Genomic DNA, 72,089 nt, shown 5'->3' on the forward strand with positions numbered 1-72,089 from the left:
AACAACAAAAAAGACAGTTCCTCCCTGTTTCAGTTCATTTCCTTCCATTTGATACCTAATGAACACTACCCTACTGTAACCTCTTTCTTCCACCAGAGGAGATCACCACTCTGCTGAAGAAGTTTGGCCTGCAGGGGGCGCCTTGTCTGTCCCGACGAACTGGTCCAGAGAGCCTGTCTGTTCTGCGCTTCCACAGAACAACGTGATCCTCCCTATCCCACAGAGACCATGAACCTGCTGCTCCGACCACAGCGGTTTTAGCTTCATCTCAACAACCATGAGTGGTCACCTGAACTTGAACGTAAATTGAGTGAAAGCCACTGTGGGTTCATGGGAGCATTGGTCAAATAAGTGACCATGTCTCAAGACTTTAACCCAATGCACTATACAAAGGCTAACAGGCTGTCCATGCTAAGGAGTGTTCAAGTTTCCTTGAACCTGTTTGTATTGGGAGAGGATCCAGTCAGTGTCAGTATTGAAGACATGTGGTACAGGTAGAATTGACATGCTGACTACACCGGGCACGCGCATGTTGATTTTATTCATCCACACCAGACGCCATCAGGAGACGTATGTTAAAATATCTAAACGAACTCTGAACCAACTATATTAATTTGGGTACAGGTTGAAACATTCATGGACATTTGGCTACCTTGCTGTTGCTAGCTGATTTGTCCTGGGATGTAATTAAACATTGGATTGTTATTTTACCTGAAAAGCACAAGGTCCTTTTTTTCCTGGATCTTAGTAGAATTCTGTACACAATCCAGATAAAAGGGGAAATTTAGTTAAGTAATCTCTCCTCCTTCAGTCTTCTGTGGACTTTATATGGTGGTTGGCCACCAACTTTAAGGTGCATTACCACCAACTGGACTGTTGTGGACCTCAGTTCAGCTTTCACTCACCCACATGGGTATATGCTCCTAAAAACCAATGAGGAGATGGGAGAGGCGGGACTTGCAGCACGTCACGTGTCAAAAATAGTTATATAATATTTATATTTTAGCTCCTAGCTGCGCAGATGCTCGTGAACAGTTTGGATGAAATGATTAACATGTGTACATTTATTTTGCAACGCAAGCGGTGTGGTCAGCAAGTGACTGACCCAAAGATTGTCTTTGGACTCATTTCATCTTAGGACTCGATTCAATCCATAGTGCTTAAGATCTGCGCTATACCGCAGTTGAAATGTAGAGATAATTTCCGATTAAGGCAACATGCAGCGTTTACTGTGAGTGGATGCAGTCCCGCGTACATGGGAACATTGCCTTTAAATTTCATATTCAGCGCTACGGATTGAATCGAGCCTTTAGTTGATTGCACCATTGTGGTTTCCACAATCCTACCTGGGATGCCAACTGCAGTTTTAAAGGTATATTTTGGTATTTTATGCTTTTTTGGATCAAGGGGAGACAGGTGAATGAGTTCTGCTGAAATAGCAATGGGCCGAATTCGAACACATGCTGCAACGGAGGCAGCAGTTTAGACCAAAGATTGTTCACTCAGGCTGCTTACCATTCGGGAAAAAAGTGTTCCTGTCTGCTTAAGTGTGGCTCTCCCATAGACAAGAATGCAGTAGCATCTGGATCTGGTCTGCTTAGTTTGACTTCAGTTGAACAATTACAAAAAAAGTGGGGTGTCTTGCTTCTTCAGTCTCCGGTTTAGACTGCTACGCCACCGTAGGCCACTCAAACTGCAGTTTTGTTGATATGAAAGTTGTTTAAAATAGATGTGATCAACTATCAGTTTATCGAGGTATAACATTTGTTTATGTAGTTAAATATCCCCTGCGTTACTCATAGTGTAACATGATGTTCAAATGTTATGAGCAGAGTTGAAATTGGCGGGGTTTATGGTGAATGCGATCTCTATGAACGTTGGAGTAATTGCCTTTATTCGACAGTAACATTGAAGGTTACCTTTATTTTGAAGAAGGGCATCAACAACATTCAAACATGTGACCTAGGCATTGGGATGGGGACTAGTCCACAGTGCCAACAGGGGGGAGGGCACCAATGTCAATGTTGCACATTATTAAAGCTGCTCAGTTAATTAGAACGTGATTAGATGTAATTAGTTTGGAAGGTTGGAAAACAAAAGGTCGCAACCAGGAGTTGAACTGGGGACCTTGCGGGTTGCGTGTAATGATTTTTCAAACTAGTTTTCATTGGGAAGGCAGATAAAGCAATCACTTTTGCATGTGAAAACGCAGAATCCTACTCATTACTCCACGTGCTTAACCTACACTACGTGACCAAAAGTATGTCTACACCTGCTCGTTGAACATCTCATTCCAAAATCATGGGCATTAATATGGAGATGGTCCCCCCCTTTGCTGCTATAACAGCCTCCACTCTTCTGGGCAGCATTTCCACTAGATGTTAGAACATTGCTGCAGTCCCATTTAGCCACAAGAGCATTAGTGAGGTCAGGCACTGATGTTGGGCAATTTGGCCTGAACCGCAGTCAGCGTTCCAGTTCATCCCTAAGGTGTTCGATGGCGTTGAGGTCAGGGCTCTGTGCAAGCCAGTCAAGTTCTTCCACACCGATCTCGACAAACCATTTCTGTATGGACCTCACTTTGTGCATGGAGGCATTATCATGCTGAAACAGGAAAGGGCCTTCCCCAAACTGATGCCACAAAGTTGGAAGCACAGAATCATCAAGAATGTAATTGTATGCTGTAGCATTAAGATTTCCCTTCACTGGAACTAAGGGGCCTAGGAAAAACAGCCCCAGACTATTTTTCCTCACCCACCAAACTTTACATTTGGCACTAGCAGTCAGGCAGGTTGCATTCTCCTGGCATCTGCCAAACCCAGATTTGTCCATTGGACTGCTAGATGGTGAAGAGTGATTCATCACTCCTGAGAATGCATCTCAACAGTCCAATGGGGGTGAGTTTTACCGCTCCGGGCCAACAGTTGGCATTGTGCATGTTCTTAGGCTTGTGTGCGGCTGCTCAGCAAACGAGCTCCCAATGAACAGTTTTATTTTTTAATTTATTGAATATCCGAAACATGCAGTGAAGCCGCTCAACAACTACATCCTACCAGTCATCCAACAGACTCCCATTCAGAGCGACACACAGACAGGGTCAATGTGCTGCTCAAGGGTACATTGACAGATCTACCACCAGGCCAAAAAACGTGAACCCGAACCCTCCAAGATCCCCCCATAGTTCCCCAATCATCCGAGACCCAACCCACAGTCCCCCCCCCAGAAGAAAAAAAATGAAATGAATTCCATTCCCCCAAGAACCCTCCAATGCACCAACCAGAATGAATTAAAGAGAAAAAAGGAAAAGACAAGAAAACAGCAAAACAATACATTTTAAACAAAGGACATCAAGGACAACTAAAATAACAGCAATGCCAACTGTATTTGTTTGTGTGCATGTCTGGCACAATTACATGTATGTGTGTATTTGAATGAGAGTGTGTATATGCATGTGTACAAACACCTGCATGGCATCAGCCTCAGGCAAACCTGCAAAAACACTGCCCCTCAGTGTCATTAAAATGTACTTATGTTTTCTTTTGACTTATCTTTGACCGTCATTCTAACTCCACTCCCACTTGTCTCCAATTCCATATCCCAACCCTCTGCCCATCCCATCGATCTCTGCTGGCCACCCACATCTTTCAACTATTCTGTGATTAACGTACAATTTCAATCTATCTAGTCGAATAGAATCCACAGATGGCGAGTTGAAGATAACTCTTGTTACTAAGAGCATTCGTAATTGACTGATCCGGTCTCTCCAGATCTCCTAACAGTACTATTTCTAGGGTCAATTTTAGATCTATGCTATGCATTTTCAGCCATTCATGAACCTGAGACCAGAAACAGGCTACCTGAGGGTAATACCAAAATAAATGGTCTATTGATTCTGTATCATCACAACAAAATCTGCAGAGCTTCGATGATTTCATGCAATCATTTTTGCTGAAAAGCACAAAGTCTTGAATCTTGCGTTTTATATATCAACTCATACACCCTGCATCATGGAATCAGTACAGTAAAAATCTTTTCCCAACTATTTTGCAATCTGTATGGCACTGTTGTCAACATCCTGGTCTTCAAATGAAACTGGTATACTTTCCTATTCCTGCTATTTTAATTCCTCGGCCAGTTTTGAGCCTTTATATAGGGCAGACAGACCAGTTCCCTACCTCCTCCCGCTGCCACATTCCTCCATTTTTGGGGTAATGCTGTAATCAATTGGTTGTACTCTTGGATTGAGCATGAAGGACATAACTCTACTATTCCAATTTACAATATCATTTAAGAACAAAATACCCTTTTCAAACATCTTTCCCATAAATACAGGTATTTTATCAACCAGCACATTTGAGTTCAGCCATAATATTTGTTCTATCTTTTCAGGGGGGTGAAATTGAAGCCAGCTCTGCAATGCTTGTTTGAAAATGAGACATGGCAGTAAGGCCATTTTTAAACAATGGATGAGCTTTTCTTAGTAATCTACTTGAGAACCATTTAGGGTACAAATACAACTTTGAATGAGTGAAGCTTTTAGAGGTTTTGTACTTTTATATTTAATCTCAACCCACCCAATTCATATTAATTATATAAAAATTGTCTGGTTTAGCATCCCAGATAAACCAAAATATTTTTTTCTCATATGATTTGAAAAAAAGAAAATCAGGAGTAGGCAGCGCCATAAGTACGTAAACTGAGATGTGACTAAGGAGTAAAATCAGGGTAATTTTTCCATAAATAGGCAGGTATTTACCTCTCCATGGTTGTAGGATCTTGTCTATTTTTGCAAGTTTTCTATTGAAATTCATTGTGGAGAGCTTACTTATCTTTTATGAAATGAATACCGAGTATGTCTACTTCACCATTAGCCCATTTTATAGGTAAACTGCAGGGTAATGTAAAAGCTGTATTTTTTTAAAGATCCAGTGCGTAATATTGTACACTTATCATAATTAGGTTTTAGTCCAGAACGAAGCACCTGGCTCACGCCCGCCCAGGAGGCAATCAACACTAACCAGGTTCACCCGGGGCATTAATCGAATCCCTCAAAGAATAATGAAACTTCAACTGAACAACATTTCCAGGGCTTATTCTAAATTCTCAGTCTTCTGCCCTCGCCTCCTAAAAACGCATTGAACGGAGCTTGGATCCATTGTGCTTTGAGATGAGAGGCATCAAGGAAAGACTACTTAAGAAGTCAAGGGCATGCCTTAACGTAATAAGTGTTAAACCAGCTTTCACCTTTCCAGTTATTTGTAATAAGTGATTACGTCAAGGGATGCACTAGCTAAATGTGGCCCAGGTCTGCGTCCTTTCTCCTAAAGTGTACACTTATCTCCTTTATAATTTGAAAGTAATTGACTAGTAGAAGAGAATGGAAAATTCTAACCAATGCCTACACCAAGGAGGAGAGTGCAGGTAAAGTACAACGGAGCTAGGTAATTTGTTAATGTTTTCAGTTGTAACAAGGGAATGTTGTGCAACCTAAATACGAACATTAAATGATTCAGTAAATTTGAAATATTTTATGTTGGAACACCTGTCACATAACCTAATGAAATATTCTGAGAACATTCAGAACCGATTTTGGTTTGCAGGGAAGACTGTCATAAGCCTTACGTTACATTTCAATAACTTTATTGTATGTTAAGTCTGACGAAGTCTTTCTGGTTTGCCGATAAACTACAAAATAAACAGTTGTTCAACAGAGCAAGTTTAATGCAAGGACAGGCAGAAATAGCAGTTTCGGCATTGTCGCTAAGTGTTAAAGTATATGCAGAGAACAACCTTGACCCACTTCATGACAATCATACTACGACTTGCTATGACTGGTCATGCAATGTTGAGGATATACCTAAAATCATAGGTCAAGTACTACTGTAACATTCTTACATAATAGTACACATGGAATGTGCACAAGGGGAATTACTTAGTTATTTTGACATTGTAGCAATGGCACAAGGAATGTATCTGGAAGAAACCAGTTGGGAGGTATTGTCATGGGAGACACTGCTTACACTAAGGCAATCTATTTGCTATGCAGGTCAGTAGAGCCACTGCTTTTAGGCGGGGCCCAATGTATTCTGAGGTAGGGGGGTAAGGTATTTTGGGTATGGGGGCCAGGTGTGTTGGGGCAGGTGTGGTGGTACTGTGTTGAGGTTTAGCCCTGTGCGTTGGGGTTCCAGATAACGCGTCCGTCATCCCCCAGCCTCACGCCGCCCCCGGCCACCAGCTCCAGGGCGGCAGGGAAGGCCCGGTGTTCCGCCTCCCGGATACGATCTGATAGGCTCTCCTCAGTATCATTCATCAACACCGGCACCGCCTCCTGAGCAATGATGGCCCCGGCATCAACCTCTTCCTGTGGATAAAAGGAAGTTGAGAAAGCTGGGAAATATTTAGGTCCTCTCCAAAGACAACTCTGCCCAAAAGCCTGTTTTAGCAGCGCATTGCCATTTTGAAGTAGTCAACTGGGGGACTTCCTATGGGTTAAAATTTCACTAAGGTAGGGGGCAGCATTTGGAATTTTGGATGAAAAGCGTGCCCAAATTAAACTGCCTGCTACTCAGGCCCAGAAGCTAGGATATGCATATAATTGGTAGATTTGGATAGAAAACACTATTTTAACAGTTTTAGAAACTTTAATGTCTGTGTGTATAACAGAACTGATATGGCAGGCAAAAACCTGAGGAAAATCCATCCAGGAAGTACTATTATTTTGAAAGGCTGTTTTTCCATCGAAAGCCTATCCACCATACAAAGACTTAGGACCCAGTTCACGATCTCTATGGCTTCTTCTACATGTGGGCATTGTTTCAGGCTTTTACTCTGAAAAATTAGGGAGATACAGCACTTTCAATGAGTGGACAGTGGAAATTTCCAGACATGAAGCCAGCGCGTGATGGGGAGCGCGCCTTTCTTGGTTCTCCTTTTCTATTGACGAAGCTTTTGTCCGGTTGAAATATTGATTATTTATGACAAAAACAACCTGTGGATTGATTTTAAACATCGTTTGACATGTTTCTACGAACTTTTATTCTACTTTTTTTACTTTTCGTCTGAGTGTTGAGAGCGCGCTTTGTGCCTTTGGATTACTGAACTAAACGCACCAACAAAACTGAGCTTTTTGGACATAAAGAGGGACATTATCGAACAAAACAAACATTTATTGTGTAACATGGAGTCCTGGGAGTGCCACCAGATGAAGATCAAAGGTAAGTGATTAATTTAAATTGCTATTTCTGACTTTTGTGATTCCTCTCCTTAGCTGGAAAATGTCTGTATGGTGTTTTGTGGCTAGGCGCTGTCCTAACATAATCGCATGGTGTGCTTTCGCCGTAAAGCCTTTTTGAAATCTGATACACTTCTTGTTAATCCAGCCGCTGTATCTTTAATCCTATGTATAACACTTGTATCTTTCATCAATGTTTATGATGAGTATTTCTGTAATTTGATTTGGCTCTCTGCAATTTCACCGTATGTTATTTGAGACAATGCATTACTGAACATAACGCGCCAATTTAAACTGAAGTTTTTGGACATAAAGAGGGACATTATCGAACAAAACAAACATTTATTGTGTAACATGGAGTCCTGGGAGTGCCACCAGATGAAGATCAAAGGTTAGTGATTAATTTAATCGCTATTTCTGACTTTTGTGAGTCCTCTCCTTGGCTATGAAATGTCTGTATGGTTTCTTGTGGCTAGGCGCTGTCCTAACATAATCGCATGGGGTGCTTTCGCCGTAAAGCCTTTTTGAAATTGGACACTGTGGTTGGATTAACAAGAAGTTTATCTTTAAAATGGCGAGGAATTTTAATTATGGGATTTCTGTTGTTTGAATTTGGCGCCCTGCAATTTCACTGGCTGTTGTCGAGGTGGGATGCTAGCATCCCAATGATACCAGAGAGGTTAACTTCTCTAGGTTAGGGGGCAGTATTTTGACGTCCGGATGAAAGGCGTGCCCGTAGTAAACTGCCTGCTACTCAGGCTCAGAAGGTAGGATATGCATATTATTAGTAGATTTGGATAGAAAACACTGAAGTTTCTAAAACTCTTTGAATGATGTCTGTGTATAACAGAACTCATATGGCAGGCAAAAACCTGAGGTTTGTAGTTTTTCAAGTGATTGCCTATACAGTGACTTAGGGTTCATTTTGCACTTCCTAAGGCTTCCACTAGATGTCAACAGTCTTTAGAACGTGGTTTCATGCTTCTACTGTGAATAGGGGGAGAATAAGAGCTCCTGGAAGTAGATGAGTGAGAAAATGACATGAGCTCAGTGGGGCGCACTCACGTGAGTGTTAGCTGTGTTCCCTTTCTTTTTTGAAGACAAAGGTCTTGTCCGGTTGGAATATTATGGAAGATTTATGATAAAAACATCCTAAAGATTGATTCTATACATCGTTTGAAATGTTTACGAACTGTAATTTGACTTTTCGTCTGAACTTAATGCGCGAGCACAGCGCATTTGGAGTCCTCGACCAAACAAAAAGGAGGTATTTGGACATATATATGGACTTTATCGAAACAAATTAACATTTATTGGGGGAACTGGGAAATCCTGGGAGTGCATTCCGATGAAGATCAAAGGTAAGTAAATATTTGTAATATTATTTCTGAGTTTTGTTGACTCCACAAAATGGCGGGTTTGGTTTTGTGTCTGAACACTGTACTCAGATTATTGCAAAGTGTGCTTTCGCTGTAAGTTTTTTTTAAATCTGACACAGCGGTTGCATTAAGGAGAAGTGCATCTATAATTCTTTGAATAACAGTTTAATATTGTATCAATGTTTATGATGAGTATTTCTGTAAATTGATGTGCTCATTCACAGGAAGTTTTGGGAGGCAAAACATTTCTGAACGTTACACGCCAATGTAAAAATGTTTTTTTTTTTGCATATAAATATGAACTTTATCGAGCAAAACATACATGTATTGTGTAACATGAAGTCCTATGAGTGCCATCTGATGAAGCTCATCAAAGGTTAGTGATTCATTTGAGCTGTATTTCTGGTTTTTGTGACACCTCTCCTTGCTTGGAAAATGGCTGTGTGGTTTTTCTTGTCTAGGTGCTGTCCTAACATAATCTAATACTATGCTTTCGCCGTAAAGCCTTTTTGAAATCGGAAAATGTGGTTGGATTAACGAGAAGTTCATCTTTAAAATGGTGTAAAATAGTTGTATGTTTGAGAAATTTGAATGAGATTTTTGTTGTTTTGAATTTGGCACCCTGCTATTTCACTGGCTGTTGGCAGTGTGTCCCGCCGGTGGGACGCTAGTGTCCCACATACCCCAGACAGGTTAAGGAAGGAACACATAATTCCATCCATCATGAGGGATCAGCCAATGAATTATACTTGTGGTAAAACATTCCATAACTGCAGGTGGCAGTAAATCGCCAACATTGGCTTTATACATAGGTATGCACCCTTTCAGTAGTAGATGACCTCAATGGCACTGCCGTGCTCAGACACCATACTGGGAGATAGATACACAAAAGATAAGTTGTCTAAGTCTAGGGTCCTGTCCCGGAACAACCCATAGCCTCTAACCCTGGGCACTTGTGTATCTGAAAGGACTAGATAGGTGTAGGCAATATGGCTATAATTCCACCTAATGTATCAGAGAAATCCGTTTGGAGCTTGTGCTTAGCCCTAGGGGTTTCTGGATAAAGCCTTTTCGGTATCAAGATATGGATAACAAAACTAAATGTGGATCCATTTTTCTAATGTTCTGCAGTGGACCAGGAAACACAGGATAAGTTTGGCTTTAAGATCTGATCCGAGCTGATTTTTATAGCAACATCTGGTTATGGTTAGTATTGGTGAGCTGAGGCAGGATCTGTTCTGAGTACAGTACTTACAGCCACGAAGTGGACAGTGCAGCCAGTGACCCGTGCCCCCGCCTGCAGAGCCTGCTTCTGGGCATTCACCCCCTTGAATGAGGGCAGCAGGGACGGATGGATGTTCAGCAGTTTTCCTACAACACACAAAATATATTATTCTCACATGTGCCCACAAACATAATATCAAAGCATTAACAATAGAATGAAAGCGTACCCAAATATGCTCCAGCCCAGCTTCATCAAAAAAGTAAAAAATAAATAAATTTGGGCGCTCGACTGGGATGAACATTTTAAAAAGCATTCCTTTCCCCATGTAACTTCAAGGGAGAGCAAGTGAAGTTAAGGACTTTTTCTGTGTGATACATTGTCATCACAGATAAAATACACACAAACCTACTATTGATACACACAAAGCTGGGTGGTCCTACCGTTCCATTTCCTGACGAAGGACCCTGTGAGGATCCTCATGAAGCCGGCGAGACACACCACCTCCACATCAAATTCCTCCAGCACGTGGTCAATGGTGCTGTCAAACTCTGCCCGGCTACCGTACAGCTTATGGTCAACCACCCGTGTCTGAATGCCAGACAGAGAGGCCCTTTTGAGGCCCAAGACCCCCGGCTGGTTGGAGATCACCACCACGATCTCTGCTGAGCTGGACGTTCTCTTGGCCTGCTCCATCAGTGCCTGCAGGTTGGTGCCTGACACACACACACAATACACTTAAGGCACTGCACACTAGTATAAAAATTAAACTTATAACTGCAATTAGCTATGGGGCACTAGTATCCACTTAACTGCAATTCTACACATATGTAGGCTCTACTTAGACAACGTTCACAGTAACGAACCATCTGAAATTTGGGTGAACTATCCATTTAACAATGGACTACAGCAGGGGTCTCCAACAGGTTGATCGCGAGCTACTGGCCACGTATGAGTAGCTCGCCAAATAATTCTTAAAATATATGCAATTTTCATGTGTTCCACTGCAAACGGTCATAAACAAGTATCAGACACCGCAAGCCCACAGCTACTATCTAATGAATGCAACACTGACATTATCCCACCCCTGGTTAGCCACTATTGGCTTAGAAAATGCCAAACCTAACATAGCATCTCCAAATTAATTACCAGCGATATTGCTCGTCGGTCTGTGGTGCACGCATTCGTTTATCGCTCCATGTGTAGCCAGTTTACCTGATAACCGTCTTGTTGGTTGACAGAAATTAATTTCCTCATTTAAAATGTTAACTGTAAAGCGGGCTTACCTGGCAGAAGTATATTTTGAGTAAGCATATCATTTGTATCTATTATTTGAAAAGCTTGCCATGACATGAGCAGCAGCAGTATAGAACTGTCGCTAAACTGGCACATTCCTCACTTGCTAGATGCACATAGAAAAAAAAAAGAAAAAAAGGGCAGATGAGCAATTAAAAAGGGGAAAAAGTTTTTGTAAAGTTTTTTTTTTAAGCATCGACATGGACTCAAAACATCGAATTTAGTTGTTTCTCCATGAATAATTGTAATTTTAAGAGTGATTAATAAAAGTGAGTACATAATTTGGGAAAATAGTCAACAATTTGGGGGAATCTCAGATTTTATAGTGCCCCTTTAGTTGTTTTTTAACCATTATTTTACAAGATCCTGAGGCCCAAATTGTCTTTGTGATACGCAGAGTAGGTGACCGGATGATATCTGCATGTGTGGTTCCCATCGTGAAGCATGGAGGAGGTGGGGGTGCTTTGCTGGTGACAGTGTCAGTGATTTATTTAGAATTCAAGGCACACTTAACCAGCATGGCTACCACAGCATTCTGCAGCAATACGCCTTCCCATCTGGTTTGCACTTAGTTTTTTGGTTACTACATGATTGCATATGTGTTATTTCATAGTTTTGATGTCTTCACTATTATTCTACAATGTAGAGAATAGTAAAAATAAAAGACAAACCCTTGGATGAGTATGTGTCCAAACTTTTGACTGGTACTGTATCTATTTCACTGCTATTATCAGGCAGTGAGCAGGCTATTCCTGAGTGAGTGAGTGGTGGGGAGGGCCGGTGGTGCGTGTGTAGAGCAGCGCATGTCGTGACAACTTTTTACTGAACAAAAATAAAACGCAATATGTAAAGTGTCATTTTTCATGAGCTGAAATAAAAAGATCCTAGAAATATTTCATACGCACAAAAAGCGTATTTCTCTCAATTTGTGCACCTATGTGTTTACATCCCAGTTAGTGTGCATTTCTCTTCTGCCAAGATAATCCATCCACCTGATGATTAAACAGCACGATCATTACACAGGTGCACCTTGTGCTAGGGACAAAAGGCCACTACTATAAAATGTGCAGTTTTGTCACACAATGCCACAGATGTCTCAAGTTGTGGGAGCGTGCAGTTGGCATGCTGACTGAAGGAATGTCCAACAGAGCTTTTGCCAGACAATTTAATGTTCTATTTTCTACCATAAGCCGCCTCCGTCGTTTTAGAGAATTTGTCAACACATCTAACCAGCCTCACAACTGCAGACCACATGTATGGCGTTGTGTGGGCAAGCGGTTTGCTGATGTCAACATTGTGAACAGAATACCCCATGGTGGTGGTGAGGTTATGGTATGGGCAGGTATAAGCTATGGACAATGAACACAATTGCATTTTATTGATGGCAATTTGAATGCAGAGATACTGTGACAAGATCCTGAGGCCCATTGTCGTGCCATTCCTCCACCACCTCATGTTTCAGCATGACAATGCACAGCCGCATGTCACAAGGATCTGTACACAATTCCTGGAAGCAGAAAATGTCCCAGGTTTTTCCATGGCCTGCATACTTACCAGGCATGTTACGTTGATATTTTTGTTCAGTATAATAACATGGCACAATTGACAGAAATTAGCCTAACTTTATAAATTTTAAAAATTTCCGAAGTGTTTCTTGCACAGAGATCTTCTGGCCAACTTATCACTCAAACTCTCATGTTGGATTTATCTATAGTTATGCACATGCGCAAAAGGGATTTATTTAAGTAATAAGGCCCGAGGGGGTGTGGTATATGGCCAATATAGCACGGCTAAGAGCTGTTACGTGCGGCGTGCCTTAGTCGTGGTATATTGGCCATATATCACAAACCCCCGAGGTGCCTTATTGCGATTATAAACTGGTTACCAACGTAATCAGAGCAGTAAAAATACATGTTTTGTCATACCCGTGGTATACGGTCTGATATACCATGGCTGTCAGCCATTCAGCATTCAGGGCTCGAACCACCCAGTTATAATTACAAGGTGGTTTGAGCCCTGAACGCTGATTGGTTGAAAGCTGTGGCATATCAGACTGTGTACAACAGGTATGACAAAAAAATAGCCTTTAGTTGTAATATATTGACCATATACCACACCTCCTTCCTCAATCATAGCAGTCAAAAGTCGTTAACTCGACATCCATTGATGGAAAATGATCTGGCGAGTTTAATAAGGGTGAATTATCTTTTCTATTGTGACATTCTTATGCTCACTATTATTATTTTGATGGAAAAACACATTTTTGTTTCTTAGCCTATGTTGTTACAAATTAAGCCGTCATTCCTTCTTAATTTGCTCGATAACGTTATGGAAAAAGGGTTTATTGGATAAATGTGGCAACTTCTCTTGCTGCGTAAAATATTGGGCGGGGCTAGTTTTCAGGCCTTGTGGGTGGGTTGAGGGGTCGTTGGGGCTAGAAATGTTTGCTTGACCTGGCAACCCTGGTGCCGACATTAGTACATAGCCAATTCTGCTACAGAGATTTGATGAGAGAATGCGCGCGCATCACTTGAATATGATGTTTGTTTGCTTGTAATAAAAAATTTAAAAAAATGGTATACACATCTGTTGACACTTGGCAGTGTATTCAATTTCAGATAGTGACACACACCATACGCAACACTAACCTGTGCCTGAGATGAGGACGCCCACCCTGGTCCTCTTGCGGGGGACGGTGCTACTGCTGTCCCCTTGAGATGCTCCGTTCTGCATGGGCCCCAGGTCTACTACACAGGGAGAGGGGCCTAAACGCAGGCTGTGCTTCAGGTTCCTGATCACCACCGGCTCGGCCCCTTCACACAAACACAACTCAGTAAAATGACAAAGATGAATACCACAAAGCGCGGTGTGAGTTAACGGTGTGCGCGTGCGTTTGAACCCATCAATACAAAAATGACATTTAATGTGAACATCTGAAGAGCATTTCCTCATTAACAAGATTGATTCTATTCAACATAGTTTGTTTCCTTATCGCTCTGTGAGTGTACAGAACCTATAATTCCTGTAGCATTGTTATGAGTTTCACTACGCATACTTTAGCTCTCGTCTCTCACCAGGCTGCTTGTGGGCCAGCGAGCCCACAATCCACGCATCCTCGTGGGCTTGGAGCTGCCTCAGAACCCTCTGGGCGTCCGGAAAGGCCACCACCAGCACGGCCCCAAGGCCACAGTTGAAGGTGCGCCCCATCTCCTCCTCACACAAGCCCCCCTCCTCCTGGAGCCATGAGAACACAGGAGGGATGATCCAACGGGAGGCGTCTGGGTGGGACAAAGCACACAGAGCAGCTCACACACGCATTCAATATGAAGTAAATACCAACCACAGTTTAGGGTTGACCCCAATTAGTCGACTGGTTGATTGTTTGGTCGTTAGGCTGTTGGTCAACCGAGATTATTATTTAAGTCGAGCAGTAACACAAACACGTATATATTTACGCCCATCTCAGTGAACTAAACGATTGCGGGGGCCTAGACTAAAAGCCAATTTATGCTTGAGCTGAAAGTATGGTCGGAGGCTCAATTGCAATTACGGAGCCTCCAGAGACATGCATAGGCCAATTCGAGCTCCGTACCACCATGCGCCTCACAATTTCTTGTAACAATGCTGAGGGCTCTGTATAGCTCCACATTGACATGATTGGTTGAAGGTAGGTGGGGGTGGTACCTCCTGTATAAATACAAACACAATTCCTTGACCACAATGCTCAGCAAAGCGCAAGAATCAACTTCTGCTGAGGCCATATCACTGTAAATGCTGCATGACAACGCAGATGTTAGATTGACCATGCGCCCAGATGAACAATGCACTTTTCCCTCCAGAATGCGCTCTCCCCCATCCATTTTTATGACTTCATTTTTTCGCATATATCAATTCCCCATTACATAAAATCACTAGTAGTACATTTACCACTCATTCCTAATCTACAATGTTTGTTAAAGTAATTTATTTCAATGCATTCAATATTATTATTCCAGTCTTCCCGGTATCATTGTCAGAGTGGACACATTGTATGCAGAGTGCACAACCTATGCGACACTTGTGAGAAACAAGTTAAGGTTTATTTCATTCTATTTATGAGTTTTAGTCATCGTCTTTTTGTTTTGAGCACTCCTGCCGATGTTGAGTAAGGACGCGCACACAAAGGCTTATAGGCTACCTGGCCTGTGCGCAAATAAATGTGCCGATTTGGGGATCTGCTAGTATTTCTGATTGGCTTAAACGCACCACCCCTAATGATCTGCGGAGCTTCTCAAAGTAATGTTTCCTTCACCTCAAAACAGCAAGCAAACAAAGTCTGTTTTTACATCCTTTGAGAATTACAATAGTTCCTCAATGCATTTGAAAAATCTTTCCAGTGGTCTCCCTTTCGATAACCATGTCATGCTCTGATCCAATGGAAAAGTCATAAAGGCCTACCTAATTACTTCTTATTAGTGCTTGACATGGACTGAAATAAGTTCCGGTACTCATTTTGTGTGCTGGTACTGTTTATATTTAGGAGCTCCACAATACCTTTTAGCTAATATTCTATAAGAGGAACAGGAGCTCAAGCAGTAGAAAATGTGAGGTGTCGGTACTCAGCTCCGGTGAGCTCCTGCCCAAGTCAAGCTCTGCTTCTTATCCCTTGTGCAAATAGCCTACAGCTGTGTCTGTCCCGAGCTCACTGGCGCTGGAAACGGAGGGCCCAGAATATTTTAGACATCGTTTTAAGTTCGCTAGAGCAAGCTTCAGGCCAGGCCCAAGCAAATAGATGATACAATGTTTCAAGTTTGTTGCAGACAGGCCATGTGTAACCAATGTGATTTATAGGATATTTATTTTTAAATCAGGATATTTTCTACCTGCAGGCTGCAATTTTTATTTGTTGGCTTTATACATAGTTACATATTTGTACATAGTTGTCAATGGCAATAAATACATTTTTAGGTGTGTATCATTTCCATTTAGATAGAATTTTGATTAACCACATGACAATGACTTTGAGATAAGACGATATTATCAATTAAACTGTTTCGCAAAAATGTGCATATGAAAACCATAACTGGCACGCAGATAGGTGAAAATGGTAAGATAAATTGGCATTCCACATGAGAAAGGTTGCAGACTCCTCTTGTAGCCTATTACCGGCACTTCAGGAGAGTAATGGCAGAATCTGCAAAAGTCAGCACGAGTGGGAGGAGAATAGTTGGTTCAGGTTAAGGTTTTTTGCCTTCTGGTTATCTAGATCTCGGCACCCGAGGCATTTGTCTTATTTCATCAAACGGTAAGCTTTAAGCATCAGACAAGCTCAATGCATATAGTTGATTTAATTAAAACAAATAGGGTGTGTCTATATGGAAAAATACATGTTAAAAAATTTTAACCAATCGATTGGTTGAAAGAACAGACAATTTTCGGTCAACTAAGATTGGTAGGGCTGTCTCCGACAAAAACACAGTTAGTACAACTCAAAACAGCATCAGGTATCTGATATGGACAACTGTTTCATCCTCATATACATTGTTTACCACTACACTTTAAAAACCAAACATGGGCAATAAGAAAAGTGTTTTTCTTCTCTCTCACCCAGGTCAACGGACAGTTCCTGAGGCAGCACTCGGGGGATGTTCTCCAATAGGCCGCCCCCAGTGATGTGGGCGTAGGCCTTGATGGCGCCGCTGCGCAGGATTGGCAGGAGCAGGCGGCTGTAGATCTTCGTGGGCGTCAGGAGAACCTCGCCTGTCAATCAACATGGGGGGGGGGACTTTAGACTGGGAAAAGGGACCTCTACGGGGAATTACTTTAATTATGATACATTGGATTTATAGAGCACCTTTCTAGGACCCAGATAAACTGTACAATAATACAATTGAACAGTACAAAAGAAAACCAATAGAGAATGGGATAAGACCGCTAACAGGCAGGAAGATAGTACAAGGTAAGACACCTCACGCAGGTGAACCCTACTTAATGGAAAATATAAATGACCACAAAAGTGTCCATTTACCTCCTTTCAAGAGAAAGTACGAGAGAAGAAAGATTGGGCAGACACACCCAGAGAAATTCTCTCTCAAAGAAACATAAGTCTACTCTGTGTAAGAGCTTGTATGATCTCATTAACCTACCCACGGTTTGTCCAGGTTTCCCGAAAGGTGCAGGGGAGCTGTAGGTGACTCCTGCCCTCTCCAGGACCTTCCGAACCAGGCTGAATCCGTTGCTGTGCACCCCAGAGGAGGCCACCCCGATGAGCAGGTCTCCCTCGCAGATGTCCCCCAGCCTGGGTAGCAGGGCGCCCCTCTCTACTGCCCCAACACAGAACCCTGCCAAGTCGTACTCTCCGGGGCCGTACACCCCGGGCATCTCCGCAGTCTCGCCGCCTAGATGAACGAATAGAAAAACGCACACAGTTGTTAACAGAAATATATGATCAAACACACATACATGCAGTTGCAAATGTGCGCGCACACACAATATAGAACCCAGAAATTGATGGCTGGCTCACACCCAAAATACAGATGGTTTCCAGTGTAGCAACTAAAACCCTACTTTGTTGTTTTCGCTACACCCCCAGTATACAGCCAGCATCTCCACTTTCTTACCGCCTGAACACACAAAATAGAGCGCGCACACACACACACCCATCCATGTATCTTAACGATGACAGACTGTCCCCCTCACCCAGCAGAGCGCAGCCCGCCAACCCGCAGGCCTCGGCCACGCCCCTGATCACGGCGGAGGCCACGCCCACATCCAGACGGCCACAGGAGAAGTAGTCCAGGAAGAAGAGAGGCTCCGCCCCCTGGGCCAGCACATCGTTGACACACATGGCCACCAGGTCCTGTCCCAGGGTGCTATGCTGCTGGCATGCCTGGGCAATCTAGAGAAGGCAGAGATGAGGGCAGAGGTGAAGTCATGAAGAGGTTGTACGATCTTAATGTTTTTGTGATTCCTGGCATAATCTCTCCTCACCTGCTTAAAACACATTAGCGAAGGAGGTCTAAGGATGGGGACCTTGGACCTTCTCCGCCAATACAGCAGAGGCAAGGAGACGGGATGTGAGGAATCAGAGTAATTGAGAAACAGCTAAAACATATGCACATGATCCTACAGCTAACTTTGCAAGGCCAAAAAGACTGATAAAAAAAAAATAATAACAAAAAGCCTGTACTTGGAATATTATGCTCCCTAGCTTTATTCCAGCACCAAAACATGCAACGTGGCTGGCTGCAATGTCTCATATACAGTTTCTGTTTTGAAAAGTCATGCATACCTTGAGCTTGGTCCCTACTCCGTCTGTCCCAGACACCAGGATGGGGTCGATGAAGCCTGCAGCTTTGAGATCAAAGAGGCCGGCGAAGCCTCCCAGCTCAGCGTTACACCCTGGTGGACAGGAGGGGAATAAAAGCTACTGTTTACTACACACTCACTGGTCTTTTACAAACGAAGAACACATCAGGGAAAAAGTTATACACCAATTAAAAACATAGAATATTATTACAATTTTTTTTTTACTATCCAGTCTAGGATCAAAGAAATATCTTGTTGATGTAAAGGTAACTGGCGAAATAAAGGAATCACCAACATAAAGTGTCTTAATAGGGTGCTGGGCCACCACGAGACGCCAGAACAGCTTCAATGCGCCTTGGCATAGATTCTATAAGTGCCGAACTCTATTCGAGGGATTCAACACCATTCTTCCACAATAAATTCCGTCAACGGTGTTTGTTGGTGTTCCCATTAGTGTTCAATTGGGTTGAGATCTGGTGACTGACAGACACACTTTAAACCCCCTATGCTCCTTTGAGACCCCTCTATCAAAGTCACAGATCCCATGGTAGGAAAATTAAAATGGGCAACCAGGCATTTTTATGCATGACTATAACAATGATGGGTTGTTAATTAACTCAGGAACCACACCTGTATGGAAGCACCTGCTTTCAATATACTTTGTATCCATCATTTACTGTGTTTCCTTTATTTTGGCAGCTACCTGTATGTCTTAAATAATTAAAATAATCAATCAATCCATCCACCCATATGTAAACTCAGGAAAAAAAGAAAAGAAACATCCTCTGTCAACTGCATTTATTTTCTAAATCAAAAGTAACAGTATCTGGTGTGGCCACCAGCTGCATTAAGTACTGCAGTGCATCTCCTCATGGACTGCACCAGATTTGCCAGTTCTTGCTGTAAGATGTTACCCTACTCTTTCACCAAGGCACCTGCAAGTTCCCAGACATTTCTGGGGGGGAATGGCCATAGCCCCCACCCTCCAATCCAACAGGTCCCAGACGTGCTCAATGGGATTGAGATACAGGCTCGTCGCTGGCCATGGCAGATATCTGACATTCCTGTCTTGCAGGAAATCAGCCATACTGCTCGTTCTGTGCGTGGTGGCATTGTCATGCTGGAGGGTCATGTCAGGATGAGCCTGAAGGAAGGGTACCATATGAGGGAGGAGGATGTCTTCCTTCATCCTCTGTGACCTTAATTGTCTACCGTCTGTAAACTGTTAGTGTCTTAACGACCATGCCACAGGTGCATGTTCATTAATTGTTTATGATTCATTGAACAAGCATGGGAATCGGTGTTTAAACCCAATGAAGATCTGTGAAGTTATTTTGATTTTTTACGAATTATCTTTGAAAGACAGGATCCTGAAAAAGGAACGTTTCTTTTTTTGCTTATTTTATATTGGTGAAAACTAATTTAAGCTTCCTGCAGCAATGTGTTTGTAGTTCAAATCGAGAAAACTGTTCCAAATTCTGTTTTAGTAAAACTGTAGCGATTGCACAGTCTACAGGTACAGTATTTGTTAAAGCCCTGGGCACTACAATAAATCACTTACTTTAATTATCCAACACCCAGATAAAGTAGACAAGACAAATAACCTAATTTATTTCCTCAGGTTCATTTCACAAGGGAAGGACAATCATTTACCTTCTTGGTGCTTCATAATTAGTTGGATAAGTTGAAACCATGATAGGTTGACTGAGAGACTGCTTTAGAGCAGAGCATGTAATGAAATGCCCAATCCCAAACTGACCCCAAGCATCTTGTCCCTCTAAAAATAGGCTAGGTATAGGTTTTTGCCATAAGTGTTGCCCAGCCATTCCACTTATTTGTTCAATTCCAGTACCAGCACACCTGATTTAACTAATCAGAGGCTTGACGATTAGTTGACCGGAATAGTTCAAAAGGTGGAATTGGAACTGGCAGGGTACTCAGTGAGATTTGTGAAACTAATCATATATCCAATCTTACACAGATCATTACAAGTGGATAGGTATGAGTTTGGGAAAAGCACTGCAGTTCTTCAGGCTGTCTAGCTAGTAGCTCAGCTGTAGCTGTTCTGATTAACGGCAATGAGAGTGGGTTGACAATGAGAGTGGGTTGACGTGACTACCTGAGCGAGAGGTGGCCTTGGCAAATGGCTTGATCATGTCTACCAGCCGATTTCCCGCGGCGATGTCCACTCCGCTGTCCTTATAAGTTAAGCCTCTGTTGGGGGAGGGACACACAGCAAGGGTCATAGGTTATGGTGAGACGACCACCCAATCAGGCTTGACCTATTTGCCCTCTACCAATGTCAGAGTGATGCAACAGGCTATTATCTGTCTATGTCAAATCAGGTGGTCCCTCAACTCAGCTTCTACCTCACAATACCAGAAAAAGTTTAATCATACGAATCTAAAACAATAAAAACTCATGTATAAGAATGACTTTGGGTCGACCAATTCTTAACAAGGGGTACAAATCATAAGTCATGTGCTAGCTAGGCCAACCTACAATTTAATGCAGGTTACCAGGATAACACCAATCCAACATAAATAACTAGGAATGTTCTTCAAATATGAAAACAAAAAGTCAGACTGGAATTCTACACGATAACAGTATGCAGAATGAAATGTAACTAGACAATCTCTACTGGAATGTGAGAGTTCATAGTAAATTCATACTAAATGCACATCGTTTCTGGGCCAAATGTACAGTTGAAGTCACAAGTTTACATACACCTTAGTCAAATACATTTAAACACAGTTTCACAATTCCTGACATTTAATCCTAGTAAAAATTCCCCGTCTTTGGTCAGTTAGGATCACCACTATTTTAAGAATGTGAAATGTCAGAATAATAGAGAGAATGATTTCAGCTTTCATTTCTTTCATCACATTCCCAGTGGGTCAGAAGTTTACATACACTCATTAGTATTTGGTAGCATTGCCTTTATAATTGTTTAACTTGGGTCAAACGTTTCGGGTAGTCTTCCACAAGCTTCCCACAATAAGTTGGGTGAATTTTGGCCCATTCCTGCATTCCTGGTTGTAGGCCTCCTTCCTCACACACTTTTTCAGTTTTGCCCACAAATTTTCAATAGGTTTGAGGTCAGGGCTTTGGGACAGCCACTCCAATACCTTGACTTTGTTGTCCTTAAGCCATTTTGCCACAACTTTGGAAATATGCTTGGTGTCATTGTCCAATTGGAAGACCCATTTGCGACCAAGCTTTAACTTCCTGACTGAGGTCTTAAGCTGTTGCTTCAATATATTCACATCATTTTCCATCCTCATGATGCCATCTATTTCATGAAGTGCACCAGTCCCTCTTGCAGCAAAGCACCCCCACAAAATGATGCTGCTACCCCAGTGATTCACGGTTGAGATGGTGTTCTTGACTTGCAAACCTCCCGCTTTTCCTCCAAACACAACGATGGTCATTATGGCCAAACAGTTCTATTTTTGTTTAATCAGACCAGAGGACATTTCTCCAAAAAGTACAATCTTTGTCCCCATGTGCAGTTGCAAACAGTAATGTGGCTTTTTTTATTGCGGTTTTGGAGCAGTGGCTTCTTCCTTGCTGAGCGGCCTTTCAGGTTATGTCGATATAGAACTCGTTTTACTGTGGATTTAGATACTTTTGTACCTATTTCCTCCAGCATCTTCACAAGGGCCTTGGCTGTTGTTCTGGGATTGATTTGCACTTTTCACACCAAAGTACGTTCATCTCTAGGAGACAGAACGCGTCTCCTTCCTGAGCGGTATGACTGCTGCGTGGTCCCATGGTGTTTATACTTGCGTACTATTGTTTGTACAGACGAACGTGGTACCTTCAGGCGTTTGGAAATTGCTCCCAAGGATGAACCAGACTTGTGGAGAACTACAATTTTTTTCTAAGGTCTTAGCTGATTTCTTTTGATTTTCCCATGGCATCAAGCAAAGAGGCACTGAGTTTGAAGGTAGGCCTTGAAATACATCCACAGGTACACCTCCAATTGACTCAAATGATGTCAATTAGCCCATTAGAAGCTTCTAAAGCCATGACAATTTTCTGGAATTCTTCAAGCTGTTTAAAGGCACAGTCAACTTAGTGTATGTAAACTTCTGACCCACTGGAATTGTGATAGTGAATTATAAATTAAATCTGTGTAAACAATTGTTGGAAAAATTACTTGCGTCATGCACAAAGTAGATGCCCTAACCGACTTGCCAAAACTATAGTTTGTTAACAAGAAATTTGTGGAGTGGTTGAAAAATGAGTTTTAATGACTCCAACCTAAGTGTATGTAAACTTCCGACTTCAACTGTAAACATCAGACAAACAGAGGTAGACTTTGTCTAGGGTTAGTCAATACTCCCTCCTGTCAATATGTACTCAAACAAAATGTAGGGTTCTAACATTAAGATGGTCAAACTATTACAGTGAAATGAATGAGGAGTGTTTGTGTGTTCAGTGCATGTCCACCCTGTCCACTCACACACACCTGTGCTGGGTGAGGTGGGCGATGGCTCGGTGACCGATGTCACGTCGGTACACTGCTCCCGGGAACCCCACAGCGGCCACGCCCCGATTGGCTGCGTGCACGGCCATCTCCAGGGACGACCTAACAGCGGTGACAGTGAGGACACGCCCCCCGCTGGAGACAACACCCCCTTCCTTCAGTGACGTGCCGGCGTGGAACACCTGCACCCCCGTCTCCTCCACCTGAGACAGACCTGAGAGAGAGAAGAGAGTGGAGGTCGACCGATTAATTAGGGACGATTTCAAGTTTTCATAACAAATCGGTATTTTTGGACACCGATTTTTTTTTTTTTTTTAGACCTTTATTTAACTTGGCAAGTCAGTTAAGAACACATTCTTATTTTCAATGACGGCCTAGGAACGTGGGTTAACTGCCTTGTTCAGGGGCAGAACAATAGATTTTTACCTTGTCAGTTCGGGGATTCGTTTTTGCAACCTTCCGGTTACTAGTCCAACGCTCTAACCACCTGCCTTACATTGCACTCACGAGGAGTCTGCATGGCAGGCTGACTACCTGTTACGTGAGGGCAGCAAGAAGCCAAGGTAAGTTGCTAGCTAGCATTAAACTTATCTTATAAAAAACAAAATCAATCTAACATAATCACTAGTTAAACTAGTAATATCAACCATGTGTAGTTAACTAGCGCGTCCTGGGTTGCATATAATCGATACGGTGCCTGTTAATTTCTTATTGAATCACAGCCTACTTCGACAAACGGGAGATGATTTAACAAGCGCATTTGCGAAAAAAAGCACTGTCGTTGCACCAATGTACCCAACCATCAATGCCTTTCTTTAAAATCAATACACAAGTATATATTTTTTAACCTGCATATTTAGTTAATATTGCCTGCTAACATGAATTTCTTATAACTAGGGAAATTGTCACTTCTCTTGCGTTCCGTGCAAGCAGTCGAGGTATATGCAGCAGTTTGGGCCGCCTGGCTCATTGCGAACTGTGTGAAGTCCATATATTCCTAACAAAGGCCGTAATTAATTTGCCAGAATTGTACATAATTATGACATAACATTGAATTTTGTACAATGTAACAGCAATATTTAGACTTAGGGATGCCATCCGTTAGATAAAATACGGAACGGTTCTGTATTTCACTGAAAGAATAAACGTTTTGTTTTCGAAAGGAGTTTCCGGATTCTATCATTTTAATGACCAAAGGCTCGTATTTCTGTGTGTTATGTTACAATTAAGTCTATGATTTGATAGAGCAGTCTGACTGAGCGATGGTAGGCACCAGCAGGCTCGTAAGCATTCATTCAAACAGCACTTTCGTGCGTTTGCCAGCAGCTCTTTGCGAATCTTCAAGCATTGCGCTGTTTATGACTTCAAGCCTATCAACTCCCGAGATTAGGCTGGTGTAACCGATGTGAAATGGCTAGCTAGTTAGCGGGGTGCGCGCTAATAGCGTTTCAAACGTCACTTGCTCTGAGACTTGGAGTAGTTGTTCCCCTTGCTCTGCATGGGTAACGCTGCTTCAAGGGTGACTGCTGTCGATGTGTTCCTGGTTCAAGCCCAGGTAGGAGCGAGGAGAGGGACGGAAGCTATACTGTTACACTGGCAATACTAAAGTGCCAATATGAACATCCAATAGTCAAAGGTATATGAAATACAAATCGTATAGACAGAAATAGTCCTATAATAACTACAACCTTTTATTTTTTTTATTTCACCTTTATTTAACCAGGTAGGCTAGTTGAAAACAAGTTCTCATTTACAACTGCTACCTGGCCAAGATATAGCAAAGCAGAGTGACACAGACAACACAGAGTAAACAAACAAGCCAATAACACAGTAGAAAAAAAAGAAAGTTTATACACTGTGTGCAAAAGGCATGAGGAGGTAGGCAATAAATAGGCCATAGGAGCGAATAATTACAATTTAGCATTTTAACACTGGAGTGATAAATGAGCATATGATGATGTGCAAGTATAAATACTGGTGTGCAAAGAGCAGAAAAGTAAATAAAATAAAAACAGTATGGGGATGAGGTAGGTAGATTGGGTGGGCAATTTACAGATGGACTATGTACAGCGATTGGTTCGCAGCTCAGGTAGCTGATGTTTAAAGTTGGTGAGGGAAATAAAACCTAAAACTTCTTACCTGGGAATATTGAACTCATGTTAAAAGGAACCACCAACTTTCATTTGTTCTCATGTTCTGAGCAAGGAACTTAAACGTTAGCTTTCTTACATGGCACCTATTGCACTTTTACTTTCTTCTCCAACACTTTGTTTTTGCATTATTTAAACCAAAATTGATTTTATTGAGGTATTATATTAAGTTAAAATAAGTGTTCATTCAGTATTGTTGTAATTGTCATTATTACAAATAAATGTATTTAAAAAAAAAAGAAATTGAAGGAAAAAAAAATAAAAAAAAAATAAATATATATATAATATATATATATATATATATATATATATATATATATATATATATAAATAAATAACAATACAAAAAAATTACAAAAAAAAGATTAATAAACAAATAATTTAAAAACAATACAAAAAAATTAAAATGAGGAGAGTTCCTAATCTCCCCCTACTTTAAATCAGTTGTAAGCAAATATTCTAAAATCCACATTTAAATTATAATTTTTTTAAGTGCATTTTTTCACCAGAGATACATTTCCATAAAAGTAACTTCTGGGGTTAAATTCCCAAGTCCCGAATAAAAGTTAAATGGGTTTCCATTGCGTTTTCAACTCAATTGATGGTTGTGTCACAATAAATGTGTATATCACGAATGGGCACACTCTAGTCTTGGCACGTGTGCTCTATATAGAACGGTTCGCAGATACAGCGCTGGTTTAACCCACATGAGATTATTGTGGACAAAAAAAAAATATATTTTTTTATTTGTCAAACAGCAGCCAAGGATCCATTATCATGTCACCAGAATAATATAATATTTATTGAAAAGGAGAAAAGCTTATCACTGTAAACTTTCACCACCCTGTGAAGTTCATCACTCATTTCAACTTTTCCACTCAGGGCCCCCCTTCCAGCATTATAAGATATCTGGGCTAAAAAACATTGGACATTTCTGACAAGTTATAAATAGCTCTAAGTTATGCAATGACTGACATGACAAGAGGAACTGATGACCCAATTTACAAATTGCACCTTATGCATTCTACTACAACTTTCGAGAGCAAATGTTATGAAATTAGTTGATAGGTCGGTTGTTCAGTATCGGTTTCGACTGACAGCAAATCTGTTCCAAACGGGAATATTCACTAGGATCAAAAGGGAACCATACGAAAGAAGAGGAAAACAGAATGAAACGTGGAGGAATTTGTCCAACGGAAACGTATTTCCGGTGCAAAACACTTTGCAACAGTGTGACTAATGAATACACCCCAGTCAAGTAGCGATCGACAGAAGCGTACCTACCTGTGATTGCGACACCTTTCTTATAGGAGCCGGGGTAGCCAGGGCTGGCCATGACCACGGTAACTGCAGAGCTGTCCTGGTGCCACTCAGGTGCACTGGATGCCAACTTCCCCTCCAGGGTGCTCTGGAGCACCTCATACAGGTCACTCTTCAGCAAGGGCATCAGCACCTGGAACAGGGTCACATTCAGTAGGAAGAAAATATTTTGATTCAGAGTGAAACAGGGATGTAATACTGAAATTTCCATTTTCCCACTACAAAAAGTTTAGGTACGGTTTGCCCAACTGAACATGATTCAGGCAAGATCTGAATTGTCCTAATAGGCACAGATTAAGGACCAGTTCATACTCCATTTATCTTAACCTTACCCATTAGTGGAGTACAAGTGCAAAACTTGACTTATCAGCTCTATGATGATAACATAGATCAGTGACATATACCAATAACACATGCTCACAGACACACACAGTTAACCAACCTGACACTCTGGGTCGCCAAAGCGACAGTTGAACTCCAGGACCTTCGGCCCCTGCTTGGTCAACATCAGCCCAGCATACAGCACACCTGATACAGGATGACAAAATGTAAACGAGTGAGTGAGACAAATAAGAGAGAAAGAGGGACAAGATTTTGCACCCCTTTCATTTCCACTCAATAACCAGTGTGCTGCCTGCAGTTCATTACTCACCCACATAGGGAGTTCCCTCCTCCTTCATGCCATCCACAGTCTTCTGGAGGACAGTCTCTGTGATCTGCTGCAAAAGCTCCTGAGACACCTGGACACAAATGGACATTTGATTGACAGACAGAGGACAAACAGATGGACAGACAATAGCATGTTGTGCACAGAGAGAGAGAGTCCTACACATTCTGAGCAATGTGAGACAATGGTCGGTGGTTGTCAAGTGTGCGTACCTGAGGGGTGGGGCAGTAGGCCCCCATGCCGCCCGTGTTGGGGCCCAGATCCCCGTCCTGCAGGCGTTTGTGGTCCTGGGCCGGGGGCATGGGGGACACACTGCAGCCATCACTGAAACACAGACACTACATAGGGAAGGAGAGACAGAGAAAGTAGTTAGTAAATGCCAATAATGGAACTGCATATTGAATTGTCGTCAGGGTACATACAGGCCGACATTTTGCACAAGCAAATGGCAGTGAGCAAAATAACCATAACATTTCAAATAGACATGGAAAGCACATTATCCAATGTATTCTTTGCATAGATCTGTGCCATTTTGCGTGACGAAAATGTTGCCCACTGTGCATGTAAACGTGGGTATTTCACAAGAAAAAGAAAGAGGACCGGACACTCACAGACACTTCTTCTCCCTCCAGCAGTTCCTCCACCACCACAGTCTCCCCGGCAGAGCCGAACGTTTTGTCCTGCAACACACACACACAAACACCTTATCTTTAAAATGGGAGCTGGATTTGTCGAGTTGCAACGAATACAACTGGTGTAGAACTGCTTGCTTACCAGCCCTTCCCAACGATGCAGAGTTTAAAAATATAAAATAGTAACAAGAGGAATAAAATAAAGTACACAAGAATGGAGCTATATAAAAAGGGAGTACAAGATCAATGTGCAGAGGTACGAGGCATTTCAGGTAGATATGTACATGAAGGCAGGTTAAAGTGACTCGGCATCAGGATAGGTAAGAGTAAAATAAAGAACAGAGTAGCAGCAGGAAATTATGAGTGTAAAAGTGTGTGCGCACACGCACGCCCATTTGTTTTGTCGGTGTGTGTGCGCGTATGTAGTGTGTGAGATTGAGTGTGTATATATAGTCTAGTGAGTGTGCATAAGTGACACCTCATCTCCCCCAAAAGATCAACATTCAAGGCCGAGCGACATTCTTATGAAAACTGCTGTACTGAGGCACACACACAGATACCATTTGTGACAATCAAAAGAGAATAGACTGTGGAATTCTTAACTATTAGGGTGGGAAATGCAAAACTAACTTTGGGTCACTTTGAAACGATACCTTCATTATGTCCAGCACAGCCTGGCAAGCCTCCTCCTGGTCCTTGGCCACAATGACACCCTTCCCTGCAGCAAGGCCGCTGGCCTTCACCACCAGAGCAGGAAAACTGGCCCTGGGGTCAGGGTTTAAAGGTTAGAGAGCCACAGAGGCAGGGTCAATTATATTTCAGTTCAGGAGATGGGTAGAAATTCATCTCACAAATGACACATTGTTGAGATGACAGACTACTTGGACTTGTCCAATTAGAAACACTTTTCCCATGAACATGACCCATCTAGCCAACAACTTCACCCCCCCTCCCCACCCCAGCCCAGTACTGACGTGCGGATGTAACTGCAGGCCTCCTGGGGGTCGGTGAAGGAGCACCAGTTGGCTGTGGGGATGCCGTGACGGTCCATAAAGGCCTTGGAGAAACTCTTATTGGCCTCCAGCTGGGCAGCCTTCGCCGAGGGGCCGAAACACGGAACCCCTGCCGCTTGCAGGTCATCTACCATGCCTGGGGGGGAGGGGGGGGGGACCAGAGAAGAATGGGAGGAAAGGAAAAGTATTATATTCATAGTGCATTGATACTTATATATTTTCTACACTTTACTTATCCAAGTGAGTCAATTAAGAACAAATTCTTGTTTACAATGACGGCCAACTTGACATTTCCTATGTACCTGTACTGTTTCAGAAGGCTGAATATGAAATGGGGAAGATAAGGATGTGTGCCACTCACCTGCTGCCAGAGGCACCTCGGGCCCTACCACCACCAGCCCCACACTATGCTCCTTACAGAACTGAGCCAGGATGGAGTGGTTACTCACAGACACCTCTGTGCAGAGGGGGGAGATACGCACACACAAATTTTAGATGCAACGGAGTGGCTAAGAGTTTTTCTAGATGATACGATTCCTGGTAATGTCAGGTGATCATAAAAGACCTCAGACAGATCATGATGTGAAACAACAGTTATGTGTGTCCTTCTCACCAGAGTTGGAGATCTTTCCACAGTTGGCGGTGCCAGCGTTCCCTGGCGCCACCAGGACCTGCTGGATGTGTGGTGACTGTGCCAGCTTCCATGCCAGGGTATGTTCCCGCCCACCACTGCCAATCACCAGCAACCGCACTGCCATGGCAACTGAATGACAGGTAGATGGAAAAACCAATCACACAACATACACACGTGATCAAATCACATCACCGAACCAGGATGGTGCTCAGTAAGACAACATCATGGAACTTTCAGACAGAAATATATTCTGTAGAACAGACATGCTTCTGACATGTAAAATAAAGAAACTTGTCAGCTCTATACAACACATTTCTATCTGCAACCTTCAGAACATTGCACCCTTCTGAATTCAACCCAGGTTAGTCACTGGGCATTAACAGCGACAGTAAATAAAACAGCTTCTCAAATTACTAATTTATCATCCATAAAGGAAGCTATTTAATTGCATGTGAAAATTGACCTATGGTGCAGGGAGCCTGCAAATGAGGACCTTACCCAAGGCCTCATCACCAGGCTGCTGTGAAGGATTGGTGACCTTTTGCTAGGGCCTAGCATTTAAATCACCTCTTCATACATCATATTGGTAGGGACACTGCCACCCATAAAAATCTGTCTCCAATTAGTTGTCATTGTCCAAGAGCCCATTCTGTGTAGGGACCCATTAAAAACTGTGTAATTTGCATAAAAAAACAACCACATTTTAAGCAACATATCATGTATCATTGTGTTAATGACAATAGAAACAGGTTGGGGGGGCCTAACATGTACAATCCCTTGAATACTGTTTTGTGTTTAATTTGCCTCAGAAAGACGTAGATCAGGGATGGGCAACGGGCAGCCCAAGAGCCTCGGATCAATTTCCAAAATGGGGAACGATGTCGGGGTCTCAACTTACTGTTCAGTTAGACTAGACAAGGTGCAATATCCACATTTGGTTATGGATCAGCAGCTTTTTATTGTTCTTCTTACATCAGTCACTGACAGTCAATTAGACCATGTCAGCAACATTTTGGTGCGGGATTGCTGAATTAACGGCCAGTGGGCCCCCCGTTGATTTTGTTAGTCAGTCTCACTCAGATGTCATATAAAAACAGATCTGCAACCATTTCTCTCCACTGTCAACAGGGGAGCCACTCAGGTGGGGTGGGTAAGGCTGTGGGTATGCAGACCGTCGAGCAACTGTGCCCATCATTGAGTTTTTGGTGGCCCCCACCCGCATCTGAGTTTGCTATCACTGTTGTAGATGGCCAGTACTTGGGTTGAAGAAGTGGTGGGCATGCACCTTTGCCCCAATCAATACTCCCCCTCCCCACAAACAAACAAACTAGGGGCTCAGAGTGTAAACCAGTCCTATCTCCCATTTTACCAGGCAATGTTCAGTTGCCAAACGTTTTGAACGTTGCAGATTGAAATGTGTGAATAGAGTCGATGTGCTTCCTTACTCTACATATCAGAGAGGCTGTTTGATCTACATAGCCCATTTCTATCTGAACGTTGAATCCTGCTGAACATGCCTCTGGAACGTCATGGCTAGAAGGGATCAGTTGCCAAATTAACGTCAGAATGTACTTTTCATGGCAGGTTAGGAGAACATAAGCAGCATAATTAACACCTAATTATCCTAACCTGCTAAGTTAAAGTTAGGAAAAGGGTTAGCTTAAATGAAATAAATAAACACATTTTTACGTTCAATTTGACAAAAAGCTGGATCCCTTCTAGCCATGACCCCCTGGAATGGCATATACGCCTAATGATACAATTCCTGAGGAGTATGTACAACATCTAAATTACATCAGCAGACTATCAAATATGAGCTTTCACACAGATAATGTGAGTAACATGATGCGCGTGGTTCCCAATTAGTCGACTAGCTCCCTTTGATTGGAAACACGCATGTGACTCACGAGGCAATGTGACTACTCATTTACAGAGAATTGAGAACTTTTGAAGAGAATTTACTAAAATGTATAAATGATTGTCCGCAGCTCATCGCTTTTATTTTAAAATCAGCACAATTGATGCAATCAGCACTAAAAACACAGGGTGGACAAGGAACTTTTTTTACAAAGTTTGTTGAACAGCGATGGCAGAAGAAGCCCACTGGCTACAATTTAACATGTGGGTGGAATGGGTCCACAAGCAAAGTTAAACTACATAGTTAGCTAGCTACAACTGTAGCCAGTTAACTCAAAAGCTGTAGTTTCGCCACACTATCGTTTGCTAATTTCATTGACGTATCTATATATTTGCAGCCACATGCAAAAATACTAACAATAATCACCCGCTTTCGCAATGAGCCGTGTTCTTGTAGTTTTACCTAGGTACTGTAGCCAACTTCCCCAGTTGATTCCAAATTATAATTAGCATCACGATGGTAAAACTTCGATTCAGTGACCACACGCGCAACACTGCAAATTCTCATGAAACAACTTAGATTAAGTCTATTAAAGCCAAACTCACATGTATCTTGTGTAGTGGCGAGTTCGTATTTTTGATGACAGAGCCCACGTCCAAATGTACTTTCCTTGCCCACGGCTAGGGGAGACTACCCTGTGTGCACGCGGAGTATTGCAGCGTTAAATTTCTAGTCGAAACTAGCAAACTCGTACATTTTAGCCTTTAACTGGTTCTTGTTATACACGTGCCGCATTCAACCAGTTAACAAGTCGGACTTTTCCTAGTTGCAACTAGCACTTGAACGCAGCATATCAACTCAAACCACGTGGACCCAATATAATACGCAACTGTGTTTGTTTAGCTTTTAAACGCGGGTCAAATAATAGATAGATGTAACTTCTATAGGCCATTTATGTATGCAGTGTCTAGTAAAAGGTCTTAAGATAAAGTTAATATGCATATCAAGTTTTGTTTCTGTAAAACATGTGTTAACTTCCTTAGCCTCTAGTCGTTTTTTCATTCAGAGAATCATGGGAGTTGTAGTTTTTAGGCCAAATCTATATTTTAAGCCTGCAGAGTAGGGTTATTCAACTCTTAAAGGCGCTGCATGGTCAATCTGAATCCTGCATTGGCCGTGCAGCATTTTCGACGATATGGCCTCTGCAGAAGTCAGGGCATTCATACATTTTGCTCTTTGTGGAGCAGCACAGAGCTGTTGTGATGGGAAGTTGTCAAGGAAGTACATTTTTGTTTATTTAGGACCTCCCACCCTCACCTACTATCAGCCAATCATGCCAATGCAGAGCTATATGGATCCAATTTATGTTTGATCAAAAAAATGTGGTCGGAGGCGCAATATGGAGGGTGCGATGCAATTGGCGAACCTCTGGAGGAATGCAGAGGCCACATTGAGCTAAGTACCGCATGGCAGTGTGCCTCTCAAATTTGTTAATAATGCGGTTGGCTCCATATAGCTCTGCATTGACATGATTGATTGATGGTAGGTCCTGTATAAACACACTCACTTCCTTGACAACAGCTCTGAGCTGCGCCTCAAAGCAAGAAGTATGAATGTCCCGACTTCGGCAGAAGCCATATTACCATAAATGCTTCAGCACGGCGAATGCAGATGTCGGAATGACCGTGCAGCGCCTATTAATACTTTTACAAAATGTTTGAGGCGCACAGCGATTTGGTATGGAGCTCACTTTGGTCTCTGCGCCAATGGAGGTTCCGTATTTGCGTCAAACCATCTGTACGGCGCCTCAGACCACATTTCTGGATCAAGCATAAATTGGCTCTTACGCTATGAGGACCGGAGCCTGCTGGTTTTCTGTTCTACTTGATAATTGCATCCACCTGGTGTCCGATGTCTAGATTAGAGGGTAACAATGAAAAAATGCAGTGGAACGGTCTTCGAGTTCCAGAGTTTAGTTTTTTATTATATTTAACTTGGCAAAACAAATTCTTATTTACAATGGCGGCCTACCGGGGAACAGTGGGTTAACTGCCTTGTTCAGGGGCAGAATGAAAGATTTTTACCTTGTCAGCTCGGGGAATCGATCCAGCTACCTTTCGGTGGGAGTTGAATAAATAAAAGGGAGTTGAATAAAAAGCATGAGCAGGCGCACTCCCAGAGACAATTATTTTGTGTAGAGGTGCTGACTAATGGCAAATAAACTGTAAGCTCTGAGAGAACCACATTTAGAGCAAAAGTTAATTTGTACCTCCCCCCAAAGGCATGTGCATCCATGGAAACCTTCTGCAGGATTGTTGAAAATGATGTAAGTGACCTACTGAAAGACAAACAGAAACACAAATCCTATGATAACCTGAGTAGAGACGAGAGAATGACTCTTAAGGACTTTACAATCAGATCCTTCGATTATCATAAAAAAATGTGACGGAGTAGGAATTTGTATACAAAACAAATGTGACTATGTGAATGAATGTCACCAACAACTATTTAAAGGTGACTTTATCACAAACTGAATTATGACCCTACCTTAGAATTCCAGCATAATATCACATCCACAGTGGAAAGCTGTTTGGAATCAGGACAAATCACCAAAAAAGAATGTGAATTTCTGTGTGAAATTTCCTAAGATACCAATTTTTTATTATGTCGCTAAATTACACAAAAAATGATCTGCTCCCCCAGGTAGACCCATTGTAGCTTCATTTGACTCTGTGACGTCCAACATTTCTAAATTTGTGGAATACCACATTAAACCAATGGTTGAGAATCTACCATCTCACGTCAAATACAAGAGACTAGTCACATGATCTCATTGATAGAGGGCTTAAGAATACCAGAGGGCACCCTGCTGGTCACTTTTGATGTGGAGAGCGTGTACACTAATATTCCACACACTTGAGGCATGCAGGCACTGCAACACTTCCTTCAGCAGAGAGACCCTACCCTTGCTTCATCCAATGATTGCATCTTGCAACTCACTGAACTGGTATTATCCAAAAACAACTGTCTTGTCAGACTTTTTCCTTCAAATTCAGGGTGTAGCCATGGGCTTCCACTTTGCCCCCAACTATGCAAACCTGTATGTGGGACAAATTGAGGAAGCACTCATTTACAAAACAGAGACACACCCCCTACTTTCGAAAACCCTCCTATGGAAGAGATACAAAACTGATGTCTTTGTGCTCTGGGAAGGAAGTCAGCAGGAACTAAATGAATTCCAAACTCCGCTAAACGAGAGCTCTGAATACCTCAAAATCACCATGCAGACTGATGAGAGAAAAATAAACTACCTGGATTTATGGATCAAAGAGAATGATGCATTACACACAGAGTTAAACACAAAGCCCACAGACTGCAATACCCTGCTGCATGCGGATAGTATGCATCCCCTTCCCCTCAAGAATGGTCTACCATATAGCCAGCTACGCAGGGTTAAATGAATCTGTGGCCACCAGTCAGATTTTGACAGCAATGCTAAGAAAATGACAGATACATTCAAAATGAGAGGCTACAAGGACAAAACCCTTGATGCTGCAATGATGAAAATCTCAATATCTCAGTTGCTAAAAACTAAACCGAAGAAGAAAAACAATTCAACAGTCTGTGTGTTCAGAGAAAATGAAAGCGAGTAATCTATCTCATCACCTGTTCATGTGAGAAAGCCTACGTAGGACAAACGAAAATACAAGTAAAATAAAGCATTGCTGAACACCGCAGCTCAATCAGGTGTAAGACTACTGACTATCCAGTAGCAGCGCACTTTGTTGAAGCTAACCATCCTCTCTCTCCCATCAAATACACAGGCATTGAGCATGTTCATCTACCAAGGAGAGGAGGTAAAAATCGAGATCCTACTACTACAGAGGGAGGCCTACCGGATATCCTGTCTAAAAACATTGACCCCTAGTGGTCTGAAAATGTACTTGGATCTCAGGCCCTTATGTACAGTAAGTCTTATGAATGAATATATTATTTCTACGGCTTATCAGCAGCGTACACCCAATATGTTCCCCCTTTTGATGCTTATTATGCATTATGCTTGAACCAAAATATTACATGTAACAAAAATGTAATGAATTTGGAAACAATGAAATATATACAGTGCATTCGTAAAGTATTCAGCCTGCTTGACTTTTTCCACATTTTGTTATGTTACAGCCTTATTCTAAAATTGATGAAATAGTTTTTTCCCCTCATCAATCGACACATAATACCCCATAATGACAAAGCAAAAAAAGTTTTTTCGAAATTTTTGCAAATGTATTAAAGATAAATAACGGTCTCTCCAGAGATGATTGATCGGGTTCAAGTATGGCCTCTGGCTGGGCCACTCAATGACATTCAGAGACTTGTCCCGAAGCCACTCCTGCGTTGTCTTGGCTGTGTGCTTAGGGTCGTTGTCCTGTTGGAAGGTGAACCTTCGCCCCAGTCTGAGGTCCTGAGAGGGCTCTGGAGCAGATTTTCATCAAGGAGCTCTCTGTACTTTGCGCCGTTCATCTTTCCCTCGATCTGACTAGTCTGCCAGTCCCTGCCACTGAAAAACATCCTCACAGCATGATACTGCCCCCACCATGCTTCACCGTAGGGATGGTGCCAGGTTTCCTCCAGACGTGACACTTTGCATTCATCAGACAAGAGAATCTTGTTTCTCATGGTCTGAGAGTCCTTTAGGTGCCTTTTGGTAAACTCCAAGCGGGCTGTCATGTGTCTTTTACTGAGGAGTGTCTTCCGTCTGGCCACTCTACCATAAAGGCCTGATTGGTGGAGTGCTGCAGAGATGGTTCTCCCATCTCCAGAGGAACTCTGGAACTCTGTCAGAGTGACCATTGGGTTCTTGGCCACCTTCCTGACCAAGGCCCTTTTCCCCGATTGTTCAGTCTGGCCGGGCAGCCAGCTCTAAGAAGTCTTGCTGGTTCCAAACTTCTTCTTGGGGACCATCAATGCTTCAGAATTTTTTTGGTACCCTTCCCCAGATCTGTGCCACGACACAATCCTGTCTTGGAGCTTTACGGACAATTCCTTCGACCTCATGGCTTGGTTTTTGCTCTGACATGCACTGTCAACTGTGGGACCTTATATAGACAGGTGTGTGCCTTTCCAAATCATGTCCAATCAATTGAATTTACCATAGGTGGACCCCAATCAAGTTGTAGAAACAGCTCCAGGATGATCAATGGAAACAGGATGCACCTGAGCTCAATTTTCGAGTCTCATAGCAAAGAATACTAATGTAAATAAGTTATGTTTTTCATTTTGAATAAATTTGCAAACATTTCTAAAAACCTGTTTTCACTTTGTCATTATGGGGTATTTTGTGTAGATTGATGAGGATTTTTTTATTTAATCCATTTTATAATAAGGCTGTAATGTAACAAAATGTGGAAAAAGGGAAGGGATCTGAATAGTTTCCGAATGCACTGTATTTAAGTTTCACTCAATTCATTCACACCCCTCACTATTGTCATTGGTTACACTAATTGCACCGTTTGTCTTCATAACCTGGTTCAAGCATTCATGACATTACCCTGAAGAAGGCACAGTGATGCAGAAACCTTGGTGTTTCACCCAAGAAATGACTGGGAGTTTTTATATATAGATCGTGCGACTCTCTTTATGTATTTTGATAGCTTACAAATAAAAGGGAGTTAACATGACAAACATCACAACCTGGAACGACAACAGATACACATTGATTGATTTAAACATAATTTCATATTTGGTTGGTTTCCTGGATACAGATCAAGCCTAGTCCTGGACTCAACTGCTACTGTTAATGGAGAATCTCCATTGAACATCATTCTTAGTCAAGGACCAGGCTTAATCTGTGTCTGGGAAACTGGCCAAATAAGTGGTAGCCAAAAATCTTGAGCACAGAAAACTGCAAATCATGAGCACACTCAGATATATACCTAATCTGTATCTGTGTAGATGAGCACAACATCACATTTACATTCCAGTGCCACATGATTTAGCTTATCTGGTATTGCACAGAGTGGCGCATTAGGGTTGATTGTCCTGCTGCAGTAGAAAGGGTTTCAAACTGTGCAACCATTTCAATGTGCAGGGCACAGGGGGTGGTGGCACCTTAATTGGGGAGGACGGGCTCTTGGTAATGGCTGGAGCGGAATTAGTGGAATAGTATCAAATACATCAAACACATGGTTTCTATGTTTTTGATGCCATTCTATTTGCACAGTTCCAGCTATTATTACGGGCCGTTCTCCACTCAGCAGCCTCCACTGGTGCAGGGGCATACATCAAGTAGGCTATTCTTAACGTCACACACATAAGATCAGGGTCGTATTCATTAGTGCATACTGTAGCAAAACGTTATTTAATGGAAAAGGAAAATGAATGTTTCTTATTGGGTAAGTTCAGGGAGTCACTTCCTGTTTCGGTTCATTTTCTTCTGCTTGATGTCAGTGAATACGACCCAGAAAAGTGTTCAAACAAGGTATTACTGTCAGGGACGGATATCCTACTGTACAGCAGCAGGGCCTCGTTCAGGTCGGAGTAACGTTACTGAACGTTCAGATAAAAATGTATTGTGTACAACATGACTGGCCAATATTATAGATAGACATATCAGAATCATGAGTTGTCTGAATAGGAAATTGAGTCAGCTCTATCAATTCTATAGTTTATATCCATTTTTGAGTGTTTCACCTCACTGAATACGCCTGGGGCACATTCAGCAGGGTGCAACATTGTGGGATGTTCAGATAGAAATATATTATGTAGAACAGCCAAGCCTCTCTTACCTGTAGAATAAGGAACCATGTCAGCTCTATTAATGACATTTCTATCACCAGTTTCTGAACATTTCCCCTCACCGAATACATGTAACAATAGTGGGAAGGTCAAAGATGCATTGTCCAATCACAGCAAGATTTTTGGTAATGATGTGTCCACTGTCCAGCCATATCAAAGCAAAGGGAGTTCAGGGGCGTGGAGAAGCTCCTGTCCTTGGTCTGAATCTCTGAGGGCGAAGACTGTCACACCTGAACTGTACGCTGCGGGGATCATGACATGGCTCATCCTAAACTGATCTTCATCATCATGGTCTTCCTCACGAATCATCTGCCTCAATTGACCTAAGGGAGTAAAGGACCACATGCACACAAACGCACAGGTGTGCACACACACGCACACACATACACGTAATTGACATCCTGCTTTGGCAGAACTAAATTGTTTGTGTGTTATTCTGAGACAAAGAGTGAGAGAGAGTGAGAGAGAGACAGACATAGGGCGCCTTCCTCTGCCCAGGCGTTACTGACGCATGCCAGATCTTAAAGCGGCTGGATAGGTATTTTACATAACACAGTCGATTACGTGGCACACAACCATTGGTTGATGCATGCAACATCTGAGCAGGGGAACATGACCAGAGTAACAGAGAGCGGTGAAATTTCTCTCTCACCCTCCACATCCAGTGCTTTCCAGCGTGGGTCAGACTGGTCGTCCGACAGGCTAGACAGAGGGGCGTCAGCTGTCAATCTCAGCAGCACATCCTCTCGACGTATCAGCAACACAGATTCACTGCAGAGTCGCTGATGCACCTCCCGCTCACTCACTGGGACATAGAATGCATGAAGTCACACACAGGGTATACTCTCTCACACTCAAACACACACACACGACTTACCCACATCCAGGGGATTGGTCATATAGACAGTGTCGGGTCCGACCCCAAAGATGAGTTGGTGGTGCCATGCGTCGGGAACCTCCTCTCCCTCTGGCACTGCCAGCTGCATGTTCATGGTGGCCACGGGCACTGCCCCTTTCTGGATCCACTGTGCCAGCCAGGGTACCAGCCTCACCCGCCGGCGAGGGTGGAGGGGGAAGTGGCGACCCAGCACGCGCCCACCACTAGCCTGCTCCGCCCCAGCTATCAGCTGTGCGTGTGTGGCACCTGGGAGAGGGGAAGAGACAGAGAGGAGGGTGTATCACAGACATACAACAGTGGAAAATAAATACAGAAACACACATGCACGCACATATATACACAAACACAGTTAACAGAGCATTTGGTGGTCATGGTTGAGGGCCTGTGGTCCATTTAGAGAAATTGTGGTATAATGAGGAAGTTCTAAGGGTTGTGGTCAGAGTAGACTGCTGGATGAGTTGTGGTTGGCTGTTGTGTTATGTCAAATCAGGGTTGGGGCCAAAGATTCTTGTCATAAATTGTTAGATTGCGGTCAGTTGATTAATGTGAAAACAGTGCACGGTTGTTAGCTAAATAGAACAAGGACAGTAAGCGGTCAATGGTCAGTACCAGCCTCGCTCCGGGAGAACAGGTAATCGGGCAGCGGCGCCTCGTTCCTCCTCAGGCACGTCCGCACACACCGGTCAGCCGTCTCGGGTGCCACAACGATGCCGAGGGCCTGTAGGACGTCCACTACGGCTGTTGCCCCACAGGCAGACGTTCCTATCTGCATGGTCTGCCTCTCCACTGCCTCCTGGATGGACCATAACATAGCCCCTTGTCTCTGCCTCTCCTCTCCATCTTTGGGACATTGGGATGCACAGCAAGCTGTTTCAGTCTGATTCTCCTCATGAGGATGCTCTCCCTCCATCTTCACAAACCACACCTGCTGAAAAACGACTTATATGATGATCATATTTATTTTTTAGACTGCATTGCATATTGATATGCTTGACCGATATAGACTTATCAGAATCACTGTTATGAGTTGTATAGTTATGCTAGGTCTGTGAGAATCGCACATGGAGCCGTTTGATATGAATCTACATTTGGGGAATACTGACAAGTAGCCCAATAATAGACTACCTTACAGTACATGTTCTATTTAAAGGCAAATTGTCTCTGGCAGCCAAAACAGCCAAATACACCATCTAAACTTACAGTGGGGGAAAAAAGTATTTGATCCCCTGCCGATTTTGTACGTTTGCCCACTGATAAAGAAACTACAAGAAACGTCTGACCTCTGTGATTGCCAACAAGAGTTTTACCACCAAGTACTAAGTCATGTTTTGCAGAGGGGTCAAATACTTATTTCCCCCATTAAAATGCTAATCATTTTATAACCTTTTTGACATTTCATATCACATCAACCAAAAAAATGCACAAATGCAAAATATACACTTACTGTCCACTGTTTTAATATAGTTGCAGAAGACAGTATATTTCAGTGACAACAAAGGTGTAATCATAGCCAAACAGTTGCAACTAAAACTAGAGTTTGTATTGGACAAATTCAGATAGGTCCCTCCCCAATTCGTTCCGTTTGCTTCCGTTTAAGAAATGTTTTGCGTCCTTCTTCCGTTTACACCAAGGGTTGGAATCCAAATCATTTTCCAATCGTTTCGTTCTGAACAGTACCTAGGTGTCTGGTTAGACTGTAAACTCTCCTTCCAGACTCACATCAAACATCTCCAATCCAAAGTTAAATCTAGAATTGGCTTCCTATTTCGCAACAAAGCGTCTTTCACTCATGCTGCCAAACATACCCTCGTAAACTGACCATCCTACCGATCCTCGACTTCGGCGATGTCATTTACAAAATAGCCTCCAATACCCTACTCAATAAATTGGATGCAGTCTATCACAGTGCCATCTGTTTTGTCACCAAAGCCCCATATACTACCCACCACTGCAACCTGTACGCTCTCGTTGGCTGGCCCTCGCTTCATACTCGTCGCCAAACCCACTGGCTCCAGGTCATCTATAACACCCTGCTAGGTAAAGTTCCCCCTCATCTCAGCTCGCTGGTCACCATAGCAGCACCCACCTGTAGCATGCGCTCCAGCAGGTATATCTCTCTGGTCACCCCCAAAGCCAATTCCTCCTTCGGCCGCCTCTCCTTCTAGTTCTCTGCTGCCAATGACTGGAACGAACTACAAAAATCTCTAAAACTGGAAACACTTATCTCCCTCACTAGCTTTAAGCACCAGCTGTCAGAGCAGCTCACAGTTTACTGCACCTGTACATAGCCCATCTATAATTTTGCCCAAACAACTACCACTTCCCCTATAGTATTTATTTATTTTGCTCCTTTGCACCCCATTATTTCTATTTCTACTTTGCACTTTCTTCCATTGCAAATCTACTATTCCAGTGTTTTACTTCCTATATTGCATTTACTTTGCCACCATGGCCTTTTTTGCCTTTACCTCCCTTATCTCACCTCATTTGCTCACATTGTATATAGACTTATTTTTCTACTATATTATTGACTGTATGTTTGTTTTACTCCACGTGTAACTCTGTGTTGTTGTATGTGTCAAACTGCTTTGCTTTATCTTGGCCAGGTCGCAATTGTAAATGAGAACTTGTTCTCAACTTGTCTACCTGGTTAAATAAAATACAGGACATTTTTTGGGGTTCCGTTCCAGTACTGTTCCAACCAGCAAAATAAAGTTCGGAACCAGTTTGAACCAAAACAAGTAACGGTTTATATAGTTTCTTTGTGATACTTTTTGAACCTCTGAAATCGTTATACACTGCTCAAAAAAATAAAGGGAACACTTAAACAACACAATGTAGTTGTGTCAATCACACTTCTGTGAAATCAAACTGTCCACTTAGGAAGCAACACTGATTGACAATAAATGTCACATGCTGTTGTGCAAATGGAATAGACAACAGGTGGAAATTATAGGCAATTAGCAAGACACCCCCAATAAAGGAGTGGTTCTGCAGGTGGAGACCACAGACCACTTCTCAGTTCCTATGCTTCCTGGCTGATGTTTTGGTCACTTTTGAATGCTGGTGGTGCTTTCACTCTAGTGGTAGCATAAGACGGAGTCTACAACCTACACAAGTGGCTCAGGTAGTGCAGCTCATCCAGGATGGCGCATCAATGCGAGCTGTGGCAAGAAGGTTTGCTGTGTCTGTCAGCGTAGTGTCCAGAGCATGGAGGCGCTACCAGGAGACAGGCCAGTACATCAGGAGACGTGGAGGAGGCCGTAGGAGGGCAACAACCCAGCAGCAGGACCGCTACCTCCGCCTTTATGCAAGGAGGAGCAGGAGAAGCACTTCCAGAGCCCTGCAAAATGACCTCCAGCGGGCCACAAATGTGCACGTGTCTGCTCAAACGGTCAGAAACAGACTCCATGAGGGTGGTATGAGGGCCCGACGTCCACAGGTGGGGGTTGTGCTTACAGCCCAACACCGTGCAGGACGTTTGGCATTTGCCAGAGAACACCAAGATTGGCAAATTCGCCACTGGCGCCCTGTGCTCTTCACAGATGAAAGCAGGTTCACACTGAGCACGTGACAGACGTGACAGAGTCTGGAGACGCCGTGGAGAACGTTCTGCTGCCTGCAACATCCTCCAGCATGACCGGTTTGGCGGTGGGTCAGTCATGGTGTGGGGTGGCATTTCTTTGGGGGGCCGCACAGCCCTCCATGTGCTCGCCAGAGGTAGCCTGACTGCCATTAGGTACCGAGATGAGATCCTCAGACCCCTTGTGAGACCATATGCTGGTGCGGTTGGCCCTGGGTTCCTCCTAATGCAAGACAATGCTAGATCTCATGTGGCTGGAGAGTGTCAGCAGTTCCTGCAAGAGGAAGGCATTGATGCTATGGACTGGCCCGCCCGTTCCCCAGACCTGAATCCAATTGAGCACATCTGGGACATCATGTCTCGCTCCATCCACCAACGCCACGTTGCACCACAGACTGTCCAGGAGTTGGCGGATGCTTTAGTCCAGGTCTGGGAGGAGATCCCTCAGGAGACCATCCGCCACCTCATCAGGAGCATGCCCAGGCGTTGTAGGGAGGTCATACAGGCACGTGGAGGCCACACACACTACTGAGCCTCATTTTGACTTGTTTTAATGACATTACATCAAAGTTGGATCAGCCTGTAGTGTGGTTTTCCACTTTAATTTTGAGTGTGACTCCAAATCCAGACCTCCATGGGTTGATAAATTGGATTTCCATTGATTATTTGTGTGATTTTGTTGTCAGCACATTCAACTATGTAAAGAAAAAAGTATTTAATAAGATTATTTCTTTCATTCAGATCTAGGATGTGTTGTTTAAGTGTTCCCTTTATTTTTTTGAGCAGTATATATATATATATTTTTTTTTTTACATTTAACGCCACATTAAATTACTTCACCAATCAATGTGGATAGAGCAGCTTGCTATGGAGCGGGCCAGATATAGTTGTTTACATGCATTGGACAGAGAAGTGTAGGGCGCGAAATGTGACTGAAGTTTTGCAGCTGGGGAGAGAGCGAGAGAAGGTGGAGGAGGAGGCTTGGCTTGAAGCGCTGGACATCTTGCATTATCTGAATTAGGCCAGAGATATGGCAGTGAAAGGGGGCAAGCGGCAAGCGGCCCCCTCTTTCCAACGGAAGAGGAAGATGGCGGATAAGAAAAAAAAGGAACATATGAATAAATATGTAGTGGGGGATTGCACAAGACTTCTGGAAGATCTGATGAGTGAGAAGATGGCGGACAAGAAAAAAAGGGGAATATGTTTTTTGTGAATATGGAATGGAGGATAACACAGTACGTTTGGAAGAGCTAAAGAAGGAAACGGAACGTGACGAGAGTGAGGATGAATTAAATGTGGTGGCAGGTGCAGTGATGACCGCCGAGAAGGAGCTGAGTGTAGAGGGAAGTGGTGTGGTGAGGAAGGTTGGTGTCAAATGCAAAAAGAGGGATAAGTGCTCCAGTAGTTCAGAGATTGAACGTGACAAGAGTGAGGATGAAGTACCTCTGGTGAGGATTGCTGAGTTTGAGCCTCGTCCCAATGATGACAAGGATGATACTGGCCCAGCGGGAGATAGATTTGTGGAGAGAATGGATCCTTGTATTCTGTCTAACCCATATGTGGTGTCAGGTTGGGTGGAGATGAGGTTGGGGACTGTTGAGTAGGTGAAAGTAACGCAAAGTGGACTCGTGATGATTTATTGTGTTCCTTCCGTCCAGAGGAAGTGTGCGCTTTGGACCACGCGACTATGGACAAGAACTGTGACTTGCTTTGTTCTGCGAAGCAGGGCGCCGTTGAAAGGATTGATAACGGGGGTGGCATTAAGTGTTGAGGAGGATTAGCTGAAAGTGAAGATTAGTGGTGTCTGTGACGCCCTCTGTTTGGTGCGACGCAGACCCGGTGGAGAGCATGGTGAAACGGAGAAGACATTGCCCTGATGAGTTTTGCCCGACAAGGTCAAGTTAGGATGTGTCAGTTATCCCATGAGAGATTTTGTTCCGAAAATACTATGGTGTTTTAGGTGCCAAGCTTATGGTCATGTTGCAGCAGTGTGTATTATGGAGATTCCTAGATGTGAGAAGTGTGCAGGAGGGCATTAAAGGAAGGAATATAAAGTATGGGTGGAGAAAGTTGTGTGTGTTACCTGTGGGGGTGCCATGGGGCTGAAGATCGGAGGTGTCCAGTGAGAGAAAGGCAGGCTGAGGTTGTCAGAGTAGTACAGAAAGTGTTGTATGCTGAAGCAGTGAAGAGAGTGGTAGAGGAAGATGGGTACAGGGTTAGGGATCCTATGAGGATTTCTGCAAGTAGGCAGAGGCCAATAGAGAGGGATGGGAATAATATGTACTTCAGTAAGGTGGGTTTCTTAGCATTCATAGCCATGGTTGTCAACTGCAGAAATGGAACGTAAGTCACAGAAAATAGCTGTTGTGGTGGCAGCTGCAGTACTTGGGATTGGTAGTACTTGGGATTGGTGGTAGTTTTCTGTCTTCTCAGACCGTTGGCCTGTAGTAGGATTAGATAGTGGAATGGGGTGGTGTTTTTTTTACTTTGTAAGGGCTAATAGTTGGCATGGTATGAAGGAACTTTCAATGTCTGAACTTCTGAGAGCTGGCCTAACGTTGGACCAGAGCTACAAGCTTGTGTGTGCCAGTAGCGGTTAGGGTGACCACATGTCCCAGATTGTGCGGGATAGTCATGCATTTTGACCCTTTGTCCCGCAACAAAACAATCATGTCACATTTTATCAACAAATTCAAGCAACACTAATTTAGAAAAAAGGTTAATTTGTCTCTTATTTTAGTCACACATTACAACTTGTCTCTTGCAGTCACATTGCAGTCACAAAATATATATATATATCATAAGGATGTGGTAGCCTGAGCCTACTGGTAATGTTAAACACTTCTCCAATCATTGTTGAGATTTGATATTCTGCGCAAGACGAGAAGTAGGCCAATGTCATAGATAGGCCTATTGTCAACCAATCATATTTCTTAAATCCTTTCGGCTTAAATTCCAGTTAAACTTGAAGAGGACAGTAGGCCTAACTGCCAAATGTTTTTATTAATGTAGGCTAAAATGTCCAGGGAATGTCCCGCAAAATCATCCGGTTGTCCTGCATTTGGGTATTTTAAATGTGGTCACCCTAGTAGTGGTGCGTGAGTAAAATCACTGGGGAAGCCAAGCCCCCCCCAAAAAAATGTATTGCGTTGTTTGCTCTATAACCTGTTAGTTCATATACGCATTGACACCGTGATATATAGGCCTAAGGCCAAGACAATAAGATGACACATGGCAAAATAAATTCAACCACACAATTGTTTCATTACAAACCAGAGAGCAACATCTGTCCGGTGAAGTCCACAAAAGATACTGCATGTAACAAACAATGACCTACAGCAAGGTCAAGCAAGGTAATGTTTCTGACATTTTGGGACTACAAAACAACTGTAAATTTAGAACCACAGAGAGTTACCGCAAGTCGTAAAGAAAACAGGAGCTTCCTCCACTATTCCAGCACCATTTCAACTTCAACATCATCTAATCCCCTCTGCTTAGTCTAATACAGTGACAACTAAAAGATACCAAAAACTATTTAGTCCAATCAACTTAAACTAAATATGGTGTGGCTGTCCATGGTTCTGATTTCTGTGTGTGTGAGTATGTGTGTGTGAGTGTGTGTGTTTGCAAGTAGAAAAAACATGTTGACTCACCTTACTTGTAGAAACACCAATGACGTCCTTTTCTTTCATGTTGCCTAAACAGTCTATGACTCTCTCATACAGTACACAGTTTTAGTTTTTGTTGTCCTAAGCTACCTGGCTAAAATGCTTGCTCGCTAGCCTAACTTCACATCAGGAGCAACAATGCGCCAGGCCAGCTAGTAAACATTAGCATACTACATCTAGCTACATGTTGAACTTCCATCCTCTCAGGTCAGGGGCACAATGTATGAATTTATGGTTGGATCAGAATCGGCGTTATAATCATTGGGCAGTACGGAGAATTAAGTAAAACCAAGTCCAAATCCCCATCTCCATGACGTTTGGTTTCTGATGTGATTGCTCTGAAGCCAAATCCAAACTGGCTTCCTTTGACACTTTTTTTTGGCGCACTATGACCATTCACAGCTGAGATCACTCAGTTTAGCTCAACGCTGGTTGGCTATTATTTAATAAAGGGAGGCCAAATGCTTGCAACAATGTAATACTCTATTTTGACCAGACAGCATCAAATAGATAACTGTTTCGTTCACTCAGATGCTTTCTCCAGTGAGATACATTCAGCTTGTTGAATAACACTTATGAAACACAGAGAGACAAAATATAATGGATTATTATTTTACTTTTTACAAATAATTTTTTGTTGTAAATTCTTTGGGGAATCCTGGCTTCCCTTGGCATCCATGAATACACGCCACTGGTGTGTGCGCTGAGTGCCACCAGAATTTAAATGAAAACACTTCTTAGCTTTTTGTAGTAAATGAATCCAACGTAAAATGTGATAACTATAGTATCCTTAACTAGCATTGAAAAAGTGAATTAATTCTTCTCTAATTAAAAAAAATCGGCGCAGATTCGAGTCCCTTGTGAGAATTTGTCTGCCAGTGGGTAACCCGCCTCTACCATTTGTTCTATTAATCAACGTGCAATCACTGGAGAATAAACTGGATGAGCTCCGTTCGAGACTATCTTACCAACAGAACATCTTATAAACTGTAATATATTGTTTCACCAAGTCGTGGCTGAACGACGACACGGGGTTTTCCGTGCATCGGCAAGACAGAACAGCTCCCTCTGGTAAGACGAGGGGTGGTGGTGTGTGTCTATTTGTCAATAACAGCTGGTGTGCAATCTCTAATATTAAGGAAGTCTCGAGATATTGCTCCCTTGAGGTACAGTACCTCATGATCAGTGGTGAAAAAAGTACCCAATTGTCATACTTGAGTAAAAGTAGAAATACATTAAAAGAAAATGACTCAAGTAAAAGTCTAAAAGTATTTCGTTTTAAATATACGTAAGTATCAAAAGTAAATGTCATTGCTAAAATATACTTAAGAATCAGAAGTATAAATTATTTCAAATTCCTTATATTAAGCAAACCAGACAGCATAATTTTTATTTACGGATAGCCAGGGGGCACGCTCCAACACTCAGACATACCGGTAATTTACAAATGAAGCATGTGTTTAGTGAGTCAGCCAGATCAAAGGCAGTAGGGATGACCAGGGATGTTCTCTTGATAAGGTTGTGAATTAGACCATTTTCCTGTCCTGCAAAGCAGTGAAAATGTAAATAGTACTTTTGTGAGTAAGGGAAAATGTACGGAGTAAAAAGTACATCATTTTCTTTAGGAATGTAGTGAACTAAAAGTAAAAGCTGTCAAAAATATAAATAGTACAGACACCCCAAAAAAGTAGTAGTACTTTAAAGTATTTTTACTTAAGTACTTTACACCACTGCTCATGATTGCTGTAGACCCGACTACCTACAGTGGTTCCTCCTTTAAAAGTTGCGTGCTGCTACAGCATTCTGTGGCACGTCATTTTATTCTCAGCCATTTCTTCTGTTACTGCAAGTTATTGCAATTTTGACCACCAGAGGGCATCTTTGAGAAGTATGATAGTATTCCGTATTGGCATTACCAGAGAATTTAAAACCTTTTTTGTAATAACATAGTATATGGGATTGATTTTAAGAAATTTGGTTTAATTAATTTGATTAATATTATGGTGTTTCCATTCAGAGAAAATGAAACCCTAAGGGTTTCCATTAAGATGGAATGGAAAATATGGCGCGGTACAACGTGATTGTCGGGAGTAGGCTACATGATTGGAGGACTCTACATTTTTTGCCTTCATTAGACAACTTTGTTACAATATTTCTGTAAATCAGTGATACTTATTCCCATAATAATTTGTTATGGATCCATAACTAAATCAACATCTGCATTTTGAAAGAGTATTTTTTATTTATTTATTTACGAAATGAGTAGGTGTGTCCAAACTTTTGACTGGTACTGTGTGTGTGTGTGTGTGTGTGTGTGTGTATGTATATATATATATATATATAAAAAAAATTAAAAAATCTCTTTTTTTTTTTACGAGAAATGCCATGGTGGCCGCGGTGCAGTTTAGAAGTAGCCCAAAAACCCGTAACCCGTGTCCAATACATTTTCACCCGCGACATCGTTTTCAAAGTAGCCCAATTTAGCGAGAAATCCGCAGACATGGCAACCCTGCTCGGGACCTTGACAAACTTCGCAGTGAGTGATGACCATAAAAACACATTAAGACAGATGGCTATAGCTATGCTCAAGTATGCTTAATTAATTAGATTAATATTATGGTGTTTCTACTCCATGAAAAATGAAAAAAATTGGTTTCTGTACCAAATATTAAGTTCTGCTTTTCTGATGTATCAAATACTTATGTCATGCAATAAAATGCAAATTATTTACTTAAAATCATACAATGTGATTTTCTGGATTTTTTGTTTTAGATTCCGTCTCTCACAGTTGAAGTGTACCTATGATAAAAATTACAGACCTCTACATGCTTTGTAGGTCGGAAAACCTGCATAATCAGCAGTGTATCAAATACTTGTTCTCCCCACTGTACATGCCCGTCTGAAGTTTGCCAATGAACATCTGAATGATTCAAAGGACAACTGGGTGAAAGTGTTGTGGTCAGATGAGACCAAAATGGAGCTCTTTGGCATCAACTCAACTCGCCGTGTTTGGAGGAGGAGGAATGCTGCCTATGACCCCAAGAACACCATCCCCACCGGCAAACATGGGGGTGGAAACATTATGCTTTGGGGGTGTTTTTCTGCTAAGGGGACAGGACAACTTCACCGCATCAAAGGGACGATGGACGGGGCCATGTACCGTCAAATCTTGGGTGAGAACCTCCTTCCCTCAGCCAGGGCATTGAAAATGAGTTGTGGATGGGTATTCCAGCATGACAATGACCCAAAACACACGGCCAAGGCAACAAAGGAGTGGCTCAAGAAGAAGCACATTAAGGTCCTGGAGTGGCCTAGCCAGTCTCCAGACCTTAATCCCATAGACAATCTGTGGAGGGAGCTGAAGGTTCGAGTTGCCAAACGTCAGCCTCGAAACCTTAATGACTTGGAGAAGATCTGCAAAGAGGTGTGGGACAAAATCCCTCCTGAGATGTGTGCAAACCTAGTGGCCAACTACAAGAAACGTCTGACCTCTGTGATTGCCAATAAGGGTTTTGCCACCAAGTACTAAGTCATGTTTTGCAGAGGGGTCAAATACTTATTTCCCTCATTAAAATGCAAATCATTTTATAAAATTTTTGACATGCGTTTTTCTTGATTTTTTTGTTGTTATTCTGTCTCTCACTGTTCAAATAAACCTACCATTAAAATGATAGACTCATCATTTCTTTTTAAGTGAGCAAACGTACAAAATCAGCAGGGGATCAAATACTTTTTCCCCTCACTGTACATGCAGACACAGCATCATTCAAATAATGGAGTTTGAGATGACTGAAAAAGAATGTCTCGGAGATTCATACCTGAACCGCACCTTTATTTGCCAAGGAAGAGTACATGACCAGTGAATATAGTCAATGTACAGTCTACAATGTGGGAATCTCATGCGTGGTAATAACTACAGTACATGTATATAGGACTTGCATCCTTGGCACAATAAAGTTATTATATTCTACTCTATCCATAGGCTTCATTAATGCCATTCAGACTTGAAGTTGATACAACAACTATGATAGCTGACGGTCATAGATTGGTATGAATATTAGTTCAGAACCTAACGTTTTAGGGTCCATACACAGATCGGCTACATACTGTAGCTAGCTACACATCCATAGACATAGTTATTTTTATCCTCCACTACACAATAAGCAATAAGTACATGAAATTTGCTGTAAATGCTTTAGCTAGCTAGATTCTTTACATCCACTGTTTCACAAGACGACAGCCTGGTTTGCTGGTTTTCTCAGGAGTCCCTAAAACATCAAACAACACGAATTACAAATTCATTCTCCTAACACTAGCTAGCTGGCTAATGTTAGCTAGTCAGATAACTTGCTAAATAGCGATTTTCATAAATGTACTTTATGACAAAAAAATATGCACAAACGTTAGACTTTACATTAACATATTCCTCTCAATTGTACATTTTTTGCTTGACTTGTTATGACGTTATAACAACTTACATTTGGTTCCACTGTAAATGTTTTTTCAGCCATCTTTGTTGAAGAACGCCACTAGAACACTGGTGGCTCGTGTCAAAATTCGTCTTTGGAACCACTCGATATGATTGGTCATATAAAAACCTTGGGACCCAAATACATAATGAGTGCTCTACTCCCCCTTGTGGTGGTATGGAGCAATGACGCCATGACGCTGGGTACCTCTAAGTCCCACGGTGCAAGCTAGCAACTTTTAAAGGAGGAACCACTGTACTAAATATTTTTTCGTAGCTGTCTATTTACCACCACAAACCGTGGCCATAAGCAAACAAGAAAATGTTCATCCAGAAGTGACGCATGCAGGAAAACTTAAATCTGTTTTAACTCGTTTTTACCAGCATGTCACATGTGCAACCAGAAGAAAAAAAACGTAGACCACCTTTACTCCATACACAGATGCGTACAAAGCTCTCCCTCACCCTCCATTTGGCAAATCTGATAATTATATCCTCCTGATTCCTGCTTACAAGCAAAAACTAAAGCAGGAAGTACCAGTGACTCGCTCAATACGGAAGTGGTCAGATGATGCGGATGCGACGCTAGAGGACTGTTTTGCTAGCAGACTGGAATATGTTCCAGGATTCATCCAATGGCATTGAGGAGTATACCACCTCAGTCACCAGCTTCCTCAGTAAGTGCATTGACGACGTCCTCCCCACAATGACCATACCAACCAGAAGCCACGGATTACAGGCAACATCCGCACAGAGCAAAAGGCTAGAGCTGCCGCTATCAAGGAGCGGGACACTAATCCAGATGCTTACATGAAATCCCGCTATGCCCTCAGACGAACCATCAAACAGGCAAAGTGTCAATACAGGACTAAGATTGAAGCCTACTACACAGGCTCTGATGCTCGTCAGATGTGGCAGGGCTTGAAACTGTTACGGACTACAAAGGGAAACCCAGCCGTGAGCTGCCCAGTGACTCGAGTCTACCAGATGGGCTAAATGCCTTTTATGCTCGCTTCGAGGCAAGCAACACTGAAGCATGCATGAGAGCACCAGCTGTTCTGGACGACTGTGTGATCACGCTCTACATAGCTGATGTGAGCAAGACCTTTAAACAGGTCAAGATTCACAAGGCTGCGGGGCCAGACGGATTACCAGGACGTGTACTCAGAGGATGCGCAGACCAACTGGCAAGTGTCTTCACTGACATTTTCAACCTCACCCTGACCGAGTCTGTAATACCTACATGTTTCAAGCAGACCACCATAGTCCCTGTGCCAAAGAACGCGAAGGTAACCTGCCTAAATGACTACCGACCTGTAGCACTCACATCTGTAGCCATGAAGTGCTTTGAAAGGCTGGTCATGGCTCACATCAACATCATCATCCCAGAAACCCAAGACCCACCCGCATTTGCATACCGCCCCAACAGATCCACAGTTGATGCAATCTCTATTGCACTCCACACTGTCCTTTCCCACCTGGACAAAAGGAACACCTATATGAGAATGCTATTCATTGACTACAGCTTAGTGTTCAACACCATAGTGCCCTCAAAGCTCATAAGGACCCTGGGACTAAACACCTCCCTCTGCAACTGGATCCTGGACTTCCTGACGGGAATCTACTGAGATGAACTTGATCAACCAAGTTGATTTCACCTTTCTCTCAATGCCACACACTAGTCACTAATTATCAGGACTTACCTGACATGCTCATTCACACCTTTTTTGTACTTAAATCCTGTCCTCAGTTTTTTTTTACAGTTGTGTGTGTCCAAGTTAAGAGAAAGTTAATTTCCTATTATCCATGTATATTTTAGTTAAGTCATAAAATTAAGATGTCATGTCATTTCCTTATTTTTGTTATTTGAGATATATTGGTTTATTAATAATCCTTATCACCTTTACCTTATGTTATGCAACCTGCTTGGAATGCATCTTCTTTGTTGCAGAACCACACACAAATCCAACTATACCATGTCCAACCACAAGTCCTCAATAAATATGTGAACTGTGGCACTGTCTCTGACCGTCAGCTTGCTCTCTGACCGGTGCAGAGAACCCCTGGTGACATCAGCAGCCATATTGGAAATGACCGCCAGGGGGTAATGGACTAAATCTGCGATGGCACTATAGCCAAAAATACGTATTTAAACATGTCCTAGCTGTGTGTGAAATTTGGTGGCTGTATCACAAAAGTATAAAAAAAATGTTTTACATAGCTGCTGGAAAATGGTCAAAATGACCTTAATATGGCCCATATTATGGTCTTACGAGTATCTTATGATCAGAAGTATTGTCTACCTGTGGGTTTTATTTAATGAGTAAATAACATTACAAAGTAATTTTTATATTGTTTGAAATGATTTTACCCTATTTTCTAACAGGAAATCTGGATGGCTGGTTGACTGACGGGCTTCCCAGACTGGCCCAAGCTATCTAGTGTTAGTGTACCAAGTGTGATACTTGTATCATAAAATGGAACAAGTATGTTTCCTATCCCTGGACTATACCGTAAATTAGCGTCTATGAATGGGTTTACGTCTATGAATGGGTTAACTGACACGTGACCGTGGTAGCTAGCTACTGTATAGCAAACTAATCTTATCATCAAGAAGTCCCATAAAGAAGTCTTCACACAACCGAATGTAACGTAATTTTTTTAAGGACACTAACCTTAACTCGAGCCTAGATTTGCTCAGCTTCCTGATGTCTGCACTTTTACTGTAATTGCAGAGTATACAATGACAAGAAAAAGCAACTGTTCTGCATGCTATATTTAACGTTGATTCCGGTTGGTTTGGTATATTCTCTGTCTGGATTGGACGAGAACATTTCCATGATGTATTACTATTGGTAGACAAATATGTCAATCACTCATGGCACGCAATGAAAACGTCTTGGAGAGTAGTTGTCTGTACCTACGGCAGCGAATGAGAGGGGTGAACACTATGACCACACGAGGGCAGTGATGTCCATTATTTTCCAGGTAAGACATTTCAAATCACAAATGACTGTCTTCATAAAAGTTGAAGGATACTTTTAATACCTTCACTTTCATCCTCATCAGACTGACTGTTACGAGAACTGAATTTTGTTCGGGGCAAAACACGTTAACAGGTATGTTTCTGCATTTACTTCGGTTCAGTGTCATGTGGAGGTAAATTATTTATGAATGATTAAATCAAGAATAACAGCATTTATGAAGTCAATCTTTAACAATTTCTTGATTCAATTAATGTTGTCATAGAAAGTTGCACCTCTACATTCACAAATGTTTGTGTTTCATTTGAAAGTTCTTTATGAATGACATAGCGTTGTAAAACAGGTTCAATATAGCCAGTTAAAGAATTATACTGGCAGATTGCAGGCTAAAAGTACATTAACAATGTCATTATACAAAAACTTGTATTTATACCGGTATTATGTTTGTTTCTTTGAATTTTTGTCTTCATTATCTCCATTATTTTGCTGTAGGTTTAACAAAAGCATGTGGACAGTAGTTGGCATGTTGGCCTCTGTGTGCCCCACTGGTAAGTCTGTTACTATATTCTGCCATACAGACATTTAAAACATTCTGATAATAGTGATTAAAATGGATCATATGGTGAGAATTCCAGATATGTATTTTCCAACATGGCACCAGTACAATTGCAGGCGAAGCACCAAAACAGAACAGGTTGCTCCTTGGTATTTTGAACCTTTCTTTCAATAAACCCCAGAGGCCTTCCTAGATGTGGTCTCAAATTCAGAATAGCATAATACAATTAATCATACTGTAGCGATCTTTGCTATATGGGCCACATTATAATTCCCACCAAGTGGTCCCACCAAGTGTTCGCGACCCGGGTTTGCTTCCCTTCCTCGTGCTCACTACATTGGTGTCAGAAGTAGGATGGTGGTTGTGAGGCCATCAGAACGCAAGGCCCGGACGTGTGAGGGGGCTGAGTAGTTGAATCATGGGTACGTGCCTTTCCATTCGGAGGGGCAGTGTAACGAGCCACGTTGCAATTCCCACAAAGTGAGTTAACCCTATTGGAAAGATGGAGTTGGGTGTTTGCCTTTCATGCCAGTAAGCCAGGTTCGTTTCCCTGCCCCAACCATTCCCTACAATACCATTGGTAATACAAAATAGGCATACAGTCTATCAAACGTTGAAGGTTCGGCCTAGGTAGAATTTAATTAACAAGACACAAACAGACTCTGGAAAAGAAGGGAAACCTGACACAGCCACAAGACCACAAGAGTGTGAAATTCAATCACAAATACGTGCCAGTAGTTAAACCACATATGTACCTAGTAAACATGTGGTTGCAGAAAGCACATTATTTGTGGTGCCAAGATATGAAGATGACATTCATTCTTCAAATGTTATGTAACACAGACACTAGCCACCATCTCCCAATGAGGTTTCGAGGCGGCACTTAAAAAGCTGTAGTGTACCCTTACAGACAGGCAAAAAAGCCTTATCTGAGGAAGTGTAGGGGGAAATTGCGATACTATTGTTGACGATTGTACCTGAACTAAAACGTATTATTTTTAAAATGGTGAGCGAATGTGTTTTCAGCACTTTTATCTCCAAAAGTCATTTTTGAAAGGCTCTCTTGTCCTTTTGCAGCAGAAATATAGTGAGCAATATGTTTGAAACATCGAATCGCAATAAAATCACAGTATCGAATCCTAATACATATAGAATCGTTATACACTATATATACAAAAGTATGTGGACACACCTTCAAATTAGTGGATTCAGCTTTTTCAGTCAAACCCGTTGCTGACAGATGTATAAAATGCAATCTCCATAGACAAACATTGGCAGTAGAATTGTCTTACTGAAGAGCTCAGTGACATTCAATGTGGCACAGTCATAGGATGCCACCTTTTCAACAAGTCAGTTTGTCAAATTTTTGCCCTGCTAGAGCTGCCCCGGTCAACTGTAAGTGCTGTTATTGTAACGTGGAAACGTCTAGGAGCAACAACAGCTCAGCCGTGAAGTGGTAGGTGACACTAGCTCACAGAACGGGACCGCCAAGTGCTGAAGCGCGTAAAAATCTTCTGTCCTCAGTTGCAACACTCATTACCGAGTTAAACTGCCTCTGGAAGCAACTTCACCACAATAACTGTTCGGCGGGAGCTTCATGACGCCATTGGATTCTGGAACAGTGGAAACACGTTCTCTGGAGTGGTGAATCACGCTTCACCATATGGCAGGACAAATCTGGGTTTGGTAGATGCCAGGAGAACGCTACCTGCCTGAATGCATAATACCAACTGTAAAGTTTGGTGGAGGAGGAATAATAGTCTGGGGCTGTTTTTCATGGTTCAGGCTAGGCCCCTTAGTTCTACTGAAGGGAAATCTTAACGCTAGAGCATACAATGACATTCTAGACGATTCTGTGCTTACAGTTTGGGGAAGGCCCTTTCCTGTTTCAGCATGACAATGCCCCCGTGCACAAAGCGAGGTCCATACAGAAATGGTTTCTCGAGATCGGTGTAGAAAAACTTGACCGGTCTGCACAGAGCCCTGACCTCAACCCTATCGAACACCTTTGGGATGAATTGGAACGCCGACTGTGAGCCATGCCTAATCGCCCAACATCAGTGCCCAACCTCACTAATGCTTGTGGCTGAATGGAAGTAAATCCCTAAAGCAATCTTCCCAAATCTAGTGGAACCCCTTTTGCCAGAAGAGTGGAGGCTGTTATCGCAGGGGGACCAACTCCATATTAATGCCCATAATTTTTGAATGAGATGTTCGACAAGCAGGTGTCCACATACTTTTGGTAATGTAGTATACATATAGAATCTTAATACATATGGTATTGACACCTCAGTATTGTGATAATATTGTATCATGAGGTTCCCGGCAATTGCCAGCCCTAATCTGAGGCGCTTGTGACGTAGCATTTCTCTTCTGTCTAAAAGGGATATGAGACAGGTGTTTTTTTCCATTCACCCAAAGGGTCCTGTGTGGCTCAGTTGGTAGAGCATGGTGCTTGCAATGCCAAGGTTGTGGGTTCGATTCCCAGGGGGGACCAGTATGAAAAAAAAAGTATGAAAATGTATGAACTCAGTACTGTAAGTCACTCTGGAGAACGTAAAATGGGTATTCAACGGATTCTGTGAGTGCCCTTATTGGACAAGAGGTCCTACTCCCTTATTCCTGAACTCCCAGTAAACAACCCACCCTAGTCTGGCAGAAGAGTGACCACACAGTTGTTAACTACTAGATTGATGACAGCACTGTTAACGGTAATGTCAACACTGTGTTAGACCCTCGCTATTGGAGCACAACTCAGCTCTTCCTGAACTTAGAGGTTTGGAACTGCTCCCTGCTCATCGCCTCCGTCACAGACGAAAGAACTTACACACATTTCTACAAGACTTCCACCACTCCACTCATTTACGCTAATGTTATTCTTACCATCGCCGGTGAGTGATGCCGGTGCCGTTCCCTTCTGTCTGAGTAGTTTTCAATTGCTTTTTTAATGTCATACATCAGAGATTTTGGCTGAGTAATATCTCTAGTTAAAATGAGATTCTGCTTCGTTTCATTTGTCATTGTTCATTTGAATGTTCAATCATCAATTCATTCCCTCATCTCATCACTGCATGAAAAGAGGGATCTACAGTATGATTATGAAAATTGAGGAAATGTACCATATTTGCAGAGATTTTACTTGTGTTTTGAGTTGTAGATTGGTGGACACAAGTTGTAAATTACCTGGAAATATCCCCCCGTGTCCACACCAGCAAACTACAGCACACATCTACAGTGTCCCATCAGTGAAGGAAGCTCTGCTCATGGAACATACCACTGTGAGGCCAGGGAGGGGTATCCTGAAGGGAGGATCCACTGGACCTCCCCCACCTGAGTCACCAGGACAACCAAAGGGGTCTCTACCATCTGAGCAGCACTCTCACCGTGGATAGCACCGAGAGCACAGTGGTGATGTGTGTGGTAGAGTGCCCACAACTGCTAAACATCTCTGTTACCTGCCTGACAGGGAAGTCCAGTGTAAACATGACTGGTCACGTTCCAGGTTGTCTTTATTGCAGTCGCACTGCACAGATTAGGGTGAGGTAAAGAACCCCTGACTGCTTCTCAACATTACTGTTACTTGCCAGTGGAAATATGGCTGTGGACATGTTCCAGGTTGTCTTTGTTACAGTCGGACTGCGTAGAATAAGTGATCTACAAATTATCTTGCATCCCAAATAACTACTCATTATGTGATTTAAGATGAGCAATTATACACCTTGCCTTGCTCCAATTGATCACCTCAAACACGTTGCATGACTCTGTGGTCACTTTCTAGGTTGTCTTTATTGCACTTGCGCTGCACAAATTGCTACATATGGAGCAGTGTTTAGTGTAAAGGGGAGAAGGGTCTTGGTCAGGGAGGTGAGCAAGAACCCATTGGTCACTCTGAATGAGCTCCAGAGTTCCTCTGTGGAGAAGGGAGAACATTCCAGAAAGACAACCATCTTTGCAGCACTCCACCAATCAGGCCTTTATGGAGAGTTGCCAAACGGAAGCCACTCCTCAGTAAAAGGCACATGACAGCTAGCTTGGAGTTTGCCAAAAGGCACCTAAAGGACTCAGACCATGAGAAACAAGATTCTCTGGTCTGATGAACCAAGATTGAATGCCAAGTGTCACGTCTGGGGAAAACCTGGCACCATCTCTACGTGAAGCATTGTAGTGGCAGCATTATGCTTTGGGGATGTTTTTCAGCGGCAGGGACTGGGAGACTCGTCAGGATCGAGGGAAAGATGAACATAGCAAAGAACAGAGAGCTTCTTGATGAAAACCTGCTCCAGAGCTCTCAGGACCTCAGACTGGGTCGAAGGTTCACCTTCCAACAGGACAAAGACCCCAAGCACACAGCCAAGACAGTGCAGGAGTGGCTTCGAGACAAGTCTCTGAATGTCCTTGAGTGGCCCATCCAGAACATCTCTGGAGAGGCCTGAAAATAGCTGTGCAGCGACGCTCCCCATCCAAGCTGACAGAGCTTGAGAAGATCTGCAGAGAAGAATGGGAAAAACTCTTCAAATACAGGTGTGCCAAGCTTGTAGCGTCATACCCAAGAAGACTCAAGGCTGTTATCGCTGCCGAAGTACTGAGTAAAGGGTCTGAATACTTATGTAAATAAGGTATCTGTTTTTTTATTTTTAATAAATTAGCCCAACATTTTTTTTTAACTGTTTGCTTTGTCATTATGGGGTATTGTGTGTAGATTGATGAGGAAAAACAACAATTGAATCCCTTTTTGAATAAGGCTGTAAAGTAACAAAATGTGGAAAAAGTCAAGGAGTCTGAATACTTCCCGACTGCACTGTATATCCCTTCTGCTCACAAGAGAAATGCAGATTATCCATCCAGAAGAGGGGTCACCATCTCCAGCATCTTCCCCGTTCTTGGCTGTGGTTGGAACAATGACGGTGTTAATTGGACTGACAACATTACTACTGGTGGTCAAAAGGTGACAGCAATATCACAGCTCAAGTGTAAATACAACAATTCTCCCTTCTCTCCTACTAAAATGAAATGGTGTAGTTATTGTTGTGTTTTATTAATACGAAGACATGTTAAAAAAAAATTAACCACCTTAGAACCTCATTTGTTACATGATTCACCTACCAAAAGGTACATTTCAGTAGGTGGTGCAGGTCTCCACATTACATTTTCAGCATTGCTCCTCTGTCCTGACCAACTGTGTTTTTCTTTGTTGTCTTTATGCAGGGACCGGCGGCTGCTGATCCACTGAGGAATACACAAGCCCCTCTAGGAACATGCTCTATTCACCTATCCTCTCCTTTCACCAGGATGCACACACACACAGACCCTTCTGTCCTCATCCATTTTGGATAGAGTGTCTGCATAGGAGTGTCTGGGAGGTGCATAGGAGTGTCTGGGTGGTGCATAGGAGTGTAGTTGGCAACCTGATCTGACTCCAGAAAATCCCTCAAGCTTTGTCATTGAAGTTAAGTTGAGTGATAAAAATGACTTTTGTGGTACTACAGTATTTGGGTAAACTGTCATTAGTATGAAGTTACATTGTTTTGGCTGGGATTCAACTCGCTCAGTATTCAAAACAGGTACTGTAGGTTGTGTTTGGGACGGCTCTCCATTTTTCTCTGTATTGATATGGCAGGAAATGTCTACTTTGTGAGGATTTCAAAGTCATACTTTAGTTGTTAGTTAGTGCTTATTGTATGCTAACCTTTTGAATATGTGCCTAATGTGTGGCAGATCTGATAAGACAGGGTATATGTAACTGAGATTAGGTCATATCATAAAAAGTGTGTTTTCTCCAGCCAAATACAAATATGAGAACATTTAGATGATGTACCTAATTCCACATCTATCTCAGTAGTTGCATTGCATATTGTCCAGAACAGTCAAGATTGTAAAGAAGATGAGACAATAAATGATGACAATGTAAAGGCCAGCTGGCTCTTGTCTGCCTCTTTGATCCTTATGCCACATGTAAGTAAAGTAAGCCTTGTCGGAGCCTGTTTCTATAGTGGGAGGCATCTTGGTTTACAAGTACATGTACACCCTATGGACGCAGGTTGACATTTGTCATGAGTCTTGCCCTGGAGGCAGAACTGAGCGGTTTCTACTAGATGGGCCAGCTGCCAAGTAAAAATTGGTTATATCATAAAAACAAAAACTGTCTTTTTGGTCTTAATTTAAGCTTAAGCATTTGGGTTAGCAGTGTGGGTAAGGTTAGGTTTAAAATCTGATTTTATGACTGTGGCTGTGCCAGCTAGTGACCACTCTACAGAGCTGCCTTCGTACTGGAGTCATCTCAACAAATGCCAACCTGCCTATGGACAGGACACAGTGCTGAGTGCCAAGCAGAGAGGCATTTCATAACTTGACCGGGGTTCAAAACCCTAACCTTCCAATCTTAGGGCAGACACTAACCACAAGGCCAGTGAATTGGTTGATGAGTTGGTTGGTATGCCACATGTACCAATCGTATTTTATGTTTGAGTTCGATGATGGTTCTTGTTCCTACAAAAGGTCACACCCATCACAACTGATTGCTCAATAGTTCATAGCAATACTCTAATGCCTTTCATAGTGATGATTGATGACTATTATTTGGGCAAAGCAACATACTTTTGTATATATAGTGTACGTGGACACCCCTTCAAATGAGTGGATTTGGCTATTTCGAGCATACAGCCATGCAATCTCCATAGACAAAAAAATGGCAATAGAATGGCCTTACTGAAAAGCACAGTGACATTCAGGTTGCCACCTGTCCAACAAGTCAGTTTGTCAAATTTCTGCCCTGCTAGACCTGCCCCAGTCAACTGTAAGTGCTGTTATTGTGAAGTGGAAACATCTAGGAGGAACAACAGCTCAGCCGTGAAGTGGTAGGCCACAGAAATTCACAGAACGGGACCGCCGAGTGCTGAAGTGCGTTGCGTGTAAAAATTGTATGTCCTTGGGTTGCAACACGGCTGAGTTCCAAACTGCCTTTGGAAGCAATGTCAGCACAAGAACTGTTTGTCGGGAGCTTTATGAAATTGGTTTCCATGGCCGAGCAGCCGCACACAAGCCTAAGATCACTATGCGCAATGCCAAGCGTTGGCTGAAGTGGTGTAAAGCTCGCCACCATTGGACTCAAATGGAGTGACAAATCACGCTTCACCATATGACAGTCCAACAGACGAATATGGGTTTGGCGGATGCCAGGATAACGCTACCTCCCCAAATGCCTAGTGACAACTTTAAAGTTTGGTGGAGGAGGAACAATGGTCTGGGGCTGTTTTTCACGGTTCGGGCTAGGCCCCTTAGTTCCAGTGAAGGGAAACCTTAACTTTACAGCATACAATGACATTCTAGACGATTCTGTGCTTCCAACTTTGTGGCAACAGTTTGGGGAAGGCCCTTTCCTGTTTCAGCATGACAATGCCCCCGTGCACAAAGTGAGGTCCATACAGAAATGGTTTGTCGAGATCGGTGTGGAAGAACTTGACTGGCCTGCACAGAGCCCTGACCTCAACCCCATGGAACAGCTTTTGGATGAATTGGAACGCCGACTGTGAGCCACGGCTAATTGCCCAACATCAGTGCCTGACCTCACTAATGCTCTTGGGGCTGAATGGAAGCAAGTCCCTAAAGCAATGTTCCAAAATCTAGTGGAACCCCTTTTACCAGAAGAGTGGAGGCTGTTTTCGCAGGGGAGACCAACTCCATATTAATGCCCATAATTTTGGAATGAAATGTTTGACGAGCAGGTGTATGCACAAGTTTCAATTGATAGATAAGCAGTCACAGCATGCACTTATCTCTGTTGATGTGTTTGTTTGTCTTGGCAACCCCTTTGATCGATGCCTGACTTGGCATCTGTGCTCCACGGTGTCTGATGGATTAAGTGATACTGGATCAAGATGACTCAAGCTCTGTCAAAGCATTTGCTCACAATAGCTGACCCCTACACAGATACTCTAACCGTAACATGATGACCATGACTTGTGACAAACAGCCCATGACAACAAGCTACGTATTGGGATGCATCCATGTGTGATCAACGGAAAATGCTAACATGCCTGGGCAATAGGTAATATCGTAGATTATCCCAATTTCATAAAGCCTCTCAGAGTACAAGTGCTGATCTAGGATACGTTTTTTCTTTTAAATCATAATGAATAAGAGGGAAGACCTGATCCTAGATCAGCCCTCCTACTCTGAGACGCTTTATGAATATGTGCCCTGGACAACAGGCAACATTTTGTCCCGTATTCCTAAAGTGTCGGAGAGTGGGAGTGCTGATCTAGGGGCAGTTTTGCCTTAATCATAATGAATAAGAGGGAAAACCTGATCCTAGATGAGCACTCCTACTCTGAGATGCTTTGTGCAATGGTATTTTTACATATCTGTCCATCTTCTACACAGGAATAGAGATTGTAGTTCTTTATGATAAATATCCCCCAACGCCTCTAGGTGTCAGTCTTGCTTCACACACTCTCTTACTGCACACTATGAGTATCATTCAGGTACCATCAATAGGCATACTATAGTAGCTGCATTGTTGATGTTGATGCTTAGTGGAATTGCCATACAGTCTATGTTAACTCCTTTTTCTATGTTCTGGTTTCCACAAATCCCTTTGATGTATGGGGAAGCTCTGTCATCAGCATTGCATACCTAGATCATAGCGTCATAGAGAATGTATGTCCTCCTCGAGTGCCATGCCTGCTTTGTATGCAGTATCACCCTATGTGTGCTGTGTCCTCATCACATTTCTCTGGTTATATCCCTATCCTCTCTAAAGGGTATAAGGGGGTGTATATCTGCCAGGGTCTATGGCTCGTGTGTCAAAACAGATTTTGATTTAAAGCCACAGTCGTGATGTTTTGCCGTCATTTCAAATACATACCCCATAATTTTGAAACATATGACTCCTGGATGGATATACATTACATGGCCAAAAGTATGTAGACACACCTTCAAAATATTGGATTCGGCTATTTCAGCCACACCCATTGCTGACAGGTATATAAAATCGAGTGCACAGCGATGCAATCTCCATAGACAAACATTGGCAGTAGAATGGCCCGCACTGAAGAGCTCAGTGACTTTCAACGTGGCACTGTCATAGGATGCTACCTTCCCAACAAGTTTCTGCCCTGCGAGAGCTGCCCCGGGTCAACTGTAAGTGCTGTTATTGTGAAGTGGAAACGTCTAGGAGCAACAGCGGCTCAGCCGCAAAGTGGTAGGCCACAAAAGCTCACAAAACGGGACCGCCGAATGCTGAAACGTGTAGCTTCACTACCGAGTTCCAAACTGCCTCTGGAAGCAACATCTGCACAAGAACTGTTCGTGGGGAGCTTCATGAAATGGGTTTCCATGGCCCAACGCCATTGGACTCTGGAGCAGTGTAAATGCGTTCTCTGGAGTGATGACTCAGACTTCACCATCTGGCAATGTAGAAATTACATAAGCATACTATGAAAGGTAGTGTCTTGCATTATTACTCAACTGACATGGCACCAAATAGAAAGAGAATGATAGTGGTTATGTCTTATATGGTTATTGTCATTGTGTTTCCTGACACTGACGTATTTAAGATCAACTTTAACTAGTTGTCCCTAGTTTTCTGTCATACAACAGTCATTTTATCTATTGACGGGTAGCATCTTGGGTTGTGACTGAACTGATACGACACCATAGACTTATAATGACAGTGGATATGTTTGTGTCGTATATGGTTATTGTCATTGTATTTTATGACACTGACGGATTTGAGTTGAAGGTTAACTAGTTGTCCCTAGTTTTCTATTAACTACAGTCGTTCAACTGTATGACATCTCTGCACTGCAGCCTTACTTTAGCTGTGGTGTCATGATGGTGTAGACTAGACTACATGGCATTTCCACACAATAACGTCAACAAGCGGAAATCATATGAGACACGGATAACCTTATAATTGTTTTGATTCAGTCTAAGCCATGTCGTCAGTATCTTGGTGGGGCTCCTTGTCTTATTTCACGGAGCCATTCGGGGACGATGTGGTGACAACATGTTGTGTTATCTAGCTTGTAATAAACTATGTCTGTGTGTGTGTGTATGTGTGTGTGTGTGTGTGTGTGTGTGTGCGTGCGTGTACGTGTGTCTTTATGCTGCATCCATTCTATATTCATTGCACAGCCAAATGGTAAAGTGAACTACAGACTGTGCTTTTAAGTCCAAGCCATTTAGCTTGTATGCAAAAGAGAATCTCGTGCTGAAAATAACACATTTCAATTCATTAGAAGACCTTGCCTCATCTGAAAAGGTAGCATAGTTATACCATAAAAGGCCACATTATTCTTGTCAGTCTCCCTTGCTACACATGCTGCTAAAAATGAATTAAAAAAATAAAACAGAGAACCGTACAATCCTACAGCCCCTGTGGACATCTATTTTTAATAATGGTGCGAAGGCGAGTCTATTTAAACACTATCTCTGTGACCTCTCTCAGTGCCTCGACTCTATGGGGACCAAACGGATTAACCACTTGCTTCTGAGGTAAGCTGACTCATAATAAATGTAGCTAACGCTTTCAAATGCCCATAATGTGGCATTAGTATTGAAATGAGCTACACCTTTGTGTGTGAGGGTGGTTCCGGGTCTAGGTAGACACACATGGAATCGTGCCTGAGGGAGGTGGAATGCACAGGGGCTCCAATAGCTTGTCTACTGTATCCACAAAGTCAATATGGTTAACATCACTTACATGTAGAGAGAGAGGGGTGAGACAAGGAGGCAATTGGTTGAATGCTCATGCCTCAGCTTGCCACACACTAGTCACATACTTGGGCTAAAAACATACAAATGTGCATGATTATGTTCCAGATCAACGAGAAAAGCAGTAGGCATGTAATTTAGAAGGATGGACTGAACTAACGGTTTAGGCTAGCATGTATTCTGTTCAAATGTCTATCAACCCTAATGCATGGCTCTTTCAAATGTTGTTGCCTTATTCTCCCATCCATTCACATCTCTGAAGAGAGCAATTTATTTCAATATATATTTCAATATATTCAACCTTTATTTATCCAGATAAGTCATCAAGTAAGTAGCGCATGGGAAGCTAAATACCAAAGCAAGGTGATGCTATGATATCTAAGGAAACAGTCACAGAAAGCAACCATCTTTCACTCAACACCTGAACATTCTGTACAGTGCATGGTTGTCAACATATATTTGATTACATGTAGAGGATTTAGAAAAAAGGTCCCTTATAGAGGTCGACCGATTAATCGGAATGGCCGATTAATTAGGGCCGATTTCAAGTTTTCATAACAATCGGAAATCGGTATTTTTGGATGCCGATTTGGCAGATTTTTTTTCTTTTTTTTTGTACCTTTATTTAACTAGGCAAGTCAGTTAAGAACACATTCTTATTTTCAATGATGGCTTAGGAACGGTGGGTTAACTGCCTTGTTCAGGGGCAGAACGACAGATTTTTACCTTGTCAGCTCGGGGATTCAATCTTGCAACCTTACGGTTAACTAGTCCAACGCTCTAACCACCTGCTTTACACGAGGAGCCTGCCTGTTACAAGAATGCAGTAAGAAGCCAAGGTAAGTTGCTAGCTAGCATTAAACTTATCTTATAAAAAACAATCAATCAATCATAATCACTAGTTAACTACACATGGTTGATGATATTACTAGTTTATCTAGCCTGTCCTGCATTGCATATAATCGCTTAGGTGCACGTTGCTCCAACCATAAACATCAATCCCTTTCTTAAAAGGAGAGGGACAGAAGCTATACTGTTACACTGGCAATACTAAAGTGCCTATAAGAACATTCAATAGTCAAAGGTATATGAAATACAAATCGTATAGAGAGAAATAGTCCTATAATTCCTATAATAACTACAACCTAAAACTTCTTACCTAGGAATATTGAAGACTCATGTTAAAAGGAACCACCAGCTTTCATATGTTCTGAGCAAGGAACTTAAACATTAGCTTTTTTACATGGCACATATTGCACTTTTACTTTCTTCTCCAAAACTTAGTTTTTGCATTATTTAAACCAAATTGAACATGTTTCATTATTTATTTGAGGCTAAATTGATTTTATTGATGTATTATATTAAGTTAAAATAAGTGTTCATTCAGTATTGTTGTAATTGTCATTATTAGAAATAATTATTATTCGTATTATTTTTTCAAAAAAATAAATAAAAATAAAATAAAAAATAAATAAATAAAAAAATAAAAATCGTCCGATAAATCGGTACTGGCTTTTTTGGTCCTCCAATAATCGGTATCGGCGTCGAAAAATCATAATAGGTCGACCTCTAGTCCCTTACCTCTTAGTTTTGGCTGGTTCCCAGCCGGCAATATAGGTTCGGGTCCTGCTTTAGCGATCCGGGTCACGGCACTAAGAAATTGTCATGTTCGTCGTAAGGAGTGGACCAAAACGCAGCGGGAATGTGTATGCTCATCTTCTTTTATTATAAAGAAACGAAACAAAACACTTAAACAAAACAACGACGACAAACAGTCCTGTAAGGCAAACGGCTATACAAAGAAACAACTACCCACAAATCCCATAGACAAAACACCCATTTAAATAGGACCTTCAATTAGAGGCAACGAGAAACAGCTGCCTCCAATTGAAGGTCAAACCAATAAACTAGACATAGAAACAGAAAACCTAGAACGAACATAGAAATACAGTAACATAGAACATAAACCAAAAAAACCCGAAACACCCTAAACAAACACCCCCTGCCACGCCCTGACCAAACTATAATAACAAACAACCCCTTTTACTGGTCAGGACGTGACAGAAATGTTGTGGAAAAAACACTCAGAAGGCAGTCCAATCTCAATATACAAAAGCTTTGTTACGAGCATGCATTCAAGGGAAAACCAATTTGACTCGCTCTTTGTTCTTGTTATACAGACCGAGAATGGTGGGGTGTTTCACATGCCCTTCGAATGAGTCCGGTATTTATGCCCATCACCACAGATGGTAGGCCTAGAGAAAGACTAATCATACCAAGGACATGTCCACTCCCCCACACATCCTGGGATAACAGGGACAATGAAAGATTGCCTCACAGAAAGCCAGAACAGGGCAGCTCAGAAACAGCTACAAAACAAACTGGTCACACCACACATCAAGGAAAAGAGCAAACCCACAGACAAGACGAGGAACAGGATGACCCGCATCCCCCCCAGTTCATACAAGACAACAAATCATATTTCCTCCTCCACACTCTCACTTTCTCTCTCTCTGATGCCTGTAGCATAATCTACCCAGCGACCTCTCCTCTCAGATAGAAAAACATACCAATCACAGGGGGCGCTCATCATTCTAAATGACCTTATGACAGTAATGGGGTATCAAATGTGATTCTGCATAACCACAGCTCCTCTTGAAAACAAGACAAACACACTGTGATCCAGTTTACCTTACTAGTTCATGTTTGGAGAGTATCTTCACCATAGAGATGACATTTTTATGAATTACAGGATCTCTGTGATCGTCACCCTCTGCAATTGATTAACTATAATTTCACTGGCGGGTACTCGTCTCTGTCTTACATAGTGCTTTTCCAGATGGTATGGGAGAAACTTCATCTACCATCAATGTGTAGCACCCACCTAGACTCACAAAGTTAGATATCTTTGAGATTCTGACATGTTACCGGTCAAAGCCATGGCTAAATCATGCAATGGCTCATTTAAGATCAGCATTTGCATAAAAAGGTCAATCGTCAAGTGATTCACTTCCATAGAGATGGAAGAGAGAGAGAGCGCCTCCTAAGTGTGCCGCTATCCATCTCTATGTTCACTTCACACGTTCAGACCCTATATCCACCCCTTATAATGAGTCTATGTGATATCAGACAGTTTTATTAGCTCAAACACATTTAATCTGATGTTTTATATGTTTCAGATAAATGCCCAAAGTTTACAGGATCATGAATTCCTCTAAGTCTGCTTTTAAGTTCCTATACAACCATTGCAGGGAATTCAGGTGAGTTTACAGCACCGTGAATACCACAAGTGTGCCCTCAAGTTCTTAGAACCTTGAAGCACATATCTGATGGTGTGAAATAGGATAAGAAGAATGAGGAATAGCATAGGTGGATTTGCTTTCATCATAGTTGTTAAAGTATATGTATGTAAGCATACGCTTTACAATTGGGATTATAGGGCCTACTGTCACATCAAGCAGATATTGAAAGTATTACAAACAAAGACTGCGATTGATGATGCAGGGATGAGAGGGAAGAGATTAAATAAACTATGAAACAGTACAATTAGTCAACCCCCCCACGCCCCACAGTAATACATCACCGTGGTAATATGAAAATAACAGATTCATTATCATGTATTTACAAGCGATAAGAAAATTGAGTTGTTGACTTTGAATGTTATCAAATCAATTGAATAACTTCAGAACTGTTCATCCACCATGCCAAATCGGTAAGCTATGAATAAAAATAAATATCACTGAAGAAATCACTTGTTTACAATGATTGGCACAATTCTAGAATTTCCATCAACTACAGTTGAAGTCAGAAGTTTACATACACTAAGTTGACTGTGCATTTAAACAGCTTGGAAAATTCCAGAAAATTATGTCATGGCTTTAGAACATTCTGATAGGCTAATTGACATCATTTGAATCAATTGGAGGTTTACCTGTGCATGTATTTCAAGGTCTAGACCTCAGAAATCAGCCAAGACCTAACAAAACAAATTGTAGACCTCCACAAGTCTGGTTCATCCTTGGGAGCAATTTCCAAATGCCTGAAGGTACCACGTTCATCTGTACGCAAGTATAAACAACATGGGCCCATGCAGCTGTCATACCGCTCAGGAAGGAGACGCGTTCTGTCTCCTAGAGATGAACGTACTTTGGTGCGAAAAGTGCAAATCAATCCCAGAACAACAGCAAAAGACCTTGTGAAGATGCTGGAGGAAACAGGTACAAAAGTATCGATATCCACAGTAAAACGAGTCCTATATCAACATAACCTGAAAGGCCGCTCAGCAAGGAAGAAGCCACTGCTCCAAAACCGCAATAAAAAAGCCAGACTGCGGTTTGCAACTGCACATGGGGACAAAGATCGTACTTTTTGGAGAAATGTCCTCTGGTCTGATGAAACAAAAATAGAACTGTTTGGCCATAATGACCATTGTTATGTTTGGAGGAAAAAGGGGGAAGCTTGCAAGCCGAAGAACACCATCCCAACTGTGAAGCACGGAGGTGGCAGCATCATGTGGGGGTGCTTTGCTGCAGGAGGGACTGGTGCACTTCACAAAATAGATGGCATCATGAGGTAGGGAAAATTATGTGGATATATTGAAGCAACATCTCAAGACATCAGTCAGGAAGTTAAAGCTTGTTCGCAAATGGGTCTTCCAAATGGACAATGACACCAAGCATACTTCCAAAGTTGTGGCAAAATGGCTAAAGGACAACAAAGTCAAGGTATTGGAGTGGCCATCACAAAGCCCTGACCTCAAACCTATAGAATATTTGTGGGCAGAACTGAAAAAGCGTGAGTGAGCAAGGAGGCCTACAAACCTGACTCAGTTACACCAGCTCTGTCAGGAGGAATGGGCCAAAATTCACCCAACTTTTTGTGGGAAGCTTGTGGAAGGCTACCTGAAACGTTTGACCCAAGGTAAACAATTTAAAGGCAATGCTACCAAATACTAATTGAGTATATGTAAACTTCTGACCCACTGGGAATGTGATGAAAGAAATAAAAGCTGAAATAAATCATTCTCTCTACTATTTCACGTTCTTAAAATAAAGTGGTGATCCTAACTGGCCTAAGACAGGGAATTTTTACTAGGATTAAATGTCAGGAATTGTGAAAAACTGAGTTTAAAAGTATTTGGCTAAGGTGTATGTAAACTTCCGACTTCAACTGTTTAAGTAGATAAAATGTGCATAAACAGCACTCATGTGACAAGCCCTTCAAGGCCTATCACAGCCCTAAAATTCCTGTTTACAAGTCATTATTGCACTTAGGGCCGGATTCAATCCGTAGCGCCAAAGATCAGTGTTGAAATTTAAAGGTAATTTTCGATTGAGCCGACATATGCAGCATCTACTGCGAATGCAGTCTCCGCTAACGTGGAAACATTGTCTTTAAATTTAAATCAGGCTATAACGCTGATCTTTGGCACTACGAATTGAATCCAGGCCTTGATAGTTTTGCATCCCATTCAAACCTGAATAGATAAGTGAAATAGATAGAGAAAGTTCTATAGAATTGATGGCCCTTCCATCTATGAGCTACAACTTGGTGATTTTGAACCCAACTTGTTTGCTCCACCAGGCATTGAACTGATTCAATTTGGGAAGAGAAGCAAATTACACAACAGGATGTAGTTTACTGGCACAAATGCTAATTCAGTTTATTGTCGGTATAACAAAAGGTGTTGGCTGCTTTGAATCTTTAAAATGTCTATTGTGTTCCCATTCCCCTCCTGTGTACGGGAAAGAGCAGTAGGACACTGATTAGAAGAAATCTATTTGGTAAAGCTACAGAATAACTATTGAGATCAGTGTTACGTCCCAAATGGCACCCTATTCCCTATTTAGTGCACTACTTTTGACCAGGCCCCATGAGGAATAGAATGCAATTTGGGATGCATTCCAGGTCAAAGATCAAGTAGAGCAATCCAGTAGATCATTATAATCTATAGGAGATTAACAAGAAGAGCACCAAAGGGTAAATCACCCACTTACTAAAAGAACAATTAAAATGTCTATTGAATGAATTCCAATGAGGTTATGATAACCTCAAAGAGGTGATATGGTTTTACTGTTGCATATATTTTTTTCTGAGCAGACCTGGGTTTCAACTACTTCGAAGCGCGATTAAAAGATGTCAACTTTGCCTGTTGGAGCTTGCATGGTTCAATCCAAAAATAGAAAAGTCCCACATTTGCAAACCAGCCCAACTGGCCCTCCAGGCTGACTCAAGCAAACGCTGAAAGTATTTGAAAATATTTGTAATATTTGTAAGTATTCAAACCCAGGTCTGTTTATGATTCATTTACTCCATCCAATGTTGAACAAATACATTTTTCGTAAAGTTAGTCATAAATCCCACAGTGCTCAAGCTGAGGTTAAACACTCCAAAATGTTTGAGTTATCTTTATCGTGCTAACGTTTAATTCTAGGTACTGTATGTGTGTATCACACCTCACTTTATTAAATCCCACCTGACAATACATTAGTCTCCGGCTCAAACATGAGCTAAGTAGGTCCTCCGCCATTGTGAGTAAGAGGTGCACTATGGATATTGGGTTAGACAGCGTCCGTCTCCAACACCTGCATCAGACAGGTGGGCATTAGCTCACAATGCCCGCTGCGCTGCCTGTCAGCACAGATGAGTGCCTCGTGGTTCCGACACCAAATGCCATTTTCTTCGCTACATTTCCAGAGCCCCTGCCGTTCCTGCATGCCGGCGTGCCAATTTAGTCATCAACCTGTGACATTTAGAAGATTTTCCAGCACCCTGGCTCCCCCGCCCACCTTTAACTACACAGGCGAAAGGGACGGGAGGGAGGCGGGGATCGATCCTGGTCTTATAAAAAGTGTACTCCCTGGAAGTGAATAGTGATACAGAAGAGGCTTCCGTTTGTTCCTAATGGCCGCTGTGGATTGTTAGTGTGAGCCAGGCCGCTAGGGAGAAGATTAGGGCATCCCGGAGACCGGGATGGGGAAAGGTTGGGTCATGGCTCCAATGAGCAGCGCTGTTATGTCTGATTGCTGTTATACCCCTGAAAGGGGGGGTATATGAGAAACGATTCACACTGACACGTAGCATCAGTGACTCTTCAGTCAGTTGTCATTATGAATTGCATAAAATCCTCATTCACATGTGTATTCCTAGGCATTACTAATCAAGCTCCGTACAAACATCAATGTAGCAGACAGATTATTGTATTATCACATTCACATGAAGTATTAGAATATTATTTACGATTCTG

At 42.3% G+C, this 72,089-nt stretch overlaps 3 protein-coding genes across 6 annotated transcripts in view; 1 reads left to right on the forward strand and 2 right to left on the reverse strand.

Moving 5' to 3' along the window:
- The window catches only part of hemk2 (HemK methyltransferase 2, ETF1 glutamine and histone H4 lysine), a 5,265-nt gene extending 4,547 nt beyond the window's left edge, over positions 1–718 (forward strand). For all 3 annotated transcript variants that reach the window (XM_029741013.1, XM_029741015.1, XM_029741014.1), the window contains exon 7: positions 97–718. In XM_029741013.1, the coding sequence (XP_029596873.1) occupies positions 97–206 (110 nt within the window). In that variant the 3' untranslated portion in view covers positions 207–718. The remainder of the gene's footprint in view (positions 1–96) is intronic.
- Positions 719–5,703: 4,985 nt separating this feature from the next.
- Positions 5,704–31,938, reverse strand: gart (phosphoribosylglycinamide formyltransferase). Its single transcript, XM_029741666.1, has 21 exons — positions 31,787–31,938; positions 29,303–29,452; positions 29,051–29,146; positions 28,651–28,825; positions 28,330–28,441; positions 27,656–27,724; positions 27,257–27,382; positions 27,030–27,117; positions 26,820–26,905; positions 26,342–26,510; positions 22,890–23,121; positions 20,535–20,629; positions 18,399–18,508; positions 17,807–18,005; positions 17,254–17,505; positions 16,715–16,867; positions 14,203–14,406; positions 13,777–13,941; positions 10,276–10,548; positions 9,866–9,981; positions 5,704–6,361 (listed from the first exon to the last, which is right to left on the reverse strand). Exons 2-21 carry the CDS (start codon positions 29,445–29,447, stop codon positions 6,164–6,166), a joined length of 3,063 nt encoding a protein of 1,020 aa, XP_029597526.1. The 5' UTR covers positions 29,448–29,452; positions 31,787–31,938; the 3' UTR covers positions 5,704–6,163.
- Positions 31,939–36,785: 4,847 nt separating this feature from the next.
- On the reverse strand, positions 36,786–53,379 carry LOC115179839 (uncharacterized). 2 transcript variants are annotated; one of them, XM_029741670.1, is made up of 5 exons: positions 53,266–53,379; positions 39,481–39,796; positions 38,851–39,117; positions 38,626–38,778; positions 36,786–38,296 (listed from the first exon to the last, which is right to left on the reverse strand). In XM_029741670.1, the coding sequence occupies exons 2-5, from the start codon at positions 39,779–39,781 to the stop codon at positions 38,127–38,129; spliced, it is 891 nt and encodes a 296-aa protein (XP_029597530.1). In that variant the 5' UTR covers positions 39,782–39,796; positions 53,266–53,379; the 3' UTR covers positions 36,786–38,126. The 2 variants fall into 2 exon arrangements, with proteins under 2 accessions (XP_029597530.1, XP_029597527.1); XM_029741667.1 differs by having other exon boundaries at positions 39,481–39,799.
- Positions 53,380–72,089: the final 18,710 nt, after the last annotated feature.

Source organism: Salmo trutta, chromosome 39, assembly GCF_901001165.1.
Source record: "Salmo trutta chromosome 39, fSalTru1.1, whole genome shotgun sequence".
Classification (NCBI taxonomy): Eukaryota; Metazoa; Chordata; class Actinopteri; order Salmoniformes; family Salmonidae; genus Salmo; species Salmo trutta.

Excerpts from the sequence above, each read along its gene's own strand:
- gart (XM_029741666.1), bottom strand. The coding sequence starts at position 29,447 with ATGGCAGTGCGGTTGCTGGTGATTGGCAGTGGTGGGCGGGAACATACC. Across the intron at positions 14,407-16,714 it reads GGAACTGTCCGTTGACCTGG|ACGCCTCCCGTTGGATCATC; the intron begins GTGAGAGAGAAG and ends TGTCCCACCCAG. Across the intron at positions 6,362-9,865 it reads GCACTGTCCACTTCGTGGCT|GAAGAGGTTGATGCCGGGGC; the intron begins GTAAGTACTGTA and ends TTTTATCCACAG.
- LOC115179839 (XM_029741670.1), bottom strand. The coding sequence starts at position 39,781 with ATGGAGGGAGAGCATCCTCATGAGGAGAATCAGACTGAAACAGCTTGC. Across the intron at positions 39,118-39,480 it reads GTTCTCCCGGAGCGAGGCTG|GTGCCACACACGCACAGCTG; the intron begins GTACTGACCATT and ends CCCCTCTCCCAG. Across the intron at positions 38,779-38,850 it reads GACCAATCCCCTGGATGTGG|TGAGTGAGCGGGAGGTGCAT; the intron begins GTAAGTCGTGTG and ends TCTATGTCCCAG.